Raw genomic sequence first — 72089 nt, 5'->3', positions numbered from 1 at the left:
GGAAGACTAAATTACATAATAATCAATTAATGTACGAAGACGTTTTTCGATATGATAAAACTTGATTATTTAAAATGTCTTTGATTAAATAACGTGAGTTGAATTATTGGTTGTTAAATATATAGATAATTTGCAATGTGTATTTAAAACGTGTTTATGTATATTAGTTATATTTAAAATTAATTAAGTAAATGATTGTAATGCCCGTTTATTGATTCGATTGATATTTAGATATGTCAACTAGTACGTTAAGAAGTAAAATAAACGCTAGTACCTAAATGAACTATATCTATTTAAGTTTTAAAATGTAAACGTTATATGATACAATATTTTCTATTATGTAAATAATTTTAAATTATACTTTGAAATATAAATAGTTTTTGAAAGACTAAATAATATATTACTAAATAAATATTTCTAATATATATAAGTTACAGTTCTAAATGAAAATATATTTATATTTTACAAAGTAATTGAATATAATATTAACTTACTCATAAAATGTTTTGATTTAAAATAATATTATTAAATATACTACGATAAATAACGAGACATTGATTTGTAGAAGCAAATGACCAAAACACTCGATTGCTCAAGTTACATTTCAAATGATATAGTTTATTGTTGATTTAAGTCTACTTACTAATAATGGTACACGTCACAAAACGTAAAGTATCAGTTTTCTAAGCGTACGAAAATGCGTTCGAGAAACCGGAACCGGCACATAGGTCGTGTGTCAACGTACGAGTCATTGGAACAAAAATTATAATTCAACTATGATTTTAAATATAATATAATATATAATTAATTACATAAATTAAATATATTATATATATATATATATATATAATAATATAAAAGGAGTGTCGGCAGCCCTGATTGCTCGATGGTGAGCTGGATGTTAGGGCCATGCGATCGCATGGCCAACACCCTATGAAACCATGTGATCGCATGGTGAAGGGGGAGAGGCCAACTCCTTATATATTTTGGTCGAATTCATTTTCTGATTCATTCATTTCTCTTACACACTCTCGATATCTCTTTTCTATATACTCGGTAAGATTTATTTTATTATTATTATTAATCATATTATTATTAATATTATTATTATTAGTAGTATTAGTATTAATATTATTAGTATTATTATACATAAAATACTACGACGAGGTTCTGCTCGCATATTTTCAAAATGAGTTTTCGAGAGGGATAGAGCTAAGAAAATTATGGGTTATAACTATAGAGGTTATGGGTATTATTCGGGGGTATGCTCGTGAGGTCAAACTAGTGTTTATCATCTCCGTTGCATCTACATACTTTCCTGCAATATTGAATCTTAATATTGATACGTGAGCATTCATAACTTAACTTTTATATATTGATAGTGTATCCCTGACTAGTGCTCAAGTATATATGATTATGCATGCTTATATGTTTATTATCGTCATTATATAGTTTATGATAAATCATGAATTTAATACATATGCTATTGAGATAAGGTATATGATATGCATGTCGTTGGGAAGCTGTCGAAAAATTAACAACTTTTCATTTAGAAGTCATGTGATTTTGATGAACAGATTTAAAGATATAGTCAACTGAATTATCATTAATCTTAGTATTATTATTAAAAATGATTATTATTATTACATAGTCGTTATTATCGTCGTATTATTATCTGATTATTATCATTATTATTATCATTATCGTTATCAATATAGGTATTATCATTAAAATTGTTATTGTTATTGTTATTACTATTGTTATTATTAAAAGTTACATTTTATAAAAACTATTATTTTATTATTTTTTATCATTATTATTATTAAACTATCATTAATATTAAAATTATCACGTTTGTTAAAATTATCATTTCTAATAAAAATATCATTTTATTATCATATTAGGGTTATTATTAAAAATTATCATTTTTGATAGGATTATTTTTATAAAATATTATTATTACTATTCTTATTAAAATAATTATATAAAATAAATATTATTAAGATAAAATATATTATTGAAAATTATTATTATTATTATTATTATTATTAATGTATCGTTAATATTAAAAATATCATTTTTATTAAAATTATCATTTTAATAGAAATATCATTTTTATTATAAAATTTCATTATTATTATCATTTTAGTATTATTATTAAAAATTATCATTTTTAAATAGAATTATCATTTTATATAAAATATTATTATCATTACAATTAAAATTAAAAGTATCGTTATTATTAAAAATTATCATGTTTGTTAGAAAGTATCACTATAAATCTTAGAACGTATATTTTCATTTAAATTATTATTTTTATTATTATTAGTATTATTAATAACAACAATATTATTATCATTGTTATTATCATTAACATGATTATAATATTTTATCATTATTAGTAATATTATTATTATTATGACATTAGTATTATTACAAAAGATTATTATTAATTATCAAAATTATTATTATCATTAGTAAATGTAAATAGTGTTATAATTAATATTATTATTATTATTACAAATTTTACTCATTATTATTATTAACAATATGATTTTATCAAATAAATATGTGATGCAAATATATTTTCACCACACGTAATATAATTACATTAATAATACATACCATTATATTTTTATGATATTAAGTAAACTTTAAAAAATTTATTACATGTGATATATAAAAGTATATTTTTATATATAGATTTTAATATAATTTTTTACCTACAAATAAATGACTTGCATTATTTACTCTAATAAAATCTAATAAATATATTTAAATATACATAACAACTATATTTAAGTTATATAATAAACATGTATAGATTTTGGAAGTCATTATTGGGTCAAATTGACTTTTGTTAACTTTTGCATATCAGTCTCGAGCATTAGGATTGTAATACACTATGACTAGAGATGGCAATGGATCGGATATGGATCGGGTGAGCCTATATCCATATCCATATCCATTTAATTTTTCTAATCCATATCCATATCTATATCCATTTAAATATATTTCATCCATCCATATCCATATCCGTTGGATGAAGCGGGTAAATGGATATCCGGTGAATATTAAGTTATTCTAAGAATTTTCCTATCATGAAATGAAATCTTCAAAGTGTTTCTAACAAAGATATATAATATATGTAAGATATACAAATTTAATACTATTTCACGTAGTTGTGTCTCCACAATCTATATATTCGATAACATTTTAATAGTTTATAGTGTATGTAAATGTAATGCATATATTTAAGTAAATATGTATATATTTATATGTATATGTGTATTTCAGGTGCTAAATGAATATATCCATGGATGACAAATTGTCATCCATACCCGATCCACTAATTTTTGATATCATCCATATCCATATCAATTTATCATCCATTTAGATCATCCATATTCATTTAAATGGATCGGATCGGATGGATATCCAATGGATCGGACATCCATTGCCATCTCTAACTATGACTTGACCTAAATTGTTAGACAGAATTTGACCAACATATAAATATATATAATTAATATAGGTTCGTGAATCCGAGATTAACCCTGCACTTGTTCAGTGCCGTCATTGCATTATTACTACGAAATACAGTATTGTGAGTTTCATTACTCCCTTTTTATACATATTTTTGGGACTGAGAATACATGCGCTGTTTTATAAATGTTTTACGAAATAGACACAAGTAATCGAAACTACATTCTATGGTTGGATTATCGAAATCGAATATCATCTTTTTTTACTCTGGTAATCTAAGAATTAGGGAACAGACACCCTAATTGACATCAATCCTAAAGATAGATCTATTGGGCCTAACAAACCCCATCCGGGTTACGGATGCTTTAGTACTTCGATTTTATCATGTCCGATGAGAGTCCCAGAATGATGGGGATATTCTAGACGCGTTCTGTTAATGTCGGTAACCATTTGTTCAATCCATATGAATGATTTTTAATTCGCAGGTTATGCATACTATTTTGTACTCGGGTTACGTGTACAATTAAATATCTGAAATCTTGTGGTCTATTAAAATGATGAAAATGAATGTTTATGATAAACTAATGAACTCACCAACCTTTTGGTTGACACTTGAAAGCATGTTTATTCGCAGGTTTGAAAGAAATCTTCCGCTGTGCATTTGCACATTTAGAGATATTACTTGGAGTCGTTCATGACATATTTCAAAAGACGTTGCATTCGAGTCGTTGAGTTCAACAAGATTACTATTAAGACATTTATAGTTTGGATATATTATGAAATGGTATGCATGCCTGTCAACTTTCGATGAAATGAAAGTTTGTCTTTTAAAAATGAATGCAATGTTTGTAAAATGTATCATTTAAAGGTCAATACCTCGCAATGAAATCAACTGTTGTAATTCATTTAGAATCGATATGAACGGGTTGTGAAAGTTGGTATCAGAGCAGTGGTCTTAGCGAACCAGTCTTGCATTAGTGTGTCTAACTGATAGTTGTTAGGATGCATTAGTGAGTCTGGACTTTGACTGTGTCTGCATATCAAAAGTTTTGCTTATCATTTCTTGTCGGAAATTATCTGCTTATCATTCTTAAGTCTAGACACATTTTAGTGCAATTATTGCATAAATAGTGTATAGACAAAATTCATATCTTAGCATATCTATTACTATAAACTCTGCCTGACAGCTTCCGAAAGTTCCTCCGTAATATATGGAATCTTTTGGACTATATATAGGTATTCTATGTAAGCAGAATATCATCCAAAAATCACTTTATATCGAAAATCCTTTAGCTGATCGTGTAAGATGGATCCTGTACCAAGTGCCTCAACTGGTTGACTACACTTCTTTCTGGAGGAGATGGAGATGGGTTCGAGACATACTCACTCACTGGAGAAATGAAGAGGGAGAACCCTACCGCGAACCAAATTTACCTCCCGACATCGGAGAACTTGACGCGCTCACTGGTCAACCAATTCGCAATACCGTCTTCACACTCTTTGCCCGAATATTCAGTCTCGAAGAACGCATTCATAGAATTATGTTGGTGATTCAGCCTCTACTCCCGACTACTAATCAAGTAGGTTTAGTAGAAGAAGTTAGAGAGCTTCGTGCTAGGTTTGAAGAAAGAGTGGAGTTTCTGGAGAGTACAGTACGTAATTTGGAATATAGACTTACATCTACAGCAACAACACAAGTACCAGCAGCATTACTGGCATCAACAGAACCACCATCATCAACATCAACAGTACCATTACCACCATCAACAACATCCACATCCGCACCGCAAGCCTCAACTCCACAATCTGTCCCACAAGCATCAACGTCGTATGCCCTGTTGATATCAAGGAATACCAATAACAATAACCGATGAAGTGTTGATTCATATTTTTATTGGAGAAACATTCTATGGCGATTATGTAAATTCTAAAGTTTAGAGATTATCTATTCTAGCCTTAACCGTAAATCAGATAGAGTAGAAACCCTGACCGGAATAGTGCGTGAGTTGCAAACAACACATGTTACACAAGCATTAACAGCAGTACCGTCAGCATCATCAGCACTAACAGTACCATCAGCACCACCAGTACTAGCAATACCATCGGCATCACTAAAAGTATCATCGACATCAGCAACGCCTGCAACACCACAAACTCTGTAAACTCTATAACCACCACAGATAATGACACCACTATCATCAACGGATACATTATGAGTTATGAAGTATTAACTCATTTCCACCAAAGGATTTATATATATATCTTATATATATAAATTTTGAAATTATAATAAATCTTTCCGTACTAAGCTATTACGTGTGAGTCTTAACTACTCGGTTAATTCATATTACTAATATGCTATGATGTACATCCTTCATCGACGAATTAACCATCATTAACTACAATCTCTGTTTCAACTCAATGAATTCTATTTCATAATAAACCAAGTGTATTATTCAAATACATGTTTGATTGTACACTTTCATTTTTGATATATTTGAAATATTCTGGAAAACATCATTCGTATCTTGCGAAGTTCACAAGAATCCCACGAACACCAATATCATTCATCGACAAATAACGAAGTATTGATTCCTAATTTCATTTACATTGAAGAAATAATCCACAAAGATTACGTAATTTCTAAAGTTTTAGGGATTACTCACTCTAGCTCCAACCGTAAATCAAATGAGTTTAATAGTATATTAACTCATTAAATCTGTATTAGATCTGAAGAAAATATATATACATATATTTTCATAAAGACTGTAATAAAATTCATTTGTAAAAAAATAGTACTTGTGAATTTTTTTTCGCGGGTAGGTAATACCCGAGAGATATATATATTCACAATTAATATGTTACATTCTTCGATTCTGATTCAGCAAATCATCAACTCTACTCACTACTTTCACAACAATATACATTCTTTGATAGAAATCAAAACAACCATACACATTCAAATCCAATTACATATTCTGATTTTGAAATCTTAGAATTCTATAACAACCCTGATTTTTCCGTTATTTTCGTTAACCTTCCGTTAGTTTATTTAACGGCGATTATTTAACTTTTATGCGTTGCGTGTATTAAATGCTTACTTGATCTTCGGAGGGTTTTAATAATTGATATGGGTTGATATTAATTCAAATAAATATTTCGGATAATGAAATACGATAAAAACGATACGATTTTGATAAAAGCTTTTTTAGCAACGAAACGCTTGGGTTTATTTTAATAATTAATTTTATTAATTATTAACTTCTTAAAATATTTAATTTATTGAGTTTTTAATAAATTAGACAATTGGTTGCGTTTAACGATCGGGTTAGCGTTCCGGGCCTTCGGTAAGACTAAACGGCACTTAAAACGGGCCACGATTACACGGGATTGCAAAACGAGAGCCCGGGAACCCCCTAGAGGGACCCATCGGCCGAAACCCCCTCCCCACCCCCTTTTATGTTTAATTTTTGATAACTTTAGGGACTTATGTGTTAATTGTGTATTTATGGCTTGATATAAATTAGAAGGTTAAACCTAAATTAGATAAAACCCTCACACAAAAGCTGCACCAGTCGATCTCTCCTCTCCCTCTCTTGTTCGTCTCCCAACTCACACACACACACACTCAAACTCAATTTTTGATTAAACCTCAAGAACAAAAGTTGCAATTCGCGTTATCCTCTACGTATTGGTGTCCTTTGATTGTTGATCTAAGGTATATTTACATGAACCCTAATTCTTAAAAATCTGATTTTTATAAAGTTTCATAGTTATGTTGTCAATTTCTCAAGTCTATACGCGTACGTGTTAATTGTAATCGTTATTTTGATTGTTTGATGCGCTAGGGTTTAAAAACGAATTTGTATTTGTTGGATCAGAAAAATTAAGTTTTTCAAATGCTAATTATTATGTTATAATCAGATTCCTTGCGAAAAACTATTGAGTTTAGGCTTTGAATTCGCTTGATTTCGTTTCCGTATGATTAAGTTATGTCGATTTGAATTATCGTTGTGTTTTTGTTGCTTGATCAGAAATCTGGAATTGATAGAAAACAAACTGGCATGTGAGACTTATACCACTGGAAATATAATTTAAAAACACTCATGTTAGACTAGGATATCATGTCGTTTGTGTAGTGACCCGAACTTTTCCATGTTTATATATATATTAAATGAAATTGTTATTTACATGATTAAGTGTTTCCAACATGTTAAGCAATCAAACTTGTTAAGACTTGATTAATTGAAATATGTTTCATATAGACAATTGACCACCCAAGTTGACCGGTGATTCACGAACGTTAAAACTTGTAAAAACTATACGATGACATATATATGGTTATATATATAGTTAACATGATTTTATTATAAGTATGTATCTCATTAGGTATTTTAACAATGAGTTATATACATAAAAATGAGACTATTAATTTAAGAAACTCGAAAACGATATATATAACGATTATCGTTATAACAACATCTTACTAGGTACATATGAATCATATTAAGATATTGATACACTTGGTTAATTATGTTAAATGATAAGTAAATATATTATTAAGTGTATTAACAATGAAATACATATGTAAAAATAAGACTACTAACTTAATGATTTCGAAACGAGACATATATGTAACGATTATCGTTGTAACGACATTTAACTGTATATATATCATACTAAGATATATTATATATCATAATATCATGATAATATAACAATTTAACATCTCATTTGTTATAATAAACAATGGGTTAACAACATTCAACAAGATCGTTAACCTAAAGGTTTCAAAACAACATTTACATGTAACGACTAACGATGACTTAACGACTCAGTTAAAATGTATATACATGTAGTGTTTTAATATGTATTCATACACTTTTGAAATACTTCAAGACACTTATCAAAATACTTCTACTTAACAAAAATGCTTACAATTACATCCTCGTTCAGTTTCATCAACAATTCTACTAGTATGCACCCGTATTCGTACTCGTACAATACACAGCTTTTAGATGTATGTAATATTGGTATATACACTCCAATGATCAGCTCTTAGCAGCCCATGTGAGTCACCTAACACATATGGGAACTATCATTTGGCAACTAGCATGAAATATCTCATAAAATTACAAAAATATGAGTAATCATTCATGACTTATTTACATGAAAATAAAATTACATATCCTTTATATCTAATCCATACACCAACGACCAAAAACACCTACAAACACTTTCATTCTTCAATTTTCTTCATCTAATTGATCTCTCTCAAGTTCTATCTTCAAGTTCTAAGTGTTCTTCATAAATTCCAAAAGTTCTAGTTTCATAAAATCAAGAATACTTCCAAGATTGCAAGTTTACTTCCAAGTTTTCTAAATCCATTCCAAGTAATCATCCAAGATCAAGAAACCTTTGTTACTTACAGTAGGTTATCTTTCTAATACAAGGTAATAATCATATTCAAACTTTAATTCAATTTCTATAACTATAACAATCTTATTTCGAGTGGAAATCTTACTTGAAATTGTTTTCGTGTCATGATTCTGCTTCAAGAACTTTCAAGCCATTCAAGGATCCTTTGAAGCTAGATCTATTTTTCTCATTTCCATTAGGTTTATCCAAGGAACTTGAGGTAGTAAAGATGTTCATAACATTATTCGATTCATACATATAAAGCTATCTTATTCGAAGGTTTAAACTTGTAATCACTAGAACATAGTTTAGTTAATTCTAAACTTGTTCGCAAATAAAAATTAATCCTTCTAACTTGACTTTTAAAATCAACTAAACACATGTTCTATATCTATATGATATGCTAACTTAATGATTTAAAACCTGGAAACACGAAAAACACCGTAAAATCAGATTTACGTCGTCGTAGTAACACCGCGGGCTGTTTTGGGTTAGTTAATTAAAAACTATGATAAACTTTGATTTAAAAATTTTTATTCTGGGAAAATTATTTTTATTATGAACATGAAACTATATCCAAAAATTATGGTTAAACTCAAAGTGGAAGTATGTTTTCTAAAATGGTCATCTAAACGTCGTTCTTTCGACTGAAATGACTACCTTTACAAAAATGACTTGTAACTTATTTTTCTGACTAAAATAGAGTTCAATATGAAACCATACCAATTTGATTCACTCAAAACGGATTTAAAATGAAGAAGTTATGGGTAAAACAAGATTGGATAATTTTTCTCATTTTAGCTACGTGAAAATTGGTAACAAATCTATTCCAACCATAACTTAAGCAACTTGTATTGTATATTATGTAATCTTGAGATACCATAGACACGTATACAATGTTTCGACCTATCATGTTGACACATCTATATATATTTCGGAACAACCATAGACACTCTATATGTGAATGTTGGAGTTAGCTATACAGGGTTGAGGTTGATTCCAAAATATATATAGTTTGAGTTGTGATCAATACTGAGATACCTATACACTGGGTCGTGGATTGATTTAAGATAATATTTATCGATTTATTTCTGTACATCTAACTGTGGACAACTAGTTATAGGTTACTAACGAGGACAGCTGACTTAATAAACTTAAAACATCAAAATATATTAAAAGTGTTGTAAATATATTTTGAACATACTTTGATATATATGTATATATTGTTATAGGTTCGTGAATCAACCAGTGGCCAAGTCTTACTTCCCGACGAAGTAAAAATCTGTGAAAGTGAGTTATAGTCCCACTTTTAAAATCTAATATTTTTGGGATGAGAATACATGCAGGTTTTATAAATGATTTACAAAATAGACACAAGTACGTGAAACTACATTCTATGGTTGAATTATCGAAATCGAATACGCCCCTTTTTATTAAGTCTGGTAATCTAAGAATTAGGGAACAGACACCCTAATTGACGTGAATCATAAAGATAGATCTATTGGGCCTAACAAACCCTATCCAAAGTACCAGATGCTTTAGTACTTCGAAATTTATATCATATCCGAAGGGTGTCCCGGAATGATGGGGATATTCTTATATATACATCTTGTTAATGTCGGTTACCAGGTGTTCACAATATGAATGATTTTTATCTCTATGTATGGGATGTGTATTGAAATATGAAATCTTGTGGTCTATTGTTACGATTTGATATATATAGGTTAAACCTATAACTCACCAACATTTTTGTTGACGTTTAAAGCATGTTTATTCTCAGGTGAATACTAAGAGCTTCCGCTGTTGCATACTAAAATAAGGACAAGATTTGGAGTCCATGTTTGTATGATATTGTGTAAAAACTGCATTCAAGAAACTGATTTCGATGTAACATATTTGTATTGTAAACCATTATGTAATGGTCGTGTGTAAACAGGATATTTTAGATTATCATTATTTGATAATCTACGTAAAGCTTTTTAAACCTTTATTTATGAAATAAAGGTTATGATTTGTTTTAAAAATGAATGCAGTCTTTGAAAAACGTCTCATATAGAGGTCAAAACCTCGCAACGAAATCAATTAATATGGAACGTTTTTAATCAATAAGAACGGGACATTTCAGTTGGTATCAGAGCGTTGGTCTTAGAGAACCAGAAAATTTGCATTAGTGTGTCTTATCGAGTTTGTTAGGATGCATTAATAAGTCTGGACTTCGACCGTGTTTTCTTTAAAAATGATTGCTTAACATTTTTGTTGGAAACTATATATTATTAACATGTATATATTATGTGATATATTAATCTCTTAACATGTTTGATATTGTGTGATAGATGTCTACCTCTAGCACAAATCCCATTGACTCACCTAATAATAACGAAGAGTCAAATATATATTGGACTGATTCACAAGTTCCCGAAGAAGAACCGAAAGAAGAATCAGAACCGGAAGAAGAATCAGAACCGGAAGAGGAGGAACCGGAGGGGGAAATAGAACCGGTGGGGGAAATAATAAAATGGTTAAGTAAAAGAAAATCCTCAACCAACCGACCAAGGTTAATTATGGTCAATGGTGTTTCCGCCAAGGAAGCAAAATATTGGGAGGATTATCAATTCTCCGATGAATCGGATTCCGATGAGAATTCCGATGATGTTATAGAAATTACCCCAACTGAATTTAAAAAGGCAAAAGAAAATAATAAGGAAAAGGGCATAAAAATAGAGAAATCTAATTCCAACCCCGATGAACTTTATATGTATCGTCAACCCCCGAAGCCCTTAAGTTGTAACAATGACCCGGGAACCTCTAAACCACCAGGTTTTTCTAAACCGTTGTGAAAAACGACAGCTCGTATTAGGGGAACATCATATATCCCTAGAAACTTGGCAAAACGAACCAAAACCGAAAAAGAAGAAACCAGCGAGTCGGAATAAGATAGTTGTATTCGTGTGGTATAATATATGTAATATAGTGTGCTTATGCTTTATGATATATGTAAAAATTGCTTGTATTAATAAGTATTTTTTTTTTTTTTGAATCTAACTCTTGTCTATTTTACAGTATAAAAACACAAAATGGAAAGACAACCCAATATTTTAAGAGACCTACCCGGAGACATGATTGATGAAATCTTGTCTAGAGTCGGTCAGAATTCTTCGGCACAATATTTACGGCGAAATCAGTTTGTAAGATATTCGAAGAACGTTCCAAGAATGTCTTTGTTTATAAGAGACTTTCATTTGAAAGATGGGGGATATCACATTAGGAAACCCATAAGTTGCGATGTGTTTACTTTGATGCATATATTGCGGGGAACCCAAATGCTATTTTACGCAACGGGTTAAGAAATTATTTTGACTCAATGTATCCGAATATAGGACTTCATGATTTAGAAAAAGCGGCTAACATGCAACATAAAGAAGCATGCTATGCTTACGGGTTAGTAATGTTCGCTTCTCACCAAAGTGAGAAAAAGAACATCGGGCTACAACTATTAAACAAAACGTTCCCACAAGTGACGGAGTCGATAATTGGGGTAAGAAATGAGGTTTTTAGGTTATTACGAGACTGTTGGTCATTACGTAACCCTCGTCCCTTTGACGACATTACAACACGCTGTCTTATCAACGGCCATAACGGTTATGTTCCACAAGACCAAGGATGGGAAGTAGTCCTAGTAAAACCAGAATGCATGACTTGTTTCTGGACGTATGAATTACGTGTCTTTATTGCCTTTGCTGAACAACTTGTGTACTAGCTAGAATTATCTTCACAACTATCTTGTATCAAAGTTATTGTGTGCTATATTTCATGCTTTATGTAAAATAAGCGGTATTGTAAGTTTGTAAAATATTGTATAAAAGTTTGAACGCGAAATATTATTATAATCAGTTTTTCATATAGAATTGTAGTAGTTGAATTGTATATTAGCTACTAAGTATGAACTTAATGGGTAGGTACTACCCGAATTTAAACTTATAAAATGCTAATATGAAGAAAAAGCTTTTATAAATGAGTTCATATTATGCTACGAAATACTATTAACTACTCTTAATATTCTGTATGATTAACTTATTCCATTTGACTATTTTGAAGGAAATGGCACCGACTACTCGACACACCGTGAATATGAATGAAGAGAAATTCCGTACTTTTCTAGCTTCAAACATAGCCGTAGTACAGGCTGCGCTACATACCAACAATAACCATGGATCTAGCAGTATAGGAAATCGTGTAGGATGCACCTAAAAAGAATTCACTGCCTGCAAACCTTTGGAATTTGATGGAACCGAAGGACCGATCGGATTGAAACAGTGGACCGAGAAGGTCGAATCGGTGTTTGCCATAAGTAAGTGTACTGAAGAGGACAAAGTGAAGTACGCTACGCATACCTTCACAGGTTCTGCGTTAACATGGTGGAATACCTATCTAGAGAAAGTGGGACAAGATTATGCGTACGCACTACCGTGGTCAGCATTCAAGCATTTAATGAACGAGAAGTACCGTCCCAGAACCGAGGTCAATAAGCTCAAGACAGAACTTAGAGGGTTACGAACCTAAGGATTTGATATTACCACGTACGAAAGACGATTCACAGAATTGTGCCTATTGTATCCGGGAGCGTTCGAAGATGAGGAAGAGAAGATCGACGCGTTTGTGAAAGGATTACTGGAAAGAATCCAAGAAGATATAATTTCACACGAGCCCGCCTCCATACAACAGGCATGTAGAATGGCTCATAAACTAGTGAACCAGATTGAGGAAAGAATTAAAGAACAGACGAATGAAGAGGCTAATGTGAAGCAAGTCAAAAGAAAGTGGGAGGAAAACGGTGATAAGAATCATCAATACAACAACAACAGTAATTAAAATAATAATCGCAACAATTATCCCAACAATCGCAACCTCAATCGCAACTACAACAAACGGCCCAACAACAACAACAACAACAACAACTACAACAATAATCATCCCAACAACAATAACAACCTCAACAACAACAACAACAACAATCAGAAGCAGCTATGCAAAAGGTGTGAAAAGTATCACTCGGGGTTCTGCACCAAATTTTGCAACAAGTGTAAAAGAAATGGTCATAGCGCGGTGAAGTGTGAGGTCTACGGACCAGGGGTTAACAGAACGAAAGGAACAAATGGTGTCGGAATGAGTAATGGTGGAGCAAGTAGTGTCGGAGCAAGTTATGCCAATGTAGTTTGTTATAAATGTGGAAAACCGGGCCACATTATTAGAAATTGCCCGAATCAGGAGAACACGAATGGACAAGGCTGCGGAAGAGTTTTCAATATTAATGCGGCAGAGGCACAGGAAGACCCGGAGCTTGTTACGGGTACGTTTCTTATTGACAATAAATCTGCTTACGTTTTATTTGATTCGGGTGCGGATAGAAGCTATATGAGTAGAGATTTTTGTGCTAAATTAAGTTGTCCATCGAGGCCGTTCAATAGTAAATTTTTACTCGAATTAGCAAACGGTAAATTAATTTCACCAGATAATATATGCTGGAATCGAGAAATTAAACTGGGTAGCGAAATATTTAAGATTGATTTGATACCAGTAGAGTTAGGGAGTTTTGATGTAATAGTTGGCATGGACTGGCTGAAGAAGGTGAAAGCAGAGATCGTATGTTATAAAAATGCAATTCGCATTGTACGAGAAGAAGGAGAACCCTTAATGGTGTACGGAGAAAAGGGCAACATGAAGCTACATCTTATTAGTAATTTGAAGGCACAAAAACTAATAAGAAAAGGTTGCTATGCTGTTCTAGCACACGTCGAGAAAGTACAAACTGAAGAAAAGAGCATCAATGATGTTCCCGTCGCAAAAGAATTTTCCGATGTATTTCCGAAAGAATTACCGGGACTACCTCTACATCGATCTGTTGAATTTCAAATAGATCTTGTACCAGGAGCTGCACCAATAGCTCGTGCTCCTTATAGACTCCCACCCAGCGAGATGAAAGAACTGCAAAGCTAACTGCAAGAACTATTAGAACATGGTTTCATTCGACCAAGCACATCACCATGGGGAGCTCCTGTTTTGTTTGTCAAGAAGAAGGATGGTACATTTAGGTTGTGTATTAACTACAGAGAGTTGAACAAACTTACCATCAAAAACCGTTATTCACTGCCGAGAATTGACGACTTATTTGATCAACTACAAGGCTCGTCGGTTTATTCGAAGATCGATATACGTTCTGGATATCATTAAATGCGAGTAAAGGAGGATGATATTCCAAAAACTGCTTTTCGGACGCGTTATGGTCATTACGAGTTTATGGTTATGCCGTTTGGATTGACTAACGCACCAGCTGTGTTCATGGACCTTATGAACCGAGTGTGTGGGCCATATCTTGACAAGTTTTTCATTGTTTTCATCGATGACATATTTATTTACTCAAAGAATGATCAAGAGCACGAAGAACATTTGAGAAAAGTGCTAGAAGTAATGAGGAAAGAAAAACTGTACGCTATGTTTTTAAAGTGTGCATTTTGGTTGGAAGAAGTTCAATTCCTCGGTCACATAGTGAACAAAGAAGGTATACAGGTGGACCCGGCAAAGATCGAAACCGTTGAAAAGTGGGAAACCCCAAAAAATCCGAAGCATATACGTCAATTTTTAGGATTGGCTGGTTACTACAGAAGATTCATCGAAGATTTCTCCAAAATAGCAAAACCCTTGACTGCATTAACGCATAAAGGGAAGAAATTTGAATGGAAGGATGAACAAGAGAAGGCGTTTCAATTATTGAAGAAAAAGCTAACTACGGCACCTATATTGTCATTGCCTAAAGGGAATGATGATTTTGTGATTTATTGTGACGCATCAAAGCAAGGTCTCGGTTGTGTATTAATGCAACGAACGAAGATGATTGCTTATGCGTCTAGACAATTGAAGATTCACGAGCAAAATTATACGACACATGATTTGGAATTAGGCACGGTTGTTTTTGCATTAAAGACTTGGAGGCACTACTTATATGGGGTCAAAAGTATTATATATACCGACCACAAAAGTCTTCAACACATATTTAATCAGAAACAACTGAATATGAGGCAGCGTAGGTGGATTGAATTGTTGAATGATTACGACTTTGAGATTCGTTACCACCCAGGGAAGGCAAATGTGGTAGCCGACGCTTTGAGCAGAAAGGACAGAGAACCCATTCGAGTAAAATCTATGAATATAATGATTCACACTAATTTTACTACTCAAATAAAGGAGGCGCAACACAGAGTTTTAAAAGAGGGAAATTTAAAGGATGAAATACCCAAAGGATCGGAGAAGCATCTTAATATTCGGGAAGACGGAACCCGGTATAGGGCTGAAAGAATTTGAGTACCAAAATTTGGAGATATGAGAGAAATGGTACTTAGAGAAGCTCATAAAACCAGATACTCAATACATCCTGGAACGGGGAAGATGTACAAGGATCTTAAGAAACATTTTTGGTGGCCAGGTATGAAAGCCGATATTGCTAAATATGTAGGAGAATGTTTGACGTGTTCTAAGGTCAAAGCTGAACATCAGAAACCATCAGGTCTACTACAACAACCTGAAATCCCGGAATGGAAATGGGAAAACATTACCATGGATTTCATTACTAAATTGCCAAGGACTGCAAGTGGTTATGATACTATTTGGGTAATAGTTGATCGTCTCACCAAGTCAGCACACTTCCTGCCAATAAGAGAAGATGACAAGATGGAGAAGTTAGCACGACTGTATTTGAAGGAAGTCGTCTCCAGACATGGAATACCAATCTCAATTATCTCTGATAGGGATGGCAGATTTATTTCAAGATTCTGGCAGACATTACAGCAAGCATTGGGAACTCGTCTAGACATGACACTGCCTAGCATCCACAAACTGATGGGCAGAGCGAAAGGATGATACAAATGCTTGAAGACATGCTACGAGCTTGTGTTATTGATTTCAAAAACAGTTGGGATCGACATCTACCGTTAGCAGAATTTTCCTACAACAACAGCTACCATTCAAGCATTGAGATGGCGCCGTTTGAAGCACTTTATGGTAGAAAGTGCAGGTCTCCGATTTGTTGGAGTGAAGTGGGGGATAGATAGATTATGGGTCCAGAGATAATACAAGAAACTACCGAGAAAATCATCCAAATTCAACAAAGATTGAAAACCGCCCAGAGTCGACAAAAGAGCTATGCGGACAGTAAAAGAAAAGATATAGAGTTTGAAATTGGAGAAATGGTCATGCTTAAGGTTTCACCTTGGAAAGGCGTTGTTCGATTTGGTAAACGGGGGAAACTAATCCAAGGTACATTGGACCATTCAAGATTATAGATCGTGTCAGACCAGTAGCTTACCAACTGGAGCTACCTCAACAACTCGCGGCTGTACATAACTCTTTCCACGTCTCAAATTTGAAGAAATGTTTTGCTAAAGAAGATCTCACTATTCCGTTGGACGAAATCCAAATCAATGAAAAACTTTAATTCATTGAAGAACTCGTCGAAATAATGGATCGTGAGGTTAAGAGACTTCAACAAAATAAGATACCGATTGTTAAGGTTTGATGGAATGCTCGTAGAGGACCCAAGTTCACCTGGGAGCGTGAAGATCAGATGAAGAAGAAATATCCGCATTTATTTCCAGAAGATACGTCAACACCTCCAACTGCTTAAAATTTCAGGACGAAATTTATTTAACGGGTAGGTACTGTAGTGACCCGAATTTTTATATGTTTATATACATATTAAATGAAATTGTTATTTACATGATTAAGTGTTTCCAACATGTTAAGCAGTCAAACTTGTTAAGACTTGATTAATTGAAATAGGTTTCATATAGACAATTGACCACCCAAGTTGACCGGTGATTCACGAACGTTAAAACTTGTAAAAACTATACGATGACATATATATGGTTATATATATAGTTAAAATGATTTTATTATAAGTATGTATCTCATTAGGTATTTTAACAATGAGTTATATACATAAAAATGAGACTATTAATTTAAGAAACTCGAAAACGATATATATAACGATTATCGTTATAACAACGTCTTACTAGGTACATATGAATCATATTAAGATATTGATACACTTGGTTAATTATGTTAAATGATAAGTAAATATATTATTAAGTGTATTAACAATGAAATACATATGTAAAAATAAGACTACTAACTTAATGATTTCGAAACGAGACATATATGTAACGATTATCGTTGTAACGATATTTAACTGTATATATATCATACTAAGATATATTATATATCATAATATCATGATAATATAACAATTTAACATCTCATTTGTTATAATAAACAATGGGTTAACAACATTCAACAAGATCGTTAACCTAAAGGTTTCAAAACAACATTTACATGTAACGACTAACGATGACTTAACGACTCAGTTAAAATGCATATACATGTAGTGTTTTAATATGTATTCATACACTTTTGAAAGACTTCAAGACACTTATCAAAATACTTCTACTTAACAAAAATGCTTACAATTACATCCTCGTTCAGTTTCATCAACAATTCTACTCGTATGCACCCGTATTCGTACTCGTACAATACACAGCTTTTAGATGTATGTACTATTGTTATATACACTCCAATGATCAGCTCTTAGTAGCCCATGTGAGTCACCTAACACATGTGGGAACCATCATTTGGCAACTAGCATGAAATATCTCATAAAATTACAAAAATATGAGTAATCATTCAAGACTTATTTACATGAAAACAAAATTACATATCCTTTATATCTAATCCATACACCAACGACCAAAAACACCTACAAACACTTTCATTCTTCAATTTTCTTCATCTAATTGATCTCTCTCAAGTTCTATCTTCAAGTTCTAAGTGTTCTTCATAAATTCCAAAAGTTCTAGTTTCATAAAATCAAGAATACTTCCAAGATTGCAAGTTTACTTCCAAGTTTTCTAAATCCATTCCAAGTAATCATCCAAGATCAAGAAACCTTTGTTACTTACAGTAGGTTATCTTTCTAATACAAGGTAATAATCATATTCAAACTTTAATTCAATTTCTATAACTATAACAATCTTATTTCGAGTGGAAATCTTATTTGAAATTGTTTTCGTGTCATGATTCTGCTTCAAGAACTTTCAAGCCATTCAAGGATCCTTTGAAGCTAGATCTATTTTTCTCATTTCCAGTAGGTTTATCCAAGGAACTTGAGGTAGTAATGATGTTCATAACATCATTCGATTCATACATATAAAGCTATCTTATTCGAAGGTTTAAACTTGTAATCACTAGAACATAGTTTAGTTAATTCTAAACTTGTTCGCAAATAAAATTTAATCCGTCTAAATTGACTTTTAAAATCAACTAAACACATTTTCTATATCTATATGATATGCTAACTTAATGATTTAAAACCTGGAAACACGAAAAACACCGTAAAATCGGATTTACGCCGTCGTAGTAACACCGCGGGCTGTTTTGGGTTAGTTAATTAAAAACTATGATAAACTTTGATTTAAAAATTGTTATTCTGGGAAAATGATTTTTATTATGAACATGAAACTATATCCAAAAATTATGGTTAAACTCAAAGTGGAAGTATGTTTTCTAAAATGGTCATCTAGACGTCGTTCTTTCGACTGAAATGACTACCTTTACAAAAATGACTTGTAACTTATTTTTCCGACTATAAACATATACTTTTTCTGTTTAGATTCATAAAATAGAGTTCAATATGAAACCATATCAATTTGATTCACTCAAAACGGATTTAAAATGAAGAAGTTATGGGTAAAACAAGATTGGATAATTTTTCTCATTTTAGCTACGTGAAAATTGTTAACAAATCTAGTCCAACCATAACTTAATCAACTTGTATTGTATATTATGTAATCTTGAGAAACCATAGACACGTATACAATGTTTCGACCTATCATGTCGACACATCTATATATATTTCGGAACAACCATAGACACTGTATATGTGAATGTTGGAGTTAGCTATACAGGGTTGAGGTTGATTCCAAAATATATATGGTTTGAGTTATGATCAATACTGAGATACGTATACACTGGGTCGTGGATTGATTCAAGATAATATTTATCGATTTATTTCTGTACATCTAACTGTGGACAACTAGTTGTAGGTTACTAACGAGGACAGCTGACTTAATAAACTTAAAACATCAAAATATATTAAAAGTGTTGTAAATATATTTTGAACATACTTTGATATATATGTATATATTGTTATAGGTTCGTGAATCAACCAGTGGCCAAGTCTTACTTCCCGACGAAGTAAAAATCTGTGAAAGTGAGTTATAGTCCCACTTTTAAAATCTAATATTTTTGGGATGAGAATACATGCAGGTTTTATAAATGATTTACAAAATAGACACAAGTACGTGAAACTACATTCTATGGTTGAATTATCGAAATCGAATATGCCCCTTTTTATTAAGTCTGTTAATCTAAGAATTAGGGAACAGACACCCTAATTGACGCGAATCCTAAAGATAGATCTATTGGGCCTAACAAACCCCATCCAAAGTACCGAATGCTTTAGTACTTCGAAATTTATATCATATCCGAAGGGTGTCCCGGAATGATGGGGATATTCTTATATATGCATCTTGTTAATGTCGGTTACCAGGTGTTCACCATATAAATGATTTTTATCTCTATGTATGGGATGTGTATTGAAATATGAAATCTTGTGGTCTATTGTTACGATTTGATATATATAGGTTAAACCTATAACTCACCAACATTTTTGTTGACGTTTAAAGCATGTTTATTCTCAGGTGAATACTAAGAGCTTCCGCTGTTGCATAATAAAATAAGGACAAGATTTGGAGTCCATGTTTGTATGATATTGTGTAAAAACTGCATTCAAGAAACTGATTTCGATGTAACATAATTGTATTGTAAACCATTATGTAATGGTCGTGTGTAAACAGGATATTTTAGATTATCATTATTTGATAATCTACGTAAAGCTTTTTAAACCTTTATTTATGAAATAAAGGTTATGGTTTGTTTTAAAAATGAATGCAGTCTTTGAAAAACGTCTCATATAGAGGTCAAAACCTCGTAACGAAATCAATTAATATGGAACGTTTTTAATCAATAAGAATGGGACATTTCAGTTTGCTTATGTATAGCCTGAGATATGCTAGAATTAGTGTAAAAGTAATTTTATACAGCACTTGCATGAAAATAACATTGTATGATAAAATGTGTTAACTTCTGTGATTAAATCTTTGCATATTTGAAAAGCAGACAAAAAGTACTTCATCTTTCATGTAGATATCATAGGATAATTGTATCTAGATCTTTGGATAATCGTATACGAATGTGACTAACTAAATGAGAATCGAATCTGTAAATTGCACACGATTTTGTACTCTGTGGATTTTGTATATTGTTTGAGCATGTATGCTTCTGGAAAATGAAACTTAACATGATATGTGACTTATTGTTAGTTTATGTCAATCTCTGAAACCTTATGCATTGGGCACAATAGAGCCATACTTTATGTGAATTCTTATTTGAGCTGAAAACTGAATGATCAACTTGCACGAATAAAATGTACCAATTGGCTAAACAAAAGTGGCTAGATTTTTGATATGTGTTACTTTGATTTGTCCTTGATGATGTTACGCGAGGTGTATATAAAATATTATTAAATTTTACTAGAAATACTATTAAATACGATACAATTTTACACAAGATATTTATTTATTTAGAGAATGGATATACTTAAACCTTGCTACAACACTTATAGGCAGTGTACCTAATCGTACAGTAGTGTAGTTTTTAGTAAGTCCGGTTCATTCCACAGGGAATCTTTTTAAACAAAGCTTAACGCTATATTAGTTTTCTTTTATAAAAATACAAATATATATATAAGTAATATTATTATTATAAAGGGGGGTTTTTACCGTTTAATGACCGGTTTGTCGATTTTAAAACTTTAGTTGCAGTTAAAACCAAATGTAAAATAATAAATACAAGACTTAATTTAAAGCGTAAAGTAAATAACGATAATGAAATTGCGAATAATAAAAGTGCGATAAAATAAACTTGCGATAATTAAAAAGTACAATAATTAAAAGTGCAATTAAATACAATAACAATAAAAATGCGATAATTAGAAGTGCAATTAAATATAAAATAAAGGAAATTAAATATGAAATAAAAGAATTATGCTTATTTAAACTTCCGTAATCATGATGTTTGACGTGTTGATTTTAGTTTTATTGCCCATGGGTTAATTGTCCTTTGTCCTGGATTATTTAATATGTCCATACGGATTTTTCCATAATAGTCCATCAGTCATAAATATAAAGAGCGAAAGCCTTCGTCAAATTATTCTTATTCCCGAAGTCAAATATTCCAACTAATTGGGGATTCGAATTGTAACAAGGTTTTAATACTTTGTTTAATGAATACACCAGGTTATCGACTGCGTGTAAACCAAAGTTTTACTACTTTGTTAACAATTACACTAATTACCCTTGAATTTAATTCACCCCTATTTCAACAAGTCTATTAACTATTAATCCAGTTCCGTATCCGGTAAAATGAATAATTATTGGTATTTATAGATATCCCGCCCACCGTACCCAGTCAAGCGTATGTGGTTATATATAAATACGTCGAATTATAAGTTTGTATATTAAATTAACAAGGTATTGTTTAGTTAATATAAAACCCATTAATAGCCCATAGTCTAATTTCCACAAGTGTCGTTCTTTTATCCAAACCCCAATTATGGTACAAAGCCCAATTACCCAATTTTTGTAATTAGCCCAACATCATGATTACTTCAGATTAAATAAGCATAATAATAACTTAGCTACGAGACATTAAATTAAAAAGGTTGAACATAACTTACAATGATTAAAAATAGCGTAGCGTTACACGGACAGAATTTCGACTTACACCCTTACAGCATTCGCTAACATACCCTTATTATTAGAATTAAAATTAAAATTTAAATTTAAATTATAATATATATATATATATATATATATATATATATATATATATATATATATATATATATATATATATATATATATATATATATATATATATATAATACGTTTATGAGAGAAGAAGAAAAAGGATGATTTTTGCGATCAGAATTTGTTTGCTTTTATAGGGATTTTCAAAGTTTGGGGCTCCGCGACTAGCGGCATTTTTGGCCTTCAAACTCCGCGAGTCGCGGAGATTGAAATTACAGCTCAGTCCCTTTTGGAGTCTTTCTTGCCGACGGTTTTAAATATTAATATAATATATATATAATTTTTAAGAATTATTTATATACTATATTATATTTATGTGCATAGTTGACTTGTAATTTTTAGTCCGTTGCGTCGAGCGTTGAGAGTTGACTCATGTCCCGGTTCTGGATTTTCGAACGTCCTTGCGTACAATTTAATATCTTGTACTTTGCGTTTTGAATCTTGTACTCATGTAATTTCGAGACGTTTCTTATCAATAATTGGAACCTCTTTGATTGTCTTTTGTACTTTTGAGCTTTTTGGTCGTTTGCGTCTTCAATTCGTCGAATCTGTCTTTTGTCTTCACCTTTTATTATTTAAACGAATATCACTTGTAAATAGAACAATTTCAACTAAAAGCTTGTCTTTCTTGAGGAATAATGCTATGAAATATATGTTCGTTTTTAGCATTATCAAATATTCCCACACTTGAGCGTTGCTTGTCCTCAAGCAATATCGTCTTGAAATACTAGAATCACTTCTTTATTCTTCACACTTTATACATCAGTGATTTATATACGGCGGTATAAACAATGGTACTAACGATATGGTTTACAGTCCCACATGACTATAAAAATTTAGATCCATTAAGGAAATTGGATCTTTATGAAAACATTTGATCTTTTGAAAATTAAATCTAGTTTTTACCCTAGATAAGTTTTCCGGAATAACCATTTACCGGTGTTTGCAAAATATTTTTGTGGGTTTGGTGGGTTTCAGATTTGAAAATTTTAGCTCAAAACTTGCGGTTTTGTGTCACCCACTTGCTAACCTTGTATTTGGAAAGCAACACGTCCAGTTTACTTGTCCCGTATATTACCTTTCAGTAAACTACCGTCCGGTTGTAAAGGAAAGCGTTGAACAAGCAACTGTTAAGGCAATGTCCCCTGACATGCTTTTAATTATGGTCTATAACGTGTCGGACGCAATTACTATCCTTTGTAGGAGCAATAGTAAAGCTCACCCTAGGAATTTTTCGGTCTGGCACAAGGTCCTGTCTTCGACCATGCTATGCAACCACCGTTCTTACGGTTGACACCCGATTTGGTTCAGGTGACCTAATGAATCCAGGTGAATTCCTAGGATTTTACGTTCAATGGTAATGAACGCATTGAAAATGGGTTTTCAGAAAACAAATCGGTTTATAATTTTGATCAAAATATTTTCTCGTTCAAGCTCGACTTTAGATATCATTGAATTCCATGAGTTTGAATTCTCAATCTTTAAGGTCAATCTCAAGGATTGAGTAATATCAGTCTTAAAAGCTGATTTTTAATCTTTAAGGAGATTATCCTTTCTGTGGATCTGATTCATTAGTCTTATCAAGCTAATTTGCACGGTGCCCCCCCATTGTACGAGATAAATCCTTCTCATGGTTAGAATAAATCTGACCACTTGGCGACCCTGTTTAATGCTGAGGTCCATGGATTTCCTGCTGATTTTAGTGATGACTTTTCTAGATTTTTCGTCAACCTACAGCTGGTCTGGACGACAACTTCATGACCTAAATCAAGAAGCGCGTGTCTTTTTCGGAAGACTTTACTTCCTTTTAATGATGGAATTGATTCATCGTGTAGATCCATCTTTTCTTTTCTTTCATCGGGTAAAACAGTTTAGTTTAGTCCAAAGCAAAAGTATTTTCAGTTATTTGTTACAGATATATGTGACATATGTTTAAGATAACTTGGTAAATTTTCCCACACTTGGCTTTTATTTTCCTTTTTATCGTCCTCTATTCCATTTTAAATGAATTTTAACATTTTGGTTTGTTTCTCAATTTATGTCCTTTTCGAGGTTACAATAATTTCGGTGTTAAAACCTAGTTTTATCGTTCATAAATATGTATAAACATGATTTTGAGTTCATTTAATTGAAAATTTTAAAAAATTTTACTAGAATTGGGTAGTCAGTATATAAGACTAGGGCTGTTCTTTATTATCAGAGAGCACTAGATTCTAATACAACTACTGCTTTACTAGTATTTTTAATGGTAACCAAGTGTATAAAGTAAAAATTTTAAAATCCGAAAGAATTTAACCCCTTCCCACACTTAAGATCTTGCAATGCCCTCATTTGCAAGAAATCAGTAACAATTTAAATTATTGAGGGTGATTTGTGTGAAAATGATTGAATTTTACCAAAGTTTCCAAACATATTGGCATTTGTTTGCTGAATGATAAATGGTGCACATCATTTTGTTCATTCCGTCTTGTTGTTATTTCACATATATTTTGCATCTTGTCGTCAAAATTAGTTGCTTTTGCTGAACTTAATGCCAGTCTTTGAAAATGCGTTGTTTTACCCTGTTGTGTACATAAGATAAACTGCAAACATATATACATATTTTTGAAGTTTGGTATATTACCCCACATTCAAAAATTATTAAAATCTAAGAATAAAAGTTAGAAAATTATAAAAACTATTACAATATTAACATAAGTATTAAACGTATCAACATTACAAATTACAAAATAAATAAAACTAAGTAGACTAAGGATGATACTGGTACCAATAGGGGTTCCAAGCATAACCATAGGTGCTATAAAATGCTTCGGCAGGGTTATACGTAGGATACGGTGGCTGCATCTCTATAGACCAGGGAGGGAATATGGGTTTTGGTGTAGGAATATAGTTTCTACCTATATGTTGGCAATGAGCTATGATTTGGTTCTGATGAACTTGCCAATCTTCAAATGCTCTCTGTCTAGCATTTTCGTACTCCTGTGAAGCTATAAACCTTTGCATTTCTTGCATTTCATTTTCCCCTCCTACATTACCTTGCTGTTAGTTTCTCTCAACCTGTGGATGTCTACCATGGTATTGTACTGCGGCGTTATTTCGCCTCTTCAAAACTTTCGCACCATGGTATACATTTAAACCTATAGTATCGCGGGGTTCTGGTTCTTCTACTAATAATCCCCCCCGACTTATATCCACACCGAGATATTCAGCAATCAAAGTAATAAAAATACCACCTCCTATTATGCTATGCGGTCTCATCCTCCTAACCATAGCTGATAAATAATAACCCACACAATAAGGTATACTTACAGCGCTTTGTGGGTCTCGAATACACATATGGTAAAACAAATCCTGTTCATTTACCTTTTCCTTGTTCTTACCTCTTTGTGTAATCGAATTAGCTAAAAACCTATGAATCACTCTTAATTCAGCTCTATCTATATCCAAATATGAGTAATTTCCCCTTTGAAACGGTGATGGCTTGTCATTTGACTCCACACACCGTGTGTATCAAAATTTTCATCTATCTTTCTACCATTTAGTATCAACCCTCTACAATCGGCAGATGCTAACTCCTCAGGCGTATATATACGTAAAGTCTGAACCATGTCTAGTAAAGACATGTGGCGCATCGAACCTCCTAACAAAAATCTAATAAAAAATTGATCGGTTAAACTAGCTACCCGATCATTTAATTCTATACTACATAACAATTCTTCACACCATACTTTATATACAGGTCTACGCATGGTGAATAAACGTACCCAGTCATTAAAAGTAGAATTACCATACCTCTGTACAAGTAATTCCCTAATTGGCCCGGCCAATTCTACAGCTTCTAAGGGTCCCCATTCTATGACCCTAGGTATCTCAACAACTTTAGAATGAAGCGTATGCAACCCCCTTTGATACTTTGGATAATCTATCCAAAGTCTGTCAAATCTCAGGTTCGGATGCAAATCTTCCAAGTGCATATCAGAAAATGTCATGACTGGATGAGGTACATCCTGCTTGTAGTAGTTATCCACCTCCTGTTGTTCCGCATTCTCAGCAGGAGCATTACGAGCTTGGGATGAAGATTCACCCCTTTCAGTCTGCAAAACACATCAAACACAATTTTTGTGCATCCAAATATGCATTAGTGTCAGCAAAATCATCAATCAAAATAATTACAATGACATGATCAATTTATATCAAACTTAAGCTTATTTTCACATTTTTATCAAATCTACACTTTTTCAAATAAGCATATACGAAAATGTTCGTCAAGTTCATAAGCATTTAACTCAAATAATATGTCAAAATAATCATCACTAGCAATTAAACAAGTTTCAAATGGCATTATATCTCAAAAATCAAGTTCATGAATTTTTAGACTTGAAAAAGTCCACTTTAATTCTCAAAATCATGTTTAGGCTCAAAGTTTGGATCATTTAACTACCTAAACATGTTACACTACTTAATTTAGCAACAATTCATGACAAAAATCGGCCATAACCTGTTTATATCAAAAAGCCCCAAATTTGCTCAAGAACACAAACCCTAGATTACTCAAAATTCGAAGTTTAAGGCTTCTAATCATGTTAAATAGCATCAATCTAGGTTATACAAGCATAATACATAAACAATTTAAGCCTAATTACACTAAAAAGCATCAAAATCAAATTGGGGAAAAAATTGCTCAAGAACACTAATTTCGGATTAAATGGTGTTTAGGTGTAGAAATTTACCTTTTTTCTTGAGTAATTCCTTGATAGCATCCTTCTCAATATGATTTTAGTAAAAGATTTGATGATTAACGGTTAAAAATTGTGATTTTGGGGGTGTTTTTGGGGTTTTTTCGCGCAGGTTTTTCGCAGTTTTTTTTTCTGTGTTGGGACTGATTAGTTCGAGCTCTTATATTTTTTTTCTGTAATTCGATCCTCCCGCGACTCGCGGTGTTTGGACCCTTCAAACTCCGTGAGTCGCGGAGTTTGGTTTTTTTATTTTTTATTTTTATAACTTATACTAATTAAAACAATTAAGTAATTAATTTTAAAATTTTGTTTCCCTTGTTATTTAGGACGATGTCGTTTCGGATCGATGTCCTAGTCCGTCCTTCGACAAAATTTTAAAATTTGTCTTTTTGTAGCGATTGTTTTAAAAGCTAAGATTTTTGGGTTTTTTAATGTTTTTGGCATACTTTAATTCAATAAGATTAAAAATAATGATAATAAAAGTTCTCGTCCCTCCCTCGAGTAAAGCAATTTCGGTTCAAAGACCTAGTCTTCAACTTACGACGAATTTTAAAAATCATATTTTTAACTTAATGAGATAAAGTAAATTTTTGTTTTTAAATTCACACAACTTAAATATAAAATTCAAAATTAATATTAAAAATTCACACCAAACTTAAAATTTAAAATGCATAAAATTAAAAATTCATATTTTAATAATTAAAAATTCATACCATACTTAATTTAAAAATTCATATTATAAATTCACACCAAACTTATATTAATTTTTCAAATATTTACAATTTTAAATATATTGATTTTACAAAGTTTACAATATTAATTTAAGATTTATATATTAATTTTAAAAACATGGTAAAAATAAAATTAAAAATCTTTTTGGCTTTTTATCCCACTTTAATCAATCAAATATTATCAAAAATATGTGCCCCTCTTTTCGGTAAAGTAATTTCGGTTCCAAGACCTAATTTAACTCATGAAGAATTTTTGAAATATTTTGGGTTGATTGATTAAAGATATTTATACCTTAAGAATAAACGTTAAATTTCGCAGTGATGTAATAAATTTTTTTGAATGATATCAATAATTTCGGTCGCCAAACCTAATTTTATTCAATACCAATTTAATACTTTATAGCGAACAAATTAGCGTTTATTATCAAAAGGTTAAAAATAAATAAAAATAAAATAAAAACTGTACAGACATACCTGTGAAATAGATTTCTTAGTTATATGATCTATCCCATTCATAAGATAGTCGGTTTAATTGGTTTTCCATAGCTACATAGGCGTAACCTCGAGCATTCAGTGTCTTTTCTTCTAAACATATGAATGGTCCGTCTCTGCATAAAGTAACAAATTTGGTATTTGAATAGGTTTGATTATTTGAACATTTACCTCCATGTGACCATTTTCCGCATTTGTGACATCTTTCTAGGTGTCGTGCTCTTCTTTTTGCTGCGGATTTTGATTTTCCTTTACCAAATTGTAACTTATTATCTTCGCATCTGGATTCTTTTCTAACTCCGTCCATTCTTTCTCTGATTACTGATACTAATTCACTCGGAAGTATGTCATTATTACGTTTAGTGATCAAAGCGTGTAGCATTAAACCATGGTTTAGTTCACAGGCAGTCTTCATTTTGTAAAAACCTAAAAAAATAAAAATTCAGAATGGGGGGAGAAGACTAGTTCTTTAGGGTCTGCTAGGGAAAGACCATTCGGGTTCCATTTTCGAGAACTACACGAAAAAAGACAATCTAACTCTAACAGAAATACATAAACCCCCTATACTTAGTTGAAATTGTGATTAACATTATTTTCAATTGAATCATCAACAACTTGTATATCTTTGACTTTTACTTCAATCCATTTGTTGATTTCCTCCGTAACTTTCACAAATTTAACTAACATTGCCTTTTCTTTTGACGATAAATTGGATATTAATCGGTTATATAACTTAAAGTTTTCTTTAATCTTAGCATCGTGAATCCGTTTATAAAGTTTCTTCGTTGAACTGTTAAAAATGGATTCATCTAATTTCGTATCATCAACGGCATTCTTTGTGATTGGATCATCATTAAGTGTTTCTTCATCTTCCCCACACTTATGCGTTTTATTGGTCTAACAGTTTTGGTTTGTGGAGATCTAAACTTTCGGTTCACAAAGGTGATCGATGTATCACCATCCCTAAGTGTCATTCTACCTTCTCTTACATCAATGAATGCCTCGGTGGTTGCTAAAAATGGGCGACCTAGAATTAGAGGAATATCAAGGTTTTCCTCCATATTAATCACTATGAAGTTTGCAACAAAGGTCAAACTTCCCACGTTAACAAGTAAATTATCTGCTATTCCAACCGGGTGTTTAATGGTTTGGTCAAATGATTGAACACCTATTTTGGTTGGTTTTAATTTACCCATGCCTAATCTTTTGTATAAGGAAAGAGGCATAATATTTGCACTTGCTCCTAAATCTGCGAGTCCATTATATACAGCACCATCATTAAGTAAGCAAGAAATGATAAATTCACCCGGGTCTCCTGCTTTAGTAAGTCGAGTTGGTTTGTAAACCTTTTTCGGGTGTTCTTTCCTTGGTTCTTTCATTTCTATTTGAATTTCTTGTTCACATTTTTCTTCGTTTCTTGGAATGGGAGGTTTGTATAGGAATTCTTCTTCATCACTCAAATTTGAATCCTCCCTATATTCCAGTTTTGATTTTTCATATGTTGTTGATAACATATTTATGTTTTCATTTTGAAGGTTTTCTTGGGTGGTGAAATTATGATTAACTTCATTGTCAACTTCCATCAGACCATGTATGTAATGTTTAACTCTGTGACCATTAACTTTAAATTCAATCCCATTTGAATTTATTAATTCTATCGTTCCGTATGGGAAAACTCTTTTGACTATAAATGGTCCAGACCATCTTGATTTCAATTTTTCAGGAAATAGCTTGAATCGTGAATTGAAAAGAAGAACTCTGTCTCCTTCTTTAAATTCTTTTGAACTTCTGATTCTTTTATCATGCCATTTCTTTGTTCTTTCTTTATAGATTAACGAATTTTCGTATGCTTCATGTCTTAATTCTTCTAATTCGTTTAGTTGACTTAATCGTAGACGTCCGGCTTCATGTATATCAAGATTACATGTCTTCAAAGCCCAAAATGCTTTGTGTTCAATTTCTACTGGAAGATGACATGCTTTTCCATAAACAATTCTAAAAGGTGTGGTTCTAATTGGAGTTTTGTAGGCTGTTCTAAAAGCCCAGAGTGCATCCTCCAATTTAATGGACCATTCCTTCGGATTTGATCCTACGGTTTTCTCTAGAATACGTTTTAAAGCTCGGTTGGTATTTTCAACTTGTCCACTTGTTTGTGGATGATATGCGGTGGAGATTTTATGAGTTACTCCATATCTTTTAAGAACTTTCTCAAGTTGATTATTACAAAAATGAGTACCCCGATCACTTATTAAAGCTTTCGGTGTTCCAAACCTTGCAAAAAGACGTTTTAAAAAATTGACTACAACTCGTGCATCGTTAGTTGAGAGAGCTTGTGCTTCCGCCCATTTAGATACATAATCAATGGCTACGAGTATATATAGATTATTATGAGATTTTGGAAATGGACCCATAAAGTCAATACCCCAAATGTCAAATACTTCACATACTTGGATGACATTTTGTGGCATTTCATCACGTTGATTTATTTTTCCGGCCCTTTGACAAGCATCACAGGATTTGCAAAGAAGGTGTGCGTCTTTGTAAATTGTAGGCCAATAGAATCCAGCATCATAAACTTTTCTTGCTGTTAGTTGAGGCCTATAATGCCCTCCTGTTGGTCCTGTGTGACAATGGTTTAAAATTTTACTGGCTTCATCTCCGAATACACATCGGCGTATTATTCCATCGGGACAACTTTTAAACATATGTGGATCTTCTCAAAAATAGTGTTTTATATCACTGAAGAATTTCTTTCGTTTTTGGTACGATAATCCTTTTTCAAGGAATCCACAAACTAAGTAGTTTGCATAGTCTGCAAACCATGGGATTTCATTATAATCTATCTTCAATAGATATTCATCAGGAAAGTTGTCTTGTATGGCCGATTCATTTAGAACTTCTAATTTGGGATTTTCAAGACGAGAAAGATGATCAGCGGCGAGATTTTCTGCTCCTCTTTTATCTCGGATTTCAATATCAAACTCTTGTAAGAGTAAGATCCAACGGATTAATCTTGGTTTAGCATCTTGTTTTGAAAATAGGTATCTAAGAGCAGAATGGTCGGTATAGACCACCGTTTTTGCTAGAACGAGATATGATCGAAATTTGTCAAAAGCAAAGACAATAGCAAGGAGTTCTTTTTCAGTAGTTGTATAGTTCGTTTGTGCTCCTTGTAACGTCTTACTAGCATAATATATAGGTTGAAATCGTTTTTCAATCCTTTGTCCTAAAACGGCTCCCATTGCAAAATCACTTGCATCGCACATTAGTTCAAATGGTAGATTCCAATTTGGTGTTATCATGATCGGCGCATTAGTGAGTTTTTCTTTAAGAATATTAAAAGATTTGATACATTCATCTGAAAAGATGAATGGAGCATCTTTTTCTAGGAGTTATTTCATAGGAGTGGCAATTTTAGAAAAATCTTTTATGAAACGTCGGTAAAAACCGGCATGCCCTAGAAAACTCCTAACTCCTCTAACATTGGTGGGATGTGGAAGTTTAGCAATTACATCTACTTTAGCTCTATCCACTTCAATTCCTTCTTTTGAAATTTTATGTCCAAGAACGATGCCTTCTTTAACCATGAAATGGCATTTCTCCCAATTAAGTACTAGATTTGATTGTTCGCATCTAATAAGCATTCGTTCAAGATTAGCTAGACATGATTCAAATGTATCACCGAAGACTGAAAAGTCATCCATGAATACTTCCATGCATTCTTCTATCATGTCGTGAAAAATCGCCATCATACACCTTTGAAAGTTTGCAGGGGCGTTGCAAAGTCCAAATGGCATGCGTTTGTAAGCAAAAGTACCATAAGGGCACGTGAATGTGGTTTTCTCTTGATCTTCGGGTGCTATTGGAATTTGAAAATATCCGGAAAATCCATCTAGAAAACAATAGTAACTATTTTCGGCTAATCTTTCCAACATTTGATCAATGAAAGGTAAGGGAAAGTGATCTTTTCTGGTGGTGTCATTTAATTTTCTATAATCAATACATACACGCCATCCTGTTACAGTCCTAGTAGGAATAAGCTCATTTTTCTCATTTGTAATGACAGTCATGCCACCCTTCTTAGGCACGCATTGAACTGGGCTTACCCATGGACTATCAGAAATTGGATATATCAAACCTGCATCTAGCAGTTTAATAATCTCTTTTTTAACTAAATCTTGCATATTTGGATTTAGTCTTCGTTGGCGTTGCACATACGTTTTATGACCTTCTTCCATCAGAATTTTATGTGTGCAATACGAAGGACTTATTCCTTTAATATCATGAATCTTCCATGCAATGGCTGGTTTATGAGCTTTCAACACAGAAATGAGTTGTGATTTCTCATTTTCAGTAAGAGAAGACGATATTATTACAGGTAATTCAGATTCACCATGTAAATAAGCGTATTCCAAATGGTTTGGAAGTGGCTTTAACTCTAATTTCGGAGGTTCTTCTATCGATGATTTATATCGATATCTGTCTTCTTCTTTTAGCATTTGAATTTCTTCTGTTGTTGGTTCATATCCATTAGCTATAAGTGTAGCTAACATTTCAGCTTCATCAATTGGTTCATTACCTTCTCCTAAAGAACATTCTCCTGTTCCTTGTAATTCTGGAAATTCTTCTAATAATTCTGCATGTGCATCTATAGTTTGAATATAATAACATGTATCATCTGCAGATTGTGGTTGTTGCATTGCTCTATCAACTGAAAAGGTAACACTCTCATCCTCTATACTTAGGGTCAATTTCTTACCGAACACATCTATCATTGCTTTAGCCGTGTTTAAGAATGGTCTTCCTAATATGAGAGGAACTTGAGAATCTTCTTCCATGTCCAGAACAACAAAATCTACTGGAAATACTAAAGTACCAACTTTAACTAGCATGTTCTCCATTATCCCTCTAGGATATTTTATTGATCTATCGGCTAGTTGTATGCTTATTCTGGTTGGTTTCAATTCTCCAAGGTCTAGTTTAGCGTATAGTGAATACGGCATTAAATTTATACTAGCACCTAAATCTGCCAATGCTTCTATTGAACTAAGACTACCCAGAAAACATGGAATTGTGAAACTTCCTGGATCAGATAGTTTTTCTGGTATCTTATTCAACAGCACTGCTGAACAATTAGAATTCATGGTAACAGCCGAGAGTTCTTCCATTTTCTTTCTATTTGAGATTAAATCTTTCAAGAATTTAGCATATCTAGGCATTCCTGAAATCACATCAATGAAAGGAAGATTTACATTTATCTGTTTAAACATATCCAAGAATTTGGATTGCTCGGCTTCAAGTTTCTATTTCTTCATTTTACTCGGATAAGGAAGTGGTGGTTGGTATGGTTTAACATAAGGTTTAGCCTTAACTGTGTTATCTTCATTAACCTTTTCAACTACCGGTTCTTTTTCCTTATCTTGATCAGGTTGTGGTTCTTGTGGAGTAGGAATAGCTTCATCAGAAGTTACAGGTATTTCAGGTGGTTTAAGTGTTGTACCACTTCTTGTGGTAATGGCTTTAGCTGTTTCATTCCGGGGGTTATCATTTGTATCACTAGGTAGACTTCCCGGTTTTCTTTCACCTATTAACCTTGCTAGGTTACTTACTTCTTGTTCCAAGTTTTGAATAGAAGCTTGTTGATTTCTAAATGCTTGAGCATTTTGTTCATTGGTTTGTTTTTGAGATGTGAAAAATTGAGTTTGAGTTTCAACTAGCTTCGTCATCATATCTTCTAAATTCGGCTTTTTATCATCGGTTTGTTGTGGTGGTTTGTTTTGAAAATTAGGTCTTTGCTGATTGTACGTATTATTGGATACTTGTTGATTGCTAGGACCTTGTTGGTTGTTGTATGGAATATTTCGGTTATAACTCTGGTTTTGATTGTAAATCGGTCTTGGCGGTTGATAATTATTCTGATAATTATTTCCAGGCCTTTGGTTTATGTATGAAATATTCTCTCTTTGTTCCATTGTTAATTCAATACTGAGACAATCTTTTGTCAAATGTGGTCCTCCACACTGCTCACAACTAATTCGTATTGAGTGAATATCTTTAGTCATCTTTTCCATTCGTCTCTCGACAGCATCTATCTTTGCGGAAATGGAATCTAAGTCATGGCTAGAATCGGCTCTAGCTGCTTTAGATAATCTAACGATATCTTTTTCTTGGTGCCACTCATGTGAGTGGGAAGCAGTGTTATCAATAATTTTGTGAGCATCAGTTTCGGTTTTCTTCATAATAGAACCACCAGCTGCTATATCTATGTCTTTTCTTGTAGTGATGTCGCATCCTTGGTAGAATATTTGTACTATTTGACATGTGTCTAAACCATGTTGCGGACATTCTCTTAACAACTTTCCATATCTTGTCCACGCCTCATATAGAGTTTCATTTGGCTTCTGTGTAAACGTAACAATTTCTGCTTTAAGTCTTACGGCTTTAGATGCAGGAAAGAATTGTTTAAGAAATTTTTCAACTAAAACATCCCATGTCTCAATCGCCCCTTCAGGTAATGATTCCAACCAATCTTTGGCTTCTCCCTTTAAAGTCCAGGGAAATAACATGAGATATATCTGTTCATCCTCCACTTCTCGGATTTTAAATAGTGTGCATATCCTATTAAAGGTACGTAAATGTTCATTTGGATCTTCCTTCGGCGCACCACTAAATTGGCATTGATTAGTCACCATGTGTAGAATTTGTCCTTTGATTTCATAATCTGGCGCATTAATGTCTGGATGAGTAATTGCGTGACCTTGGCCAGTGTGTTTAGCTCTCATTCGGTCTTCCATATTTAAAGGTTCCAGATTCTCCATAATTGAATTTGTTGAATCGGAATCACTAAAGGATTCTGATTTAATGGTTCGTTCCTCAACAATCTCTGTTTGAATGATTGGTGGTTCCGGAGGAAAGTTTAGTGGTTCAGGATCTACGAACCGTTCCTGAATATTCTCCGGATTCTCAATTGTGAGGTCGGGTTCAAAAAATGGATTATCGGAAATTTGAACTGAAGTACTTGGTCGACTGGATGACGATTCTAAAGAAAAATCAACGGCAGTAATATTTGCTAAATGTCTTGATCTAGTTACAGGTGGTGAACGTACAAAAGGTGGTGAACGTCTTGCTCGGTGCATTCACTGAATATCCTATTAGTTTTTAAAAGGAAAGAAAAATTATAATAAGTTATCCAATCAATAGACTTTTCTGATTTTGCCCACGTTTCGAATAGCCAAAAGATGCAGCAGAGGGGCAGGATTCGTTTGGTCTCAATATAATTGATGACTGTTTGGCTCCAATAACCCGGTCCACGTACAAATCCAACTATTACTACGAACCAGAAAATTTTGATGTCTATCAATTTAACCACTTAAAATAAATTTTCGTAATTTTAAGAAATTTAGATAAGAAGTAGAATAAAAATCTATGTCCTAAAACTAGAATAGCGAGAAATAAGAAAGAAAAAGAGTTCGTCGGAAAAAGATCGAAAAAGAAAAATGGTTGAAAAATAAAAGGTGACGAAAAAATAAAAGAAACTTATAAAACTTAAAAATACTTGACTAACCTAACCTTATTACTACAACTAACTTAAAATTATAATCGCAAATTGAGATTACTAATTGGAATGATAATTGATACATAGGTAAAAGGTGTCTAAAAATATTAAAGCTTACAATAAAAACTAAATCCCAAATGGAAATAACTTAAAAAGAAACTAAAACTTAAAAAGGCGTCGCAAAATTCTAAAGCACCTAAATCTTAGTCTAAAGAAAAAGCACTTAAGGAATTCTACGGCAAAGCCTAAAAATCTAGGAGTAAAAATAACTATGGCAAAAACTAAATTTAAAACTAAATATGAGCGAAAAATACAAATATTACGCTAAAACGATTAGAAAGGGACAAAATATAAAAATATACAAAATGTTGTAAAAAGTACAATTTTTATAAAAATATTATTTTTATATTATTTATTTATTAAAACTATTAATTTTATAATTTAATTAAACTAATTAATACTAAATAAAACAAATTAAATAAAAAGAAACTTTAAAATAAAACTTAATTATAATAATAATAGATAATTAGGGTTTATAATTATAATAATTAATAATTACCCATAATTAATTATGAATTAGGGTTTCTGTCGGTGTCAGAGTATCTCCGCGAGTTGCGGTAATCGAGGCAGCAAGCCCCGCGAGTCACGGGGTTCAAGTTTTCAACTCTGGTACAGTTTAAAACTGACGCGTTTTTTTATTTATTTATTTAATTGTTTTATATTTTCTGTTTTAATAAAAGTATTTATATAATAAAAACTTATATCTAAAAACTAAAATAGAAATATTTTATAATTTTATAAATAAAAATCTTAAAACTAGATTTATATATATATTTTTTTTTCGATTTTTGATTTTATGTTTTAAATAAAAACAAAATACTTAAATAAAACTTATATTTTTATAAAATAAAAATAAAGAAACTTTATAAAACTTAAATATTTAACAAAATTTTAAAAATATATAAATTTTTGTTTTTCTTTTTAATATTTTTGAATATTTAAAACGTATTTTTATAAAAACAAATTTTAATAAAAGTAAACTAAAAATCTTTTTTTTTATATTAGCGTTGCGCTTCCGGCGTTTAAGAGAGTTCCCCGGCAGCGGCGCCAAAAATAACTTGATGTTACGCGAGGTGTATATAAAATATTATTAAATTTTACTAGAAATACTATTAAATACGATACAATTTTACACAAGATATTTATTTATTTAGAGAATGGATATACTTAAACCTTGCTACAACACTTATAGGCACTGTACCTAATCGTACAGTAGTGTAGTTTTTAGTAAGTCCGGTTCGTTCCACAGGGAATCTTTTTAAACAAAGCTTAACGCTATATTAGTTTACTTTTATAAAAATACAAATATATATATAAGTAATATTATTATTATAAAGGGGGGTTTTTACCGTTTAATGACCGGTTTGTCGATTTTAAAACTTTAGTCGCAGTTAAAACCAAATGTAAAATAATAAATACAAGACTTAATTTAAAGCGTAAAGTAAATAACGATAATGAAATTGCGAATAATAAAAGTGCGATAAAATAAACTTGCGATAATTAAAAAGTACAATAATTAAAAGTGCAATTAAATACAATAACAATAAAAATGCGATAATTAGAAGTGCAATTAAATATAAAATAAAGGAAATTAAATATGAAATAAAAGAATTATGCTTATTTAAACTTCCGTAATCATGATGTTTGACGTGTTGATATTAGTGTTATTGCCCAAGGGTTAATTGTCCTTTGTCCTGGATTATTTAATATGTCCATACGGATTTTTCCATAATAGTCCATCAGTCATAAATATAAAGAGCGAAAGCCTTCGTCAAATTATTCTTATTCCCGAAGTCAAATATTCAAACTAATTGGGGATTCGAATTGTAACAAGGTTTTAATACTTTGTTTAATGAATACACCAGGTTATCGACTGCGTGTAAGCCAAGGTTTTACTACTTTGTTAACAATTACACAAATTACCCTTGAATGTAATTCACCCCTGTTTCAACAAGTCTATTAACTATTAATCCAGTTCCGTATCCGGTAAAATGAATAATTATTAGTATTTATAGATATCCCGCCCACCGTACCCAGTCAAGCGTATGTGGTTATATATAAATACGTCGAATTATAAGTTTGTATATTAAATTAACAAGGTATTGTTTAGTTAATATAAAACTCATTAATAGCACATAGTCTAATTTCCACAAGTGTCGTTCTTTTATCCAAACCCCAATTATGGTACAAAGCCCGATTACCCAATTTTAGTAATTAGCCCAACATCATGATTACTTCGGATTAAATAAGCATAATAATAACTTAGCTACGAGACATTAAATTAAAAGGGTTGAACATAACTTACAATGATTAAAAATAGCGTAGCGTTACACAGACAGAATTTCGACTTACACCCTTACAACATTCGCTAACATACCCTTATTATTAGAATTAAAATTAAAATTAAAATTAAAATTATAATATATATATATATATATATATATAATACGTTTATGAGAGAAGAAGAAAAAGGATGATTTTTGCGATCAGAATTCGTTTGCTTTTATAGGGATTTTCAGAGTTTGGGGCTCCGCGACTCGCGGCATTTTTGGCCTTCAAAATCCGCGAGTCGCGGAGATTGAAATTACAGCTCAGTCCCTTTTGGAGTCTTTCTTGCCGACGGTTTTAAATATTAATATAATATATATATAATTTTTAAGAATTATTTATATATTATATTATATTTATGTGCATAGTTGACTTGTAATTTTTAGTCCGTTGCGTCGAGCGTTGAGAGTTGACTCATGTCCCGGTTCCGGATTTTCGAACGTCCTTGCGTACAATTTAATATCTTGTACTTTGCGTTTTGAATCTTGTACTCTTGTAATTTCGAGACGTTTCTTATCAATAATTGGAACCTCTTTGATTGTCTTTTGTACTTTTGAGCTTTTTGGTCGTTTGCGTCTTCAATTCGTCGAATCTGTCTTTTGTCTTCACCTTTTATTATTTAAACGAATATCACTTGTAGATAGAACAATTTCAACTAAAAGCTTGTCTTTCTTGAGGAATAATGCTATGAAATATATGTTCGTTTTTAGCATTATCACTTGAACTATGGCCACTGGTCTTGTATCAATTTCATGTTTCTAACCCCGGTTATAGCCAAAATGAAATCAGTGCGCTGTCAGAAACTGACTTGGCAAACCCCAAATGTATTCCTTCTGATTCCTGACTTTTAATTGTCGTATGAGTCCCTGGCCAGACTTTTTGGAATCGATTTTAAGTGTAATTATGATCTGGAGTTTTTCATATTTATGTGAATTTTGTACTATGAGATAATGTGCTAAGTATGTTACGTGTTCATAAATTTTGTGCATGACAATAAACTGAAATTGTGAAAATGATCATTCATGACCTAAAATGTATTGTTTGACTTAGGTTTGACATGTTGACTAATTTTTGACATGAACCTACTGATGTTGACTTTAGTTGACCACATTGACCAAGTTTGACTTTCAGTTTGACTTCGGTTGACTTTGTTTGACTTGCATGAGATAGTTGACTTTTCCTTGAAACGCGTCGAGTCGAGCAATAAGACAACGTACACTATGAAACCACACTTATATAAGATACATATATTGACCAACCTACATACGTATACTTAGGTTACAAATGTGAGTCTACAGTCCCGCTTTTTATATATGTTTTCAGGGATGAGAATACACGCTGTTATATTTACATTTTCAAATTACTTTATATTGACATGAATACTACACATATGCATACTGAGTTTTGTTCAAAAAGCCTCTAGCTTGAATACTTTTAATACCATCGGTGTAAGCACAATTTAGATGGACGGATCCGTTAGGTTGACAACCTCACCCACTATAAAAGCAGTGGTGCATTTATTTTGAACATTAAATACATTTGAACAAGTATATAATATTTTAGGAGGTAAAGGCAGGTATAGTGGTTTCTATACTCGGGTTAATGCTAGCATTCAGGTGCTCGGTGTATGCAGCGATAGTATCTCGTGGTCAAGGAAATTAAACTATTTTTCTGATAACTATTTTTTTTCAGATACTATACAACGATATTTAAACTGTGGTTTACGAGCAAATGAGATAAAACTTGACATGGTGTTGTCTACAAATGATTGAAATTTGACATGGTAGTGTCAACAAACTTTTGAAACGAGAAACAGTGTTGTCTAAAAACTTTAACATTAAACTTTGGTGGTCTTCCACTAATAAACGTTTTCGGAATATTACTTTTTAAACATACTGTATTGTTTACCTAAAACCTGTAGATTCACTCAACATATTGTTGATTTGTTTTGCGTGTTTTATTCTCAGGTATTAATTGCTTCCGCTGTAGAATATTGCCATTACGTAGAAGTCAAGCCAAGCACTGGGACCAGAGTTAACATTCCGTTAAAGGGAATTTTGACGGGGTGTTGCATTTGGTATCAGAGCTTTGGCTATAGGGAACTAGGATACATTAGTGTGTCTAACCGTAGGGCGCATTAGTGAAGTCTAGTCTAAAGCTGTGTGTCTTGGATGACTTTTATACACCATACCTGCACTATTTGCTTCACAATGCTACATGTAGGGCTACACATTACACCACATACATATATGCCTTGTACCATACAACATGGACTTGGACTAAATATACTATATCACGAAACACATACGTACACACGAAGCCAGATTTAACTAAATTAAGTTGACTACGCTATCTTGAACTTATGGAGTGATGTCGAATAGATATGTGAGATAGCGTAATGTAATGACCGGGATTACATTATGGTGACTCATATAGAAGTTCCGACATCGCAAAATAAGGAATTGGGAGCGAGTCAAGTAGGTTACTTGGATAAACACCGTTGTGAACACAAACTGTATAACCTTAAATATGAGTAGAGACTTACACTGTGCAAACTAATTATTATTATAACTTATAAGTAACTTGTAAGCATGACACCACTCCTCACCGCTCGACACTTCCTGCCACCACCGATCACCACTCGTCACTACAAAGACACTACTTAAACATACTCGTCATCTCATACCACTACTCAGTACTGTTTATTGCAGCTAACTACTACTCCACGCTGCCTCTGACTGCTAGTCACGACTGATCACTACTTCTTACTTCTTGTCATTACTAAATACTACTTACTATTACCCCTTGCTACTTGCTACTACTCAATACTAGTCATTACTACTTACCACTACCAAGCACTACTCATCACCATTAACACATCCACGCTTTACTACTCACTACTGTGCATCACAACTCAATTCTAATACGTCTTTAGAGGAGGATTCCTGGTAACAGCCCACACAATACGTAGTAGATATTGTCCACTCGATTTCCAACTTACCTATCATTCAGTCACCCGCCGATCATGATTTTGTTTCCCAACACGAGCCTACCGATTGATAACTATTATGCCATATTGGGTGCATTAGTAGACATGTATATATACTCTTGATGCGAGCACGCTATCTAATAACTTATTCGCCACCACTATCATCACTGCTTATCACCATCCATCGCTACTTATCGCTAACCCCATCACTCATTACTACTAGTAATACTACTTGTCACTATATCGTTTCTCATTCTACCCCAACGTACTTTTCTTAAGCGGCAATCATTTTCGTTATACCCACAAACATTACCAACCAACTTTGAACGCATCGACGCGAACTACACTTCATCTGTTTCCTGTAAGGCACACACGTCTGGGAGATTGTACCAACCCTTTTCGATTAAATATCAGATTTTGTTCGGGTTGCCATTATACCTTATTCAATTTCGTTTTCCATGAAATTCTTCACGAAACTGCTCTCACTCACCGATCATAATGCTTATACATGATGTTAACACCGGTGCTGATGGAAGCCTTAACGCTAGAGAAATTGTTCACAACCTTTATAACCATGTGCCTCCCTTAGACAACATGTGCTTTATAGAACTATTGAACTGGGAAATTTTAACCTCGTGGTTGAAACAAACTGGTTATCTGACGATACAACCAAGGCAGCTACGACAAGAAGACTATTCGAATTTCTTTCCCCGACGATAATTATGTACGAAGAAGAGATCAGTACACTGTCGTGTTACACTAATTACTCGAAGGTCCAGAAGTACACGAGACGAGAATGTCTCACAATTCTAGCACATGAAAGTAAGGATGAGCCGACATTTAAGAGACCCAAATATTTCCCGACTATTAGAGATTGTCCTGAGGTTACACGTCCACCCCACCGTGAAGTCGAATTTCAGATAGACTTAGTGCCAGGAGCGGCACCGGTGGCTCGCGTACCGTACAGACTTGCACCCCCAGAACTTCAAGAGTTGTCTAGTCAATTGCAGGAGTTTTTAGACAAGGGATTTATTCGACCGAGTTCTTCGCCTTGGGGAGCTCTGGTCCTGTTTGTTAAAAAGAAGGATGGGTCGATGAGATTGTGTATCGACTACAGAGAATTGAACAAGCTGACAGTCAAGAATCGGTATCCGCTACCGAGGATTGATGACTTATGTCCCGAAGATAGCGTTTAGAACACGTTATGGACATTATGAGTTTACAGTGATGTCGTTTGGTTTGATGAATGCACCAACAGTGTTCATGGACCTCATGAACCGTGTGTGTAAGCCATACCTAGATAAATTCGTCATTGTGTTCATTGATGATATATTGGTGTACTCCAAGAACAGAGAAGAGCACGAACAGCATCTATGCTCGATATTGACTATGTTTAGAGAAGAGCAGTTGTATGCAAAGTTCTCTAAGTGTGACTTTTGGTTACCAGAGGTACAATTTCTTGGCCATGTTGTAGGGGCCAATGGAATACAGGTCAATCCAGCAAAGATTGAGTCGGTTAAGAACTGGGAAACTCCAAAGACGCCAACGCAGATTAGGCAATTTTTGGGTCTAGCTGGTTACTATCGGAGATTCATTGAAGGATTCTCTAAGATCGCCCGACCATTAACCGCATTAACTCATAAGGGCAAGAAGTTTGAGTGGTCAGAACCGCAAGAGACTGCATTTCAGTTGTTGAAGGAGAAGTTAACAACTGCACCAGTATTGTCTCTACCCGAGGGAAGTGAAGATTTTGTGGTTTATTGTTGTAACACACCGGATTTTAGTGTATCAGAAAATGTTTCTGAAAGTGTCAGAAAATGTGCGCAGCAGAAAGCGCCACTAAAAGTGAACCTAACACTTATGCATTTTCAGATTTTACATCTGAATCAGAGTTAGGCAAGTTCAGTCCCTGAAATTTAGAGTCAGAATCAGACTCTGCAGAAGGTTGCGGCGAGACAGAGAGGGTCGCGGCACGGCGATTAACCAGTTTCAAAGTCAGGAGGCATGTCAAGGCAACCACCAGACCACGATATATGTCGCGGCGCGACGATTGAGGCCGCGGCGCGACAATCTGGGCGGACTGGTACCAGTTTTGTGATTTTAAAAGATGTTCAAGGGCATTTTGGTTATTTCGCGTTTGAGCCAGATTTGAGATCTTAATCTCATCCATCCATTTCATTTCCTTTTATCTTTTTCCTTTTCTTCTTCATTTTCTCTCAAAAACTCAAACACACCAATTGATTCAAAGGGATTTTTGGAAAGGAAGAAGCGGGTTTTGATCGAAAGCGTAAGAGACAAGTTTCTTCTCCTCGTTCTTATCTACAAGGTGATACTAGCGGTAAGCTCTAACTCGGAATTTCATTTTCATATCATCATTCAAATTTGAGGCTTTTGGCTTGTATGTTCATAGATGGAACCCATTTAGTTGTTAATTGAAGATTAACACCAAGATTCGGGTTTATTGTTGTTATTGGCGGGTTTTGGGTTTGGTGAACAAGTGTAAGTTTGTAAGACTTGCAAATGGGTGTAATCAATAGTATTTAGTGATTATCGAGGTGTTGGAAGCCTTTAGGGTTCATGTGGTTGACTAATTTTGACTAGAGTCAAAATTAGGGTTTGGTGATGTTTATGACCCAATTGTCGGTTTGATAAGGTTTATAAACTTAAAATGGATTAAGTTGAAGTATAAAACCGAGTTAAATATGTTTTGGTGTCGAAACTTGCTAATGGCGTGATGTTGACTTCTTATGGGTCAAAATTAGGGTTTAATTGTCATTTTAGGCAAGATGGGTGTTTAACACCTATGATTAGGTTAATTGGCATATTAGGACCTTTCTCACTTGTGTTAGTGATTATTGGTTAGTTTGGGAACGGTTTGTGCTTGGAAGTGCATTTGGGTTGAAATTTCACTAAGTGTCGAAATGGGTTGGTTTGTAATCCACCCTAATTGTGTTATTGTATTTGTGATAAATGGAATAGGTACATTCCATCGGCGATTGCGGATTTTGGTTTGGCATCCATCAAGACTTCAAGGTGAGTGTTAATATCCTATATGCATATGTATGTATAGGATGAGTGCGGGTCGGGTGAAGGGGTTCTCGTTTATAGAGCTCACTTCTCGTACAGGTGGAATTGTTGGACTTGTGTATAGATCCAATTGGCGCGGTTGTGCGTTTTGGTTGACCACCTTGACCACATGGGCGTGTGATGTGGATTATATAACCCCAATGGCGAAGGGTTAATATTGTGATGTGGACTTATATAACCCCAATGACGAAAGGTTAATATTGTGAGTGGAATAATTATATACGTAGGTATATAATGTATCTATTTGTTGTAGCGTGAAATGTGAAGTGTCGAGGTGCTAAGACACCACGTTGCACGTGATGAGTGAAGTGTCGAGGTGTTAAGACGCCACTCGGAGTGAAGCATCGAGGTGTTAAGATGCCACTCTAAGTAATTGACGGGTGAAGCATCGAGGTGTTAAGATGCCACTCGGGGTGAAGCATCGAGGTGTTAAGATGCCACCTAGGAGTGAAGTATCGAGGTGTTAAGACGCCACTCCATAAAGTAAAGAGTGAAGCATCGAGGTGTTAAGATGCCACTCGGGGTGAAGTACCGAGGTGTTAAGGTGCCACCCTAGGGTTTAGTGATACGAGGTGTTAAGTAAACTAATGGATGTTATGAACACCGATGGCATTTTCGCGAGCGCCATTCCCTTGTTCGATTGGTTAACCATGGGTGTTTTACACGTTGTTATATATATATATATATATATATATATATATATATATATATATATATATATATATATATATATATATATATATATATATATATATATATATATATATATATATTGTATACGTATAATGTTGTATTGTCTTGATGTAGCTAACCCTCCGGGTGTAGTTTCTTGGCGTTGTTCACATCGTCGAGGGTGAACTTATATTTTGTTGATGCATATTTAGCTTGTTGCTTAGTGATCATACGGTATGCTTAGATTAGCTTGCCTTTATGCTTGGATGCTCCGGTATGCGGTATTTGATTATTTTTGTGGCGTGTCCATTTTATGCATATATATGTATGTAGTATATTTTCACTCACTAAGCGTTAGCTTACCCTCTCATTGTTTATATTTTTATAGATTTGCATGGATGCGGTGGCTCGGGTAAGCGTGGGGACTAGTGGACTTGCGTAGTTGCTTAGAAGATCTTGCTTTTGGATTTGATTAGGATTGGGTAGCATATTCCCAATCGCCATGCTCGGTCTTTATTTGGTGTTAAAAATAATGTGGTTGAAAATTTATATTTTGTATGAAAGTCGTAAAACGGCCGATGTGGGCCCAGTCTCGTAAAACACATTTTATTATTGGAACGTGTTAGTTTTAACTATTATAATATGTTGTGAAAAGCCTTTGGTCTAAATGTGTCAGGAATTCAAAGATCTTTTCGCGTAAAACGAAAAAAGTGGACAGAAGCTGCCGCGCACTTGGTGTGGTGCGCTCGGCGCACCCTTCTGCCCTGTTTTAAATTTTTTTTTATGTTGCGTTTTTGGTTGGTTAACGGGTTGAGTTGTTACAAGGGTTTTAATACGGGTTGTGTTATTTCAAGTGGTATCAGAGCATGGTCTAAGGGATTTAGGTGACTTGAGATAGGTGCCTAGACTTAGACTTTTGTGTGTGCTAAATTGTTGCGGGACTTGTAGGAGTACGGGTCGGAATGGGTTATTAGTTAGTGCCTTGTTTGTAGGTGGACTAACGTGTATATTAGTAATGCGGATATTATTAATGTACTATTGTGTTGTGATAATAATTCTTGCGTGTGTTTATATCACGTAGAATTTTGTTTACGTTTGCATATATCATCGAGCGAAGCGGTCGTTGTACTAACGAGTCGATACGGCATGTATGCGTAATAAGGACTTGCAAACCTTATTGCGGGTGCAAATCGTGTCTAACAAGTGATGTACCACGAGTGTTTAGAAAAATGGGGCGGTGTTGCGTGTGTGGTTTTATACGTTCGTGATCTAATCGCTTTGCATTCCTTAGAATGACAACGGGAGACAGGATCGAGACGAATGATGCCGAGTTTAACGCTAGAGTTGCGGCCTCCATTGCGGAGCAAGTGGGTGCGTTACGAGAAGAAATGGATAGGAATTATTCCGAATTTCGGGGTAGTAGTGAAATGGAGCGTTGTCTTAAGAGCTTCATGAGGACTAAACCCCCGATGTATGATGGGAAACCGGATCCTTTGGTAAGCACCACCTCGATCTCGGATGTCGAAGGGTTTTTTCGCACTATTGAATACCCTCCCGAGAAAAAGACAAGACTAGCTACTAGTTTGTTGCGGGGTAGGGCAAAGGATTGGTTGGATGGTAAGATCGATCTTGTCGGTGGTGAACCGTTTATGGCATTGTCGTGGGACGATTTTAAGAAGGAATTCTTCGAGGAGTTCTGGACTTCAACCGATTTGTCGGAAATGCGAAATGAGTTGCGAAATTTGCAACAAGGATCGATGGACTTGAATACTCTAAAGACGACCTTTATGTCAAAGGCTCGTTTTTTCCTGGAGTATATTAGGAATGATCAGATGTTGATGGAAGATTTCTATCGGACTTTGAATGATGAGTTGCAGGGAAAAATTAGCGTTGGCCAAGTGAACTCGTTTGCGGAGTTATTTAACATGGCTAGGGGTTTCGAATCTTATTCGCGATCGAAGGTTAGGGAGCTTTCAAGTAAGAGAAGGGTTGATTCGTATGGTGCTCCAAGTAAGAAAACTAAGGGTGCGAGTGCGAGTATCGGTAACGTGGAGAAAGGTTCGACGAGTTCTCATGCGCCTAGATGTTTCAATTGTGGTGTTAGGGGCCACAAGTTATGGGAATGCACAATGCCGAGAAGTGATGACGGAATGTGCTACTATTGTCATAAAGAGGGACATCGCAAGCCGGATTGTCCCGCATTGGCGGCGGCGAATGCCGCAAGGAGACATTAAGGTACGTTTCGTTTTAATAAATATGTCCTTTGGATATTTATTATGTGTCGTTGTGTACGAATTTGTTGAAAGCATTTGTGTTTTGCATATTTTGTTATGGGTGACGTTCCTAGTGGAACTACCCTATGGTGACGTTTTGATTGGTGGACGAAGGGCGTGAGACTTGGTGCAACCAAGCATTCCTTAGTGTTTGGGAATTGTTTCTACCAAGCCATATGTGTGGGATTTGGTGTTCGGATGTTAGAGCGTGTTCGCTCTCGTGTTGAAGTTGATGAACCGTGAGGTTCGTCGGGTGGATGAAACCCTTAAGATCGAGTGTTTTAAATCTCGATGTATGATTTGTGAAGGAGTCTACATGACACAACGATAGGTGCCTCTTTTATACCTACTAGCGTGGTGTTCGACTCCATGGTGTTTCGGTTACATTGTACTTTGGGTACCGGAGAGAAACCCTTAGGTCCATGAGTGACTAGGTGGGAAAATTGACAAACGATAGCAATCGGATGATTGCGAGGGTATATTTTGTGTAAATTGTGGTGAACTCTTCGTTCGAAGTGGTTAAGGATTTGTTAAGATCATTTATGTGCTCGAGATTGGAGCAAGATGTAGTGATGGGTCGTGTGAACCCAATTGTTGGTAAAGTCTACCTTTGGTAGCATTGTACGGTTGTACAAGATGCGGTAATGGAACGTAGTTCCAAGTGGGGGAGTTACACTCCCGCACGAGGAAGTTCTAGCGGGAGATTTTGGATGACGTTTTAGTAGATCCGAAAATTTTGTTGGGACCTAGGGCCTGTTTACTTATCTTTTCATTAAGTCATTTATGGGTATAGATGGCTATATGGATATATATACTTATATGGAGTAAGCTATAGATATAGAATTGTTGTTTACTTTTTGTGTCAAAATAATGACTGAATAATGATAAATGACTATTTTAACCTTTATTCAAATTATAAATTAAATAAACATATATTAAATTATACATAATTGGTGTGCATCTGTTTCAAAGAAAATAAAATTTCTTCATTTCGAACTACCTTTAGCTTCATTATTTAATAGTAACAAATATAATATAAACATACTTATCTTCAATTCTTCAAAATTGCAATAACAGATCCACAAACATATACTATTAATTAAAACAAATTGACTCTCATGCTTTACAACCCAGCGGCATCATCGTCTTCATTTCATTATATAAAATGTTTCAATTTCAACCAATTAATCTATCACCATCATGCTTTAAAACCAAATAATCACACTGTACTCAAAGAACGATCGTTAATAAACCACCATCGAAAATCAATTTTAAATTTCGAACATCGAGGGAAGATCTGTGGTTACATCGCCGGAGCGGTTGGGGTGTCTATCAAGATTAATGTTTTTGAAACATCGTTGGAGATCTGTTAGTTCTAGATCTACGATTTTGGAACGTCACCGGAGCTGGGATGCCTTGGTCGAAGAAACGTGGTTTTCTTTTTTGAGAATAAACGTGTAAAGCTTCAGTTACGTAAAAAAAGAAAAAAAAGAAAATGAAGGTATGGATGGAAATAAAATGGCTGTATGTGGACTACACCACTTTTATGAATGACCCACAAATCACTTCAGGGAGTTCTTATTAATCAAAAAGGTGTAAGTAAACACCCAATATGTATTACCGAGTAATTCATTTGGTCAAATAAGCATATTAAGTCACAAGTAAACAGGCCCCTAGTTTTGGTCGATTTGTGGTAGAGTACAATTTCGGTTAAATTGTACTTATGATTTAGGATTTGAATTATCACTGAGGTGGTAATGTGGTAAATCTCGTTGGGAGATAATAGACGTGTTTGGAGAGTAAGGTGAAATCCCTCGGTTAAGGGATGTGTGTGTCAGATTCTCTTTTAGGGAATTATTGTTTTGTACCTATGTTTGATATAGGTGGTTCTTGCTCGATTGTGTGGATGGTTAGCGGTATCCGTTAGGGTTCACTATAGTGCTGCAGAGCGCGATGTTGCACTACTCGTTGTTCGAGGCCAAAAGTGCGTATGTGATTGGTGAAGCATGACCATTCGGGTCTGCTGACTTCATCATGGGAGTATGTGATTGGTGAAGCATTGCCGTTCGGGGTCCGCTGACTTCATCATGGGAGTAGTGATATATCGGTGAAGCATGACCGTTGACGGGTCAGCTGACTTCATCCGGTGTTGAGTGATCTATCGGTTGTTTTATACACCGATGGTGGGGTCGTAAGGACTGTGTGGTGTGATCTATTGGTTGTTTTATACACCGATGGTGGGATCGTGAGGACCATGTTGTGTGATTAGTGATGCGATAGCCATGTTTCGCTCACATGTTGTTACGGGTGTGACAATAGTTGATTTTGTACACCTTAGGATTAGCGTTACCCTACTCGTTATGGGCGCTAACAGTTTTAGCCGTTTGCATATGAGGTTGCGGTAGTTGCGTAATAGCCGTGTCTGCGCACTACAAGGGTTGTTAAGTGGTAAGCGTTATCCGTAAGGATTCACTTTTTCGGTCTTCATCGGCCGAATGGTTGACTTTATTGTGACTGCTTTTAGCATTGTACTTGGTATGGGTGCGCTAAAGGGTTGACATCTCGGTATGAGGTTGGTTGAGTTTTCCCGATGTGGGGGATTGAGCAAGTGTTAGTGCTCGAATTTGTGGATTTGACGAGTCACGGGTGACGATTTGGTTGTTAATGGTGACTCTTTGAGAAGAATTGCCTAGAGGAATTGGAAGAATACGTGGTGATTTCGCGTATTCTAAGTGATCGTTATAGACTTCAGATGTTGTGTGTATTGCATGTCTCAGAATGCCTGCAAGTGTGTATTTAGTTAATGGATTAACCTTCGGATTAACGATAAGTGTGGTGGAAGTCGAATTGGAACATTGTTTGAAAACCATCGAGTGTAGGTTCGGATTGGTTAAGTGACTAGGATCACGAGGACGTGATCGAATCTAAGTGGGGGAGAGTTGTAACACCCCGGATTTTAGTGTATCAGAAAATGTTCCTGAAAGTGTCAGAAAATGTGCGCAGCAGAAAGAGCCACTAAAAGTGAACCTAACACTTATGCATTTTCAGGATTTACATCAGAATCAGAGTTAGGCAAGTTCAGTCCCTGAAATTCAGAGTCAGAATCAGACTCTGCAGAAGGTCGTGGCACGACAGAGAGGGTCGCGGCGCGGCGATTAACTAGTTTCAAAGTCAGGAGGCATGTCAAGGCAACCACCAGACCACGTTATATGTCGCTACGCGACGATTGAGGCCGCGACGCGACATTCTGGGCGGATTGGTACCAGTTTTGTGATTTTAAAAGATGTTCAAGGGCATTTTGGTTATTTCGCGTTTGAGCCAGATTTGAGATCTTAATCTCATCCATCCGTTTCATTTCCTTTTATCTTTTTCCTTTTCTTCTTCATTTTTTCTCAAAAACTCAAACACCCCAATTGATTCAAAGGGATTTTTGGAAAGGAAGAAGCGGGTTTTGATCGAAAGCGTAAGAGACAAGTTTGTTCTCCTCGTTCTTAGCTACAATGTGATACTAGCGGTAAGCTCTAACTCAGAATTTCATATTTGTGTTCATCATTCAAATTTGAGGCTTTTGGCTTGTATGTTCATAGATGGAACCCATTTAGTTGTTAATTTCGGGTTTATTGTTGTTATTGGTGGGATTTGGGTTTGGTGAACAAGTGTAAGTTTGTAAGACTTGCAAATGGGTGTAATCACTAGTATTTAGTGATTATCGAGGTGTTGGAAGCCTTTAGGGTTCATGTGGTTGACTAATTTTGACTAGAGTCAAAATTAGGGTTTGGTGATGTTTATGACCCAATTGTCGGTTTAATAAGGTTTATAAACTTAAAATGGATTAAGTTGAAGTATAAAACCGAGTTAAATATGTGTTGGTGTCGAAACTTGCTAATGGCGTGATGTTGACTTCTTATGGGTCAAAATTAGTGTTTAAGTGTCATTTTGGGCAAGATGGGTGTTTAACACCTATGATTGGGTTAATTGGCATATTAGGACCATTCTCACTTGTGTTAGTGATTATTGGTTAGTTTGGGCGCGGTTTGTGCTTGGAAGTGCATTTGGGTTGAAATTTCACTAAGTGTCGAAATGGGTTGGTTTGTAATTCACCCTAATTGTGTTATTGTATTTGTGATAAATGGAATAGGTACATTCCATCGGCGATTGCGGATTTTGGTTTGGCATCCATCAAGACTTCAAGGTGAGTGTTAATATCCTATATGCATATGTATGTATAGGATGAGTGCGGGTCGGGTGAAGGGGTTCTCGTTTATAGAGCTCACTTCTCGTACAGGTGGAATTGTTGGACTTGTGTATAGATCCAATTGGCACGGTTGTGCGTTTTGGTTGACCACCTTGGCGAGGTGCATACTTTGTGTGTAGGTTATCACATGGGCGTGTGATGTGGATTATATAACCCCATGGCGAAGGGTTAATATTGTGATGTGGACTTATATAACCCCAATGACGAAGGGTTAATATTGTGAGTGGAATAATTATATGCGCAGGTATATAATGTATCTATTTGTTGTAGCGTGAAATGTGAAGTGTCGAGGTGCTAAGACACCACGTTGCACGTGACGAGTGAAGTGTCGAGGTGTTAAGACGCCACTCGGAGTGAAGCATCGAGGTGTTAAGATGCCACTCTAAGTAATTGATGGGTGAAGCATCGAGGTGGTAAGATGCCACTCGGGGTGAAGCATCGAGGTGTTAAGATGCCACCTAGGAGTGAAGTGTCGAGGTGTTAAGACGCCACTCCTTAAAGTAAAGAGTGAAGCATCGAGGTGTTAAGATGCCACTCGGGGTGAAGTACTGAGGTGTTAAGGTGCCACCCTAGGGTTTAGTGATACGAGATGTTAAGTACACTAACGGATATTATGAACACCGATGGCATTTTCGCGAGCACCATTCCCTTGTTCGATTGGTTAACCAAGGGTGTTTTACGCGTTGTTATATATATTGTATACGTATAATGTTGTATTGTCTTGATGCAGCTAACCCTTCCGGTGTAGTTTCTTGGCGTTGTTCACATCGTCATGGGTGAACTTATATTTTGTTGATGCATATTTAGCTTGTTGCTTAGTGATCGTACGGTATGCTTAGATTAGCTTGCCTTTATGCTTGGATGCTCCGGTATGCGGTATTTGATTATTTTTGTGGCGTGTCCATTTTATGCATATATATATATGTAGTATATTTTCACTCACTATGCGTTAGCTTACCCTCTCGTTGTTTATATTTTTATAGATTTGCATGGATGCGGTGGCTCGGGTAAGCGTGGGGACTAGTGGACTTGCGTAGTTGCTTAGAAGATCTTGCTTTTGAATTTGATTAGGATTGGGTAGCATATTCCCAATCGCCATGCTCGGTCTTTATTTTGTGTTAAAAATAATGTGGTTGAAAATTTGTATTTTGTACGAAAGTCGTAAAACGACCGATGTGGTCCCAGTCTCGTAAAACTCATTTTATTATTGGAACATGTTAGTTTTAACTATTATAATATGTTGTGAAATGCCTTTGGTCTAAATGTGTCGGGAAGTCAAAGATCTTTGGCGTAAAACGGAAAAAGTGGACAGAAGCTGCCAGGCACCAGTCCGCACCGCGCACTTGGTGTGGTGCGCTCGGCGCACCCTTCTGCCCAGTTTTAAAATTTTTTTTTTTATGTTGCGTTTTTGGTTGGTTAACGGGTTGGGTTGTTACAAGGGTTTTAATACGGGTTGGGTTGTTTCAATTGTGATGCCTCACGTCAAGGAATGGGTTGCGTGCTTATGCAACGAAACAAAGTTATTGCTTATGGATCGCGTCAGTTAAAGATACATGAGCAGAACTACACTACGCACGACCTTGAGTTAGGAGCTGTTGTCTTTGCACTTAAAATGTGGAGACACTACCTGTTTGGAACCAAGTTCACTATCTTCACCGACCATAAGAGTTTACAGCACATATTCGATCAGAAGCAACTCAACATGAGACAACGACGTTGGATGGAACTACTTAACGATTATAACTGCGAACTTCAATACCATCCGGGCAAGGCAAATGTTGTGGCAGATGCCTTGAGCAGAAAGGAGCGAGAGAAACCTCTTAGGGTTAAAGCGCTTAACATAGTTGTCCGTACTAATCTCACATCACAAATCCGCGAAGCACAACAAGAAGCCATGAAACAAGAGAATGTTGATGTTGAATTTCTCAAAGGGATGGTTAAGAAGTTTGACATCAAGGAGGACGGAACACGGTACTTTGCTAACCGAATTTGGGTACCAAAGTTTGGTAGATTGAGAGAACTAGTGTTGGAGGAAGCACACAAGTCGAGATACTCAATTCATCGTTAACTACAATATCTGTTTCAACTAAATGAATTTTATTTCATAATAAACCAAGTGTATTATTCAAATACATATTTGATTGTACACTTTCATTTTCGATATATTCGAAATATTCTGGAAAACATCATTCGTATCTTGCGAAGTTCACAAGAATCCCACGAACACCAATATCATTCATCGACAAATAACGAAGTATTGATTCCTAATTTCATTTACATTGAAGAAATAATCCACAAAGATTACGTAATTTCTAAAGTTTTAGGGATTACTCACTCTAGCTCCAACCGTAAATCAAATGAGTTTAATAGTATATTAACTCATTAAATCTGTATTATATCTGAAGAAAATATATATACATATATTTTCATAAAGACTGTAATAAAATTCATTTGTACAAAAATAGTACTTGTGAATTTTTTTTTCGCGGGTAGGTAATACCCGAGAGATATATATATTCACAATTAATATGTTACATTCTTCGATTCTGATTCAGCAAATCATCAACTCTACTCACTACTTTCACAACAATATACATTCTTTGATAGAAATCAAAACAACCATACATATTCAAATCCAATTACATATTCTGATTTTGAAATCTTAGAATTCTGTAACAACCCTGATTTTTCCGTTACTTTCGTTAACCTTTCGTTAGTTTATTTAACGGCGATTATTTAACTTTTATGCGTTGCGTGTATTAAATGCGTACTTGATCTTCGGAGGGTTTTAATAACTGATATGGGTTGATATTAATTCAAATAAATATTTCGGATAATGAAATACGATAAAAACGATACGATTTTGATAAAAGCTTTTTGAGCAACGAAACGCTCGGGTTTATTTTAATAATTAATTTTATTAATTATTAACTTTTTAAAATATTTAATTTATTGGGTTTTTAATAAATTAGACAATTGGTTGCGTTTAACGATCGGGTTAGCGTTCCGGGCCTTCGATACGACTAAATGGCACTTAAAACGGACCACGATTACACGGGATTGCAAAACGAGAGCCCGAGAACCCCCTAGAGGGCCCCATTGGCCGAAACCCCCCTCCCCACCCCCTTTTATGTTTAATTTTTGATAACTTTAGGGACTTATGTGTTAATTGTGTATTTATGGCTTGATATAAATTAGAAGGTTAAACCTAAATTAGATAAAACCCTCACACAAAAGCTGCACCAGTCGATCTCTCCTTTCCCTCTCTTGTTCGTCTGCCAATTCACACACACACACACACTCAAACTCAATTTTTGATTAAACCTCAAGAACAAAAGTTGCAATTCGCGTTATCCTCTACGTATTGGTGTGCTTTGATTTTTGATCTAAGGTATATTTACATGAACCCTAATTCTTAAAAATCTGATTTTTATAAAGTTTCATAGTTATGTTGTCAATTGCTCAAGTCTATACACGTACGTGTTAATTGTAATCGTTATTTTGATTGTTTGATGCGCTAGGGTTTAAAAATGAATTTGTATTTGTTTGATCAGAAAAATTAAGTTTTTCAAATGCTAATTATTATGTTATAATCAGATTCCTTGCGAAAAACTATTGAGTTTAGGCTTTGGATTCGCTTGATTTCGTTTCTGTATGATTAAGTTATGTCGATTTGAATTATCGTTGTGTTTTTGTTGCTTGATCAGAAATCTGGTAATGATAGAAAACCAAATGGCATATGAGACTTATACCACTGGAAAGATAATTTAAAAACACTCAAGTTATACTAGCATATCATGTCGTTTGCTTATGTATAGCCCGAGATATGCTAGAATTAGTGTAAAAGTAGTTGTATACAGCACTTGCATGAAAATAACCTTGTATGATAAAATGTGTTAACTTCTGTGCTAAAAACTTTGCATATTTGAAAAGTAGACAAAAAGTACTTCATCTTTCATGTAGATATCATTGGCTAATTGTATCTAGATCTTCGGATAATTGTATGAGAATGTGACTAACTAAATGAGAATCGAATCTGTAAATTGCACATGATTTTGTACTCTGTGGATTTTGAGTATTGTTTAAGCATGTATACTTCTGGAAAATGAAACTTAACATGATATGTGACTTATTTTTAGTTTATGTCAATCTATGAAACCTTATGCATTGGGCACAATAGAGCCATACTTTATGTGAATTCTGATTTGAGCTGAAAACTGAATGATCAAATTGCACGAATAAACTGTACCAATTGGCTAAACAAAAGTGGCTAGATTTTTGATATGTGTTACTTTAATTTGTCCTTGAACTATTTCCACTGGTCTTGTATCAATTTCATGTTCCTAACTCCGGTTATAGCCAAAATGAAATCAGTGCGCGGTCAGAAACTGACTTGGAAAACCCCAAATGTATTCCTTCTGATTCCTGACTTTTAATTGTCGTATGAGTCCCTGGCTGGACTTTTTGGAATTGATTTTAAGTTTAATTATGAGCTAGAGTTTGTCATATTTACATGAATTTTTTACTATGAGATAATGTGCTAAGTATGCTACGTGTTCATAAATTTTGTGCATGACGATAAACTGAAATTGTGAAAATGATCATTCATGACCTAAAACGTATTGTTTGACTTAGGTTTGACATGTTGACTAATATTTGACATGAACCTACTGATGTTGACTTTATTTGACCACATTGACCAAGTTTGACTTTCGGTTTGACTTCGGTTGACTTTGTTTGACTTGCATGAGATAGTTGACTTTTACTTGAAACGCGTCCAGTCGAGCAATAAGACAACGTACACTATGAAACCACACTTATATAAGATACATATATTGACCAACCTACGTACGTATACTTAGGTTACATTACTCGGGTCAAAACAGTACAAGTCATTTGTGTTTCATTCCGAGCTTATTCAAAGGTGAGTCTACAGTCCCGCTTTTTATATATGTTTTCAGGGATGAGAATACACGCTGTTATATTTACATTTTCAAATTACTTTATATTGACATGAGTACTACACATATGCATACTGAGTTTTGTTCAAAAAGCCTCTAGCTTGAATACTTTTAATACCATCGGTGTAAGCACAATTTAGATGGACGGATCCGTTAGGTTGACAACCTCACCCACTATAAAAGCAGTGGTGCATTTATTTTGAACATTAAATACATTTGAACAAGTGTATAACATTTTAGGAGGTAAAGGCGGGTATAGTGGTTTCTATACTCGGGTTAATGCTCGCATTCAGGTGCTCGGTGTATGCAGCGATAGAATCTCGTGGTCAAGGAAATTAAACTATTTTTCTGATAACTGTTTTTTTTTTCAGATACTATACAACGATATTTAAACTGTGGTTTACGAGCAAATGAGATAAAACTTGACAGGGTGTTGTCTACAAATGATTGAAATTTGACATGGTAGTGTCAACAAACTTTTGAAACGAGAAACAGTGTTGTCTAAAAACTTTAACATTAAACTTTGGTGGTCTTCCACTAATAAACATTTTTGGAATATTACTTTTTAAACATACTGTATTGTTTACCTAAAACCTGTAGATTCACTCAACATATTGTTGATTCATTTTGCGTGTTTTATTCTCAGGTATTAATTGCTTCCGCTGTAGAATATTACCGTTACGTAGAAGTCAAGCCAAGCACTGGGACCAGAGTTAACATTCCGTTAAAGGGAATTTTGACGGGGTGTTACAAATTCAATTCGAAATATAACCGGTATCATCACTCTTATATTCCTACATCTTTCAAAGCCATACTTTGAATTCAAAACTGTGCTAGAACTTCACTATTATTCACGACACTCATAAAAATATTCGTTTCATTCAAGATTCACGACGATTTCATACGAATATTGACGATGACAACCTACAAAATTCTTGAAAACACCTCAACTAAGGAATAATCGATAGAGTCAACCAATCTCATGATATCAACGGAAAGAAAGATTTACGCGTACAGCGTGTAGTGACCCAAACTTTTCCATGTTTATATATATATATATATATATATATATATATATATATATATATATATATATATATATATATATATATATATATATATATATATATATTAAATGAAATTGATATTTATATGATTAAATGTTTCCAACATGTTAAGAAATCAAACTTGTTAAGACTTGATTAATTGAAATAAGTTTCATATAGACAATTGACCACCCAAATTGACCGGCGATTCAGGAACGTTACAAATTCGTAAAAACTACATGATGTTATATATATAGACATATATATGGTTAACATGAGATTATGATAAGTAAGTATCTCACTAAGTATATTAACAATGAGTGATATACATAAAAATGAGTTTATTGAATTAAGAAACTCGAAACGATATATATAACGATTATCGTTATAACAACGCCTTACTAATTACATATGAATTGTATTAAGATATTGTTACACTATGTTTAAATATGATAAATGATAAGTAAACATATCATTAAGTTTATTAACAATGAACTACATATGTAAAAACAGGACTACTAACTTAAGGGTTTCGAAACGAGACATATATGTAACGATTATCGTTGTAACGACATTTAAATGTATATATATCATATTAAGATATATTCATACATCATTATATCATGATGATGTAATAATTTAACATCTCTTTAGATATAATAAATATTGGGTTAACAACATTACTTGAGATCGTTAACTTAAAGGTTTCAAAACAACACTTACATGTAACGACTAACGATGACTTAACGACTCAGTTAAAATGTATATACATGTAGTGTTTTAATATGTATTCATACACTTTTGAAAGACTTTAATACACTTATTAAATTATTTCTACTTAACAAAAATTCTTACAATTACATCCTTGTTCATTTTCATCAATAATTCTACTCGTATGCACCCGTATTCGTACTCGTACAATACCCATCTTCTAAATGTATTTACTATTGGTATATACACTCCAATAATTAGCTCTTAGCAGCCCTTGTGAGTCACCTAACACATGTGGGAACCATCATTTAACATCTAGCAAGAAATATCTAATAAAACAACAAACTAATGGAGACTATATGACACCATGAAGATCACGTTTTCTAGCACTCACACAAACACTTTCATTTTTCAATTTTTATGCATCAAACTAAACTCTCTCAAGTGTTCTTCAATTGTTCTAAGTGTTCTTCATCATCTTCAACAAAACCTAGCTCAATCTAGTTCATAAATCCATACATAAACCAAGTTACAAAACAACTACTCAAGAACACACCAATAACACTTCCAAGTTTGCTAGCTTACTTTCAATCTTGCAAATTCATTTCAAGTGATCATCCAACCTCAAGAAATCTTTCTTATTTACAGTAAGATATCTTTCTAATACAAGGTAATACACATATTCAAACTTTGATTCAATTTCTATATCTATAACAATCTTATTTCGAGTAGAAATCTTACTTGAACTTGTTTTCGTGTCATGATTCTACATCAAGAACTTTCAAGCCATCCAAGGATCCTTTGAAGCTAGATCTATTTTTTTAATTTATAGTAGGTTTATCCACAAAACATGAGGTAGTAATAATGTTCATAACATCATTCGATTCATATATATAAAACTATCTTATTCGAAGGTTTTAACTTGTAATCACTAGAACATAGTTTAGTTAATTCTATACTTGTTCGCAAACAAAAGTTAATCCTTTTAACTTGACTTTTAAAATCAACTAGACACATGTTCTATATCTATATATGATATGCTAACTTAATGATTTAAAACCTGAAAACACGAAAAACACCGTAAAATCGGATATACGCCATCGTAGTAACACCGCAGGCTGTTTTGGGTTAGTTAATTAAAAACTATGATAAACTTTGATTTAAAAGTTGTTCTTTTGGGAAAATGATTTTTCTTATGAACATGAAACTATATCCAAAAATCATGGTTAAACTCAAAGTGGAAGTATGTTTTTCAAAATGGTCATCAAGACGTCGTTCTTTCGACTGAAATGACTACCTCTTATAATATTGACTTGTAACCTGTATTTTCGACTATAAACTTATAATTTTTCTGTTTAGATTCATAAACTTAAGTTCAATACGAAACCATAGCAACTTGAATCACTCAAAACGGATTTAAAACCAAGAAGTTATGGGTAAAACAAGATTGGATAATTTTGCCTGTTGTAGCTACGTGAAAATTGGTAACAAATCTAAATTAATCGTATCCTAGCTAACTTATATTATATTATACATGTATTCTAATATATTATGTAATCTTGGGATACCATAGACACCTATACAAATGTTTTGACATATCATATCGACCCATGTATATATATTATTTGGAACAACCATAGACACTCTATATGCAGTAATGTTTGAGTTAGCTATACAGGGTTGAGGTTGATTCCAAAAATATATATACTTTGATTTTTGATCTAGCCTGAGACGTGTATACACTGGGTCGTGGATTGATTCAAGATAATATATATCGATTTATTTCTGTACATCTAACTGTGGACAACTAGTTGTAGGTTACTAACGAGGACAGCTGACTTAATAAAATTAAAATAGTAAAACGTATTAAAAATGTTGTAAATTATAGTTTGAACATACTTTGATATATATGTACATATTTGTTACAGGTTCGTGAATCGACCAGTGGCCAAGTCTTACTTTCCGACGAAGTAAAAATCTGTGAGAGTGAGTTATAGTCCCACTTTTAAAAAAATTTAATATTTTTGGGATGAGAATACATGCAGTTTTATAAATGTTTTACGAAATAGACACAAGAAATCAAAACTACATTATATGGGTGAATGATCGAATGCCCCTTTTTGCTTGGTAGCCTAAGAATTAGGGAACATCGCTAATTTTGAGAATTAGTGCACCCCTAATTGACGCGAATCCTAAAGATAGATCTATTGGGCCTAACAAACCCCATCCAAAGTACTGGATGCTTTAGTACTTCGAGTTTTTATATCATGTCTGATGGATGTCCCGGAATGATGGGGATATTCTTATATGCATCTTGTTAATGTCGGTTACCAGGTGTTCAATCCATATGAATGATTTTTTTCTCTATGTATGGGATGTATATTGAAATATGAAATCTTGTGGTCTATTATTACGATTTGATATATATATATATATAGGTTAAACCTATAACTCACCAACATTTTTGTTGACGTTTAAAGCATGTTTATTCTCAGGTAATTATTAAGAGCTTCCGCTATTGCATGCTAAAATATGGATAAGATTCGGTGTCAGCATGCTTGTATAATATTGTTTAAAACTGTATTCGAGATTTAATTTGTTGTAACATATTAATATTGTAAACCAATATGTATTGGTCATGTGTAAGTGAGAATACATGAGCTGTTTTATAAATGTTTTACGAAATAGACACAAGTAATCGAAACTACATTTTATGGTTGGATTATCGAAATCGAATATCACCCTTTTTCAGTCTGGTAATCTAAGAATTAGGGAACAGACACCCTAATTGACGCGAATCCTAAAGATAGATCTATTGGGCCTAACAAACCCCATCCGGGTTACGGATGCTTTAGTACTTCGATTTTATCATGTCCGATGATTGTCTCGGAATGGTGGGGATATTCTAGACGCGTTCTGTTTATGTCGGTTACCAGGTGGTCAATCCATATGAATGATTTTTAATTCGCAGGTTATGCGTACTATTTTGTACTCGGGTTACGTGTATAATTAAATATCTGAAATCTTGTGGTCTATTAAAATGATGAAAATGAATGTTTATGATAAACTAATGAACTCACCAACTTTTTGGTTGACACTTGAAAGCATGTTTATTCTCAGGTTTGAAAGAAATCTTCCGCTATGCATTTGCTCATTTAGAGATATTACTTGGAGTCGTTCATGGCATATTTCAAAAGACATTGCATTCGAGTCATTGAGTTCAACAAGATTACTATTAAGACATTTATAGTTTGGATATATTATGAAATGGTATGCATGCCTGTCAACTTTCGATGAAATGAAAGTTTGTCTTTTAAAAATGAATGCAATGTTTGTTAAATGTATCATTTAGAGGTCAATACCTCGCAATGAAATCAACTGTTGTAATTCGTTTATAATCGATATGAATGTGTTGTGAAACGACTACGAGTATAGCTATCTTAGTTGAGTATAAGTATGTTAATATATGTATTTAAGTCTTTTAAAAGTATATTAATACTTCTTAATACATTACATATACATCTATTTTAACTTAGGAGTTATTATATTGTTAAAAGTTACAGTTATATATCGTTTTGAAACCATTAAGTTAGTAGTCTCAATTTATATATATAATCCATTGTTAATATACTTAATGAGATACTTAATTAACATATTATCAAGTTATATATATATATATATATATATATATATATATATATATATATATATATATATATATATATATATATATATCCATATATATACATCAATATATAATTATTACAAGTTATGACGTTCGTGAATGGTAGGAATAAAAGGGTGGTCAAACGCTTGTGTAAAACTCTTTTCGGAGGTTCGGGATTTGTTATAACTCATTGCTTATCAAGTCGGAATTTTTAAATCATATAAATAGTATATTCAAGTAGTCGAAAAAATTCGGGTCGTCACAGTACCTACCCGGTAAAGAAATTTCATCCCGAAATTTTAGATTATTACATATTTATGTTCTAAATGAGCGAATAGTTGTGGATATTTTAGCTTCATCTGGTCCTCTCATTCCCAAGTGTACTCGGGCCTCTTCGAGCATTCCAATGGACTCTAACGATTGGTATCTTGTTCTTTCTGAGTAGTTTGATCTCACGTTCCATAATTTCGACAGCTTCTTCAGTAAAGTTCAGTTTTTCGTCGATTTGAATTTCATCGATAGGAACAGTGAGATCTTCCTATACTAGGCATTTCTTTAGGTTCGATACATGGAACATATCATGTATTCCGTCAAGTTGTTGAGGTAGCTCTTTTCGGTAGGCCACAGGCCCAATGCGTTTGGTATTCTTGAATGGCCCTATAAATCTCTGGTTAAGTTTTCCCCGTTTGTAGAATCGTACTATTCCTTTTCAAGGTGATATTTTCAACATTACCATATCGCCGACCTAAAACTCTAAAGGTTTCCTTCTATTATTTGCGAAGCTCTTTTGTCGACTCCTAGCCATTTTCAATCGTTGTTGAATCTGTATGATTTTCTCAGTTGTTTCGTGAATGATTTCGGGACCAGTAATTTGTTTATCCCCTACCTCGCTCCAACAGATAGGAGATCTCCACTTCCTACCATAAAGTGCTTCGAATGGTGCCGCATTAATGCTCGAGTGGTAGCTGTTGTTGTAGGAGAATTTTGCTAAAGGTAAATGTCGATCCCAACCTGTTCCGAAATCAATAACGCATGCCCGTAGCATATCCTCCTTGGTCTGAATGGTCCTTTCACTTTGACCATCTGTTTGGGGGTGGTAAGCGGTACTCAAATCCAATTGAGTCCCCAATACTTCGTGTAGAGACTGCCAGAATCTTGATGTAAATCGGCTATCGCGATCCGATATGATAGAGATAGGTACACCATGTCAAGAAACAACTTCTTTCATATATAATTGTGACAGCTTCTCCATTTTATCAGTTTCTTTCATGGCTAGGAACTGTGCCGATTTAGTGAGACGATCAACTATCACCCAAATAGTATCATAACCAGCCGCAGTCCTTGGTAATTTGGTGATGAAATCCATAGCTATACATTCCCACTTCCATTCAGGGATTTCAGGTTGTTGAAGCAAAACCGATGGCTTCTGATGTTCAGCTTTAACTTTGGAACTAGTCAAACATTCTTCTACATATGTAGCAATATTCGCCTTCATACCTGGCCACCAGAAATGTTCCTTAAGATCATGGTACATTTTTCCCACTCCGGAATGTATAGAATATCTTATCTTATGCGCTTCACTAAGTACCAGTTTCCTTAAGTACCCAAATTCTTCCAACCATATATCGAGTTCCATCTTCCCGAATATCAAGTTGTTTATCTAATTCTTTGGGTATTTCATTTCCAAAGTTTTCTTCTTTCAAAGCCTCCTATTGTGCCTCTTAGATTTGACTAGAAAGGTTAGTGCGAATCGCTATATTCATTGCTTTTACTCAAATAGGTTCCCTTTCCTTTCTACTCAAGGCGTCTGCTACCACGTTGCCTTTCCCGAGTGGTAACAGATCTCACAATTATAATCATTCAGTAGCTCAACTCACCTACGCTGCCTCATATTTAGATGCTTCTGATCAAAAATATGTTGAAGACTTTTATGATCGGTGTATACAGTACATTTGACCCCGATAAATAATTCCTCCACATCTTTAATGTGAAAACAACAGCTCCTAATTCCAAGTCGTGCGTTGTATAATTCCATTCATGAGTCTTGAGTTGTCAAGAAGCATATGAAATTACTTTATCCTGTTGCATAAGAACACACCCAATACCCAATCGTGACTCATCACAGTAGATAATTAAATCTTCAACTCCCTCGGGTAGTGATAGGATCGGTGTTGAGGTTATCATTTTCTTCAACAGTTGAAATGCATTTTCTTGTTCAGAAGTCCATTCGTATTTCTTCCCCTTGTGTGTCAACGCTGTTAATGGTTTAGCTATTCGAGAGAAATCTTGAATAAATCTTCTATAGTAACCGGCTAAACCTAAAAATTGTCGTATTTGTGTTGGAGTTTTAGGGGTTTCCCATTTTTCAATGGCTTCTACTTTAGTAGGATCAACTTTGATTCCTTGACAGCTGACTACGTGGCCAAGAAATTGTACTTCCTTTAACCAAAAAGCACACTTAGAGAATTTTTCATATAGTTGTTCCTTCCTCAACAACTCTAACATCAGTCTCTAGTGTTGTTCATGCTCTTGGTTATTCTTCGAATAGATAAGGATGTCATCAATAAAAACAATAACAAACTTATCCAAATATGGACTACATACTCGTGCATGAGGTCCATGAATACAGCAGGTGCATTGGTTAAATCGAATGGCATAACCATGAATTTATAGTGGTCGTAACGAATTCTGAAGGTCGTTTTTGGAATATCAGCTTCCTTAACCCTCAATTGGTGATACCCCGATCTTAAATCGATCTTAGAATACACGCTTGACCCTTGAAGTTGGTCGAATAGATCATTGATTCTCGGCAAAGGATATCGGTTCTTGATTGTCAACTTGTTCAGCTTACGATAATCGATACACATACGGTAAGACCCATCTTTCTTCTTAACGAAGAGAATTAGAGCTCCCCATGGTGACGTACTTGGTCGAATAAAACCACGTTCTTATAGCTCTTGTAACGAATCTTGTAATTCCTTCATCTCGCTAGGTGCAAGTCTGTATGGAGCACGAGCTACAGGTGCAGCTCCCGGTACAAGATCAATTTGGAATTCAACTGATCGGTGTGGAGGTAATCCCGGTAATTCTTTTAGAAATACTTCGGGAAACTCTTTTATAGTGGGAACATCATTGATGTTCTTTTCTTTGGATTGAGTTTTTCCACGTGTGCTAAAATGGCATAGAAACCTTTTCTTATTAGTTTTTGCGCCTTCAAACTACTAATAAGATTAAATTTTGTATTACCCTTTTCTCCGTACACCATTAAGGGTATTCCATTTTCGAGCGAGATGCGAATCACCTTCTTGTAACAAATTACCTCGGCTCTTAATTTGGACATCCAGTCCATACCAATAATTACATCAATGCTCCCCAATTTCACTGGTATCAAATTAATTGTAAATGTTTCACTAGCTAATTTAATTTTTCTGTTACGACATATTTTATCAACTTTAACTAGTTTACCGTTCGCTAATTCGAGTATACACTCATTATCTAAAGGTGTTAATAGCAACTTAGTTTGGCACAAAAATCTTTTCTCATATAACTTCTATCCGCACCCGAATCAAATAATATATAAGCAGGTTTATCGTCAATAAGAAACGTACCCGTAACAAGCTTCGGGTCATCCTGCGCTTCTGTTGCATTGATGTTGAAGGCTCTTCCACGGCCTTGTCCATTATCATTCCCTTGGTTCGAGCACTTAGTCTTAATATGGCCCGGTTTTCCACATCCATAACAAACAACGGCTACATTATTCGTTCATGAATTATTGTTAGCTGCTGGTCCGAAAACCTCACCCTTTGTTGCACTATGACCCGATATTTTGCATATATTACATATCACCCTACAAAACGTATCCGGGTAATATCCTTCACACCTTGGGCATGGAGTTTTCTGTCTCTTGTAGTTGTTGTTGTAGTTGTTGTTGGGGTAGCGATTGTTGTTATTGCGATTGTTGTTGTTGCTGTTGTTGTTGTAGTAATTGTGACTCTTGTCACTATTACCTTCTCCATTCCTCTTGCTATCATTGGTTTTGGCCTCAGCGGCCATCGTTTCCTTAATTCTTGTTTCAATTTGGCCCATCAATTTATGAACCATTTTGCTTGTTTCATGCAATGACATTGGGTTGGATGTACTTACATTCTCTTGAATCATTTCCGGTAGTCCCTTCACAAATGCTTCTATTTTCGTTTCCTCATCTTCAAACACTCCAGGACACATCAAAGACAACTCTGTGAATCATTGCTCAAATGTGGTGATGTCATAACCTTTGGTTCACAATTCTCAAAGTTCTGCCTTGAGTTTGTTGACTTCGTTCCTGGGACGGTATTGTTCATTCAACATATGTTTGAATGCTGACCATGGTAACGCGTACGCGGTATTTTTTTCCCACGTGATCAAGATAGGTGTTCCACCATGTTAACGCCACTCCTTTGAAAGTATGTGAGGCGTATTTCACTTTGTCTTCTTTAGCACAGTTACTAATTGCAAAAACGGCTTCGACCTTCTCTATCCACCATTTTAGTCCAACTGGAACCTTCGATTCCTTCGAACTCATGTGGTTTATAAGCCATGAAAGATTTGTAGGAACATCCTACACGGTTTTCTGTTGTACCATGATGAGTTCCACTGCTAGACCCTGAATGGTTATTTTGGTTAATTGCAGCCAATACTATAGTTACATTTGCAGTAAGAAAAGTACAGAAATCTTCCTCGCTTATGTTCATGTTTTGTCTGGTAACTGGAGCCATTTCCTTCAAAAATAGCCAAATGATATAAATTAATCATATATAGAATATTATGAGTAGTCAATAGTACTTTGTAGCGTACAAATAATATGAACTAATTTTTATAAAAGCATTTTCTTCTTATTGGCGTTTTATAATTGTAGTTCGAGTAGTACCTACCCGTTAAAGTTCATACTTAATAGTTAGTACACAAATTAACTACTACAATCAATATAATATTCTATCATGAAAAACTTAATGCATTATTACTTCACACTTATTTTTTTTTTGTACAATATTTTACAATAATACAATACCACTATTTTACATAAAACATATGTAAGATGAAATATAGTACACGATATATTATTATACAAGGTGTGAAGTCGAATAACTGCAAAAACAGATTAGAAACGACGAGGCTTCCTTGGGAATTCTAAGATATCTGGGAAATCATAGAATTTTCGCTTCCGTACTGTCACAGTGCGTATTTCAGCGGTAAGTCTAGGGTTTGGTTGGGGTCCAGTAGATGACATTTCTGTAGTATTGGTAAGACATGGTTGACTAGGGGTGGTAGTATCGGGAGCACTTGGGTTGACGATTATACGTTTCTTTCCCTTATTAAATTCTGCCAAGGTAATTTCTTTTACTTCATTCTCTTCGGGTTCCTCTTCGGGTTCCTCTGGAAATTGTGAATCTTCCCCAAATGCATCCGACTCCAGGTCATCATCAACATCAGTTATATAGATGATTGATACACCTTCCTTCGGGTCATCGTCGTTATCAGATAAGTCGATGATTGGTACTTTTGTTGGAGATTCAACTTCGGAGTCGTTGAATGAGATAATGAGATTGGTGCTAGAAGTAGACATCTATCACGCATTAACTACCACATTAGTAATATTCCACATCATATTTACATGTTATAATATTCAATTTTCGACCAAAAATGATAAGCAATGGTTTTCAAAAACAAGTTCTATCAAAGTCCAGACTCACTAATACATCCTAACAAATACCGATCAGACACACTATTGCAATTTCTGGTTCGCTAAGACCTCCGCTCTGATACCAACTGAAATGTCCTGTTCATATTGATTATAAACGTTTCATATTAATTGGTTTCATTGCGAGGTTTTGACCTCGATATGATACGTTTTTCAAAGCTTGCATTCATTTTTAAAACAAACCATAACCTTTATTACACCAATAAAGGTTTAAATGATATAACATAGATTGTCGATCATCAACAATCTCAAAATACAAAGTTTTATACAACATAACCAATATATTACAAAAGACATAATTTCTCCGAATGCAAATTTATTTATATGGTACAAACATGCAGACTCCAAATCTTGTCTTTAAACATGTTGCAAACAGCGAAAGCTTTTAATATTCTCCTAAGAATAAAACATGCTAAAACAACAACAAAAAATTTTGGTGAGTTATATTTTCTTTTAATTTAATATAATAAATCATATTAATAGACCACAAGATTTCATTTATAAACAACATACACAAATTCGGTGTATAAAAATCATTCATACGTTGAGTGCCTGGAAACTAACATTAACAAGACATCAAGTAATATCCCCTAGCATACAGGCACTCTGTATACTAAAAATTCGAAGTACTAAAGCATTCCATTTTCCAGTATGGGGGTTGTTAGTGCCCATAGATCTATCTTTAGAATTCGCACCAATTCATGTGTATACTAATTATTAAGTTACCAAGCAAAAGAAAAATAGGGATATCCGGTATAACAATTCAATCGTAGAATGTAGTTTTTAAGTACTTGTGTCTATTCTGTAAAAATAAAAACAGCATGTATTCTCATCCGAAAAATAATTTAGTAGTAAAATTGGGACTATAAATCACTTGATAAGATTTTCAAATTGTCGAAGGATTAAGACTTGGCCTCGATATGATTCACGAACCTAATAAAGATATTATAAGTCAAAATATGTTATAATTAATATTTCATACTAATAATACTTTTAATTGTCCAATGTTAGTAGTCCAATATTAGTAGTGCAAATATAGTCCAATATATAATCTTAGAATTTAATCAAGACGTATTGTATACGTATTGTTCAAGACTCAATCACGACCCATTGTACACGTATTGTCTTAGAATTAACCTAGACATATTGTGTATATGGTGTCTTTTGATTTATCCGAACGTATTGCATACATATAGTCTTAACTAATCAAGACTATATTATATTGTCTAGGAATTAACCAAGACTAGTATATTGCAAGGAAATAGTCATGACATGTAAAAATACATGTAGGATATAGGAAAAGTTATCTAGGATATGGTTAGTATAGATTTTTAACAAAATTTCACGTAGCTAAAACTAGCTTTCCTAACCAATATTCTTTTACCCATAATTTCTTCGATTCAAATCGGATTTGAGTGAATCAAATTGCTATGGTTTTGTATTGAATATTTTCCAAAACTAAACTGTAAAAGTATTGGTTTATGGTCATAGTTACGGGTTACATATTAATTTAGAAGAAGGTGGTCGTATCCGCCGTAAAAACTACATCTTGATGACTATTTTGAAAAACATACATCCACCTTGAGTTTAACCATGAATTTTGGATATATTATCATGTTCTTATGAAATAACATTTTTCAAGAATATAAACTTTCAATTCAAAGTTTAAGTTTTAAATATTCAACCCAAAACAACCCCCGATTTCTCTACGACGACGTATGTTCAGTTTTAAGGTGTTCTTCGTATTTACAAGTTATACATCCTTATGTTAGCATATCATATAGATATATTACATGTGTTTAAGTGTTTTACGAGTCAAGTTAGAAGGATTAACTTTGTTTGCAAACAAGTTTAGATTTAACTAAACTATGTTCTAGTTGTTATAAATTATAAACTCCAAATAAGATAGCTATATAGATATGAATCAAACGAGATTATGAACAAGGCTATTACCTCAAGTTTAGAAAGTAAAGCTACTGATATTAATGAAGGTTGCTTGATCTTAGATGATTTCTTGAATTGGATTAGAAAGCTTGGAAATATAAACTTAATATGGAAAGTCTTCTTGAAGTCTTCTTGATTGATTATTGTTATGGTGATTATAGTTTAGTTTTTGAAGCTAGAATATTATGAATATGATGATGAACACTTAGAACTTGAATATAGAACTTGAGAGAGATTGAATACTTGAAAGAAAATTTGGAAATGAATGTGTAAAAATGAGTTAAAATGGTGCTTATTTATAAGCTTGTAAATTTGGTTTTTAGTGAAAATATCTAAGATAAGTTAAATTGATTATGTCATGGATGACATATTAAATTGATTAGATCATGTGTGACATATTACACAAATAATTGCAGATTTCTATTGGTATATACCAATAGTAAATACGTATTAGAGCTGTGTATTATACAGGTATAAATATCATATAAATACGAGTAGAATTCTTGATATAATCGAATGCGAATACGAGTATCGCTATCTTATTTGAGTATAAGTATGTTAATATATGTATTTAAGTCTTTCAAAAGTGTATTATACTTCTTAATACATTACATATATATCCATTTTAACTTAGGAGTTATTATGTTGTTGAACGTTACATTTATATATCGTTTTGAAACCATTAAGTTAGTAGTATCAATTTATATATATAATTAATTGTTAATATACTTAATGAGATACTTAACTAACATATTATCAAGTTATATATATATATATATATATATATATATATATATATATATATATATATATATATATATATATATATAATTATTACAAGCTATGAAGTTCGTGAATCGTAGGAATAAATGGGTGGTCCAGTGCTTGTGTAAAACTCTTTTCTGAGATTCAGAATTTATTAAAATTCATTGCTTATCAAGTTGGAATTTTTAAATCATATAAATAGTATATTCAAGTAGTCGGAAAAATCCGGGTCGTCACAAATTTATTAGAATTTATTTAATTAAATTAAATATATATTAAGTACATTAAATTATTTGAATATTTTATATAACATTTTTAATTGCTAACAATAAATAATTAAATAAAATTTTAATCTAACAATCTTTCAATACGTAATGGCCATGAAATAATAAGTATGTAAGGCAGGACCCTTTTAAATCTAAAAATCCAGCAACCTGCCCCTTAAATATTCTTAGACATCATCCGTCAAGAAACATCGATAAACCAAAAATAAATTTAAAAATTCGTTTTTACCTCATCCCAGCAGCGACGCCAAAAATGTGACGTCAAAAGTGTGTGCTTGAAGTGCTTAGCTTTATTTCAACTTTCAAATTCATATTATCTTAATTCCCTTTTAGTTTAACACCCTTACGAGCAACAAACTCCGACAAGGTAGTATAACAATTAGTAAGTTAAGGATCGTCCCAAGAGACACGAAGCTTTAAGAGTTGTATTTATCTTTAGTCTATCTCTTAGGAAAGAAATAGGAGTATTTATATTATATTGTTATTTAATTATTGAAATATTATCTCTTAGAAAAGATACAATTATAAGGTATATTTAATCAAGACTTTTTTGAGACTATCGTGTTAAAGATAGAATGAAGATTTAATTAAAATTCAAATAATATTAAAAAGATGGTTAACTAGGCTTAAGAGTCATTAAGGACTAATTTGGCATTAAATAGGTTTCAACTTATGTTGATAACCAATAAAATAACAATTAAAAACCGATTGTTATTTCTATGAGCATAGTTAACTAATTATCACGTAAGTTCAATCATTAGGACTTTATCATGGTGTATTTGTGATGAGGAAAATTTATCAACTAAGTGGGTATACAAAGTGAATATCTTGATTTTATAGAATTCATATAATTTCATAA

At 33.8% G+C, this 72089-nt stretch overlaps 1 non-coding gene across 1 annotated transcript; it reads left to right on the top strand.

Annotated features, from left to right (window-relative positions):
* Window positions 1-35223: 35223 nt before the first annotated feature.
* On the top strand, window positions 35224-35330 carry LOC139869564 (small nucleolar RNA R71). Its single transcript, XR_011766170.1, has one exon. It is a non-coding gene; the product is annotated as a small nucleolar RNA R71 (small nucleolar RNA).
* Window positions 35331-72089: the final 36759 nt, after the last annotated feature.

Source organism: Rutidosis leptorrhynchoides, chromosome 9 (genome assembly GCF_046630445.1).
Source record: "Rutidosis leptorrhynchoides isolate AG116_Rl617_1_P2 chromosome 9, CSIRO_AGI_Rlap_v1, whole genome shotgun sequence".
NCBI lineage: Eukaryota > Viridiplantae > Streptophyta > Magnoliopsida > Asterales > Asteraceae > Rutidosis > Rutidosis leptorrhynchoides.
The sequence above is the reverse complement of the archived record's forward strand: the minus strand, read 5'-3'. Positions and strand labels throughout refer to the sequence as shown.